Consider the following 72,089-nt stretch of genomic DNA (forward strand, 5'->3'; position numbering starts at 1 on the left):
TTGACTCCAGTGGTGTGGAGAGCCTGGGACTCACGTCTGAGCATACCCAGCCCACTCGGGGTGAAAATTGCAAAAAACACAGTTGATGGACAGAATGTAGAACAATGTCATACATTCACCCCAGTACAAGGATCTGGGCCACTGGATTCAAGCAAGCCGGGCTGAAGACGGCTGGAATGCCAGAAACCGGTCCTCGGAAGCTTGTTTCCGGTCCAGGGAAGGCATGGCTTGGCAGTTCGGGCTGGACTGTTCCCATGAGGCACAGGGTCAGACTGATTTGCATATAGCCATGTCTGAACTGGGGTGGCAGAGTGGGCTAAAGAACGGTGATGGATTAAACCCAGATCTTTTGACTGGGTGTGGGTGTTTGATCGATTCAGATGCTCCGTCCATCACCACCTCCTTTTGTACCGCTTTTGGCCGCCATAAGTGTGGCAGGGTATGCTCAGACGTGAGTCCCTTGCTCACTTTGCCACTGGATTCAAGCAAGCCGGGCTGAAGGCGGCTGGAATGCCAGAAACCGGTCCTCGGAAGCTTGTTTCCGGTCCAGGGAAGGCATGGCTTGGCAGTTCGGGCTGGACTGTTCCCATGAGGCACAGGGTCAGACTGATTTGCATATAGCCATGTCTGAACTGGGGTGGCAGAGTGGGCTAAAGAACGGTGATGGATTAAACCCAGATCTTTTGACTGGGTGTGGGTGTTTGATTGATTCAGATGCTCCGTCCATCACCACCCCCTTTTGTACCGTTTTTGTCCGCCATAAGTGTGGCAGGGTATGCTCAGACGTGAGTCCCTTGCTCACTTTGCCACTGGATTCAAGCAAGCCGGGCTGAAGACGGCTGGAATGCCAGAAACCGGTCCTCGGAAGCTTGTTTCCGGTCCAGGGAAGGCATGGCTTGGCAGTTCGGGCTGGACTGTTCCCATGAGGCACAGGGTCAGACTGATTTGCATATAGCCATGTCTGAACTGGGGTGGCAGAGTGGGCTAAAGAACGGTGATGGATTAAACCCAGATCTTTTGACTGGGTGTGGGTGTTTGATTGATTCAGATGCTCCGTCCATCACCACCCCCTTTTGTACCGCAGTAAGGAACCGACACATCCACTACCCTGAGTGTAAGGAACCGATGCATCAACTTCCCTGCGACCCTTTAGTTTTCCTTGCGTTATGCATTTAAGGTACATTGAGAGTAACGTGTTGCATTTACAACTTGAGAGAACTGAGCTATTTTATAACATTTTAAAGTCTATTTTTAAGTACAGTATTGTGGATTTTTGTCGTTTGGTCTTGTGTTAAGTCTATATAAAATTCTATTCCTTTTTCCTTCTTTTTTCTCCTTCTTCCAGAACACAGTATTTTATAACAATGTTATGTTACTTTTCTTTCATTATTGTACTTTCTTATAATATTTGCATTACATGCTTTTTTTCTATTCTTGTTTCAAATAGATTGTGTTAATTTCTATATACCTTCTGTTATATATCCTCTGAGTTATGTAATGGTTTAACCCTGTGGTCATTCTGTTAATAAAAAATGTATTTAACAACAAAAACATTCTATATAAAAATACTCCTTTTTTATAATACAACCTGTGAGGTGTTCATCTGTAGTGTTGTCACTGAATTACTGTATGTGTTCACAAATGCTTCACACACTGCCTCTGAGATAAGTGTGCCTGCTCGTGCCAAACTGCCAAGGGAGTGAGCAGGGGTTATTTTAGGAGTGTAGCCCCTTACCCTGACTAGACGCAAGGGTCCCTGTTTGGTCAAAGGTACCTACCTCTGCCAACTAGAGACCCTCCAATCTAACAACTGTATTTAATGTTTATATTAATTTAATGCTTTGTAGATGATTGCTCCTTCTTTCTCCTTGTTGCCGAACAAAGGTCCATACGACCAGTGGCAGGGGTTATTTAATGATTACAACTGAAGATTGAGATATAGAACCCCAGACTTCCTCAGATGTAAGCTGTAAAGTGATATACTGTGCTATAGTAAAACAATTGTGTGTATTACAACATGTTATGCTGCAATATTATGTCATTTAAAGTACACGAGGAAACATGAAATTGTTTGTGGCAATTTTACATCGCCTTAATGATACACAATAGATACTAATGAATTTAGACTCAGTCAATAATATCACTTACTGTCACATACCACCCTTAGGCGCGCAGGCAAATACATTTAACAAGGGGCATTGATTGGCACTTCTATCAGCTATAATCTTACTGAGCCCTGTACTTCTTTTTTGGGCATATGGTTTAAATATTAATGTCACCAAAAACATTGTGTTGATTTCAGTAAATGCAACCAGACAGTCCATTTAAATCGGGTGCACTTGTGCGATTTCCACAAACTTAAACACTCATTCCGGTTTTCCTCCATCTAAATGACAGAGATATGCCCACCCCAACATGGCTCCCACCTGAGACAGGCCACTGTACATTCAATAGAATGATTGTGCTAGGCTCTACTTAAACTGACGTTGGTATACGCAGAGAAGTATAGCTTGTGGAGTGGCGCTTGGACCAACTATAGAACAACTGGATGTGTTGGGGAGAGCGAGGGAGACCATATCTTTCAGACTCAACTAGACCAGATTTTATGCTGTTGTTTTATACATATTTACACCACAATTATATTTGTGTGACACATTTCTGTATTTTTAACATTTCATAGAAATAATATAATTCACTCACAATTGCATTTTATTGTCAAAGATGAAAGCAGACACTAAGCACCTAGTGATAGCAACTGAGCTTAATCTCCTTCTGTAACATAAAGGAAGTTAATATCTTTACTTAAAATTTCTTCGAATGCTTTTATAGTGGAATACCACACCTGCCATATAATAAGTGTATAGCTTTCAGAATACAATGTAAAACAGTTAACCACTGGACACAATGCTTAAAATGATAATTTCCATTTCAGTTGCCTCTCATATAGTATTTGAGGGATGCAGTGTGAAGTAAGGGGATCTTACTGTTAAACACTGATTGGGTTATTGTGAGTAAGTGACTTGAGTGTTTCATAAATCAGCTGTCTTAATACATGGCTATGGGATTAGTTATAATATTGTGCAAACAAATGTGATCATGCTATATGGCAAATGGTTAAAGTTTTTCCAATAGTGGGGAGTGCATGGTTTATGGCTGTGACAGTGTGAGAATGATGACCTTAGCAAGAGAACAATTTTACAAGAAAGTCTGATGTAAAAAGCCTAGTAATAACTATATTGATTGCCCAGATTGTTTGCATCTCCATAGTTTATCGCCAAGTAGATTCTGGTTGAAGCAAAGAAGTCCGATCACAACAATCCCCAGAGAGATTTCTTCTAATTCTTCCTGAAAAGAGACACATGTGCCATCATCCATGCCCCACTTGTTTGTAAAGATCCAAGACTTGCCTAACTCAATGTATATACAAATCTAAATGTATATATGTATGTGTTTTAATATGTGGTATTTGTACAGCATGAACCCAATCTGAATGTAGCCGAGTGCTGTACATGGCCATAGACAGAGATTCTATTAGAGAGCATACCTAGGTGGGGTGGTCCTGGTTTCTGAAAGAATGGGTGCACTATGTATTGTATTAAGATATTGTGTTGATTAAAACGGTGTGTCTTTAGCTCCTTCCTAAATTGGAATAGAGTTGGGTCTGTCCTCATTTTTAGGGGGATGTCATTCCAGATACTGGGTGCATAGCTTTAAACAGATTGTTGTCTTGTTCTTTCTTTCACTTCTTGGTCTCTAGTATGATGTTGTACTGACTAAAGCCACGCTGAGAGTGATCGAAGATGGTGAGTTTATTAGCCAGGAGGGTGAAGATTTACAATCAAGGACTGGAAATTAACTCTAATTTCTGTGAACTCAGGTTTAAATGATTTTACCATGCCATTGCAGACGTCACTTTGGAGACCGGGATAGACATTGGAAGAGTGTGATGTAATAAAGGAGAAATGGAAATTGTTTACAAATCAATTTGGACACATTCACCTGTAGCCTTCTCCGACGTGACACTTAACTGCATGGAGTTAGTTTCCAGTGAAGATTACACTCGTTTTGATAAGATGCCTGGCATTTATGACCTCAGCTCCTGATAAGCACACATTCCCAGCCCTGCCAAGGGCCATATAAAAATCGTATATTATCATCCAACTGGGCGAGGTGCAGCAGGGGTGTGGCCTAGTTCCTCTCGCCACTGAGAAATAATTAACTCTTTGTCCACAGAATATTTATTGGCTGGTAATAGGTTTACTCGCCTGTTTCACGGATTAATGGTTCACCAAATAAGTGCTGGGTAAGGCTTATAAGCAGTGGTGATCTGGAAAGAGTGCATAAGAGCTTGGGGAAGAGCAGCATACCAACATTAAATATTCCCAGAACAAGCAAAAGAATTTGGTGGAAATAAAACAGATCAAGGAAGGAAAATAATATTTCACTCCCACAAAAAAGAACAAACTTTCATCTACCATGAAATACTTTCTCCTGCTGGTGTTCCCTGCATGTCTGATGATGATGATGATGATGCAAACTTGTCAGGCAGTCTATGTCAAGGTAAGTCCATTATAAATATCTCAAGGTAAATTAAACAATAAAGGGCTTAATTACAAGTCCCTTGCGCCGCGGTGCGTGACTTTTATTATGGGTAAAAGTGTAGTACCGGTGGCGCAGGGGGCTTGTAAATAAGCTCCTAAATGTGCAATCTGAGAAACCTGTAAATTTATATTACATTTATTAGGCGCTTTTTGTATTCGTGAAATGGTTCTTTTAATAGTAATGGAAAAATAATTTGTTTTCTTAAATAGTGCTTCGGTCCACAGTCATGCAGTTTCTGAGATCTGTAAATGACCATCTGTAAATTGAAATGCAATGGTATTTAACATACCAATTACTTCCAAGTACATGTTTAGCACTTGCAAGATTGTAGAAATATTTAGAAACACGTTGCAAACTACATGAAGAATGTCAGGTGTCCTACACTGAGTCAAGTGGACACATGAAAAGGCAACTCCCATGAGATAATTGTCTGCCACCAAAAATAAGCATGAAGCTGAAGGCAAGATCCTATAATTAGGGAAAGGGTAGTTACATCATAAAAGCATCTTAAGATACTTTTTGAGAGCACTACAGATTGTTTTTTTTTTTAATGAAAGTAATCTAAAGGTTTTACCTTCGAAAGGGAAAACCTTAACTGTTTGATTTCTCCTAAAGGCATTTGTTAGGTGACGTTTATTGACAGGCAGATGGTGCGACATCATATTGAGTTACTTGAGAAAGACTATACAGCATTCTGACTGGCTGATGGAGCACTATTATGTCGCGCCTGCTGAAGGTATACTTCTGCTGCCTGGTAATGCCCAGTGTGAATTAACTGATTGGCCCTCATAGACCACACCTTCCAATTCATGTACTTTTGATAGGTGATGGAGCTGGGCCAGTTAACGTGGGTACAGTTAAAGTTGACCGTCCTCATCAGAAGCAGGCACGCTGATCACCTGGTATGTGGAGCCACAGACCCAGGAGTGATTCATCTTGGTGTGGGACCAGAACCCAGCGCCTCGGTTTCAGAACCCTATGGAAGTCTAATCTCTTTAGACTAGGATCTAATTAAAGACCTTCACAGCTGACAGTGGCTGTGATGAAGGAATGCTGAGTAAGGGTGTCCTCACTTCCATGTGGTTGCACTTAAAGCTCCGTCAATCCTTTGTTCAGATAGCATGCACTTTGCTGATACACTTATGTAGTGGTTGCAAGGCAGCAAATGGCAGTCCATAAAACTTGACAATAAATAAACTGGAGCTGATGTGGCGTAGTGGCGAGAACTGCTGAACATGGGAACCTAGTTCAAATCCTGCCCTTCACTCAACACCCTTTCATTGTGGCCAAATCACTCATTTGTCCATTGACTAATGTAATGCTCTCCCGCCAAGTTTGCGCTATATGAAACTGTACAAAAGGTTGATTTCACAACTCGAGGACTTGAAAAGTTAGTAATTTGAAAGCATTTGTGTGGATTTCGAAGATGTGCATAATCTTTTCAACTTAAATATTGGATGTCAGTATGTCAGGGATAACTTGGCCTTAAGTCAATTAGATGGTCCTCCTCTTTCAGGTTATAATTGATCCATAGAACTCTAGTTTGTACTTTTTTACATTTTAACAAAGTCGTGATGAGTGGGGCGTGTTGGAGCAATCTATACACAAGAGTTTATGTAAAAGATTCCCTATCAGATTTACATTACAATGGGGTTATTTCGAAAGATAAAATGCCCTAAAAGCTATAGAATAAATAATATGCATTTAATATTTCACAAAGAGGCACATATTTCACATATAGCATCAAAATCTACAAAACAAAGTGCAGGCAAAACAGTAAAAATGAGCCTGTTTCCCAAGTACAAATATTTGTTGCCAGGTAGCATTGGGTCATTGGACTGTTGCAGGATTGGCTATGTTTTTCTTCTTTCACCCTTCTTTGGTTTTTATCATACAAATGATTCACTGGTTCAAAGGTTCCAGGGATTCCCAAATCTGGATCAAGCATAGAGCTTGCAGGGTGGGTTAATGTGCTGGAACCTTGGTAGTGAGCATTCTTTGGATCAGTACAGGGGCACCATATTGCATGCATTATATCACATAACAATAATAGCACATTCCCACAACATTGGGGATAAGTCTAGATAAGTTTATGCTGAGTTAAAAATAGTAAATATATACTTACATTACTTTATAGTGGTTAGGTGAAATTAGTTGATACTATATTATTATTTATCAAAATTATTGAAAATGGGGACGTACCAACACCTGATCTATTAAGCCATCGTTGAAGGCACTCTGGTGAGGGTGAAGTTGTTTCAGGCTTCGTAACCATACTTATACGTCTATAAGTCTGAAATTGTAATATATATTGTTTTTTAGGAACAGATACAAACGTAGTGAGATTCTGCGGTAGACCAAGCACTTGATTAAGAAGCATATTTTCCTCAGCAATTTATGTACTATGTATAAGGATACCCCCAAAGCAATACCATTTTAAAAATCAATTCTTCAATGTCCTCTAACATCCCTCCAGAGAGCATGAGAGCAATTTTGCAATCAGTTGTGTCTGAACACAAGGAATAGAGAAATAATTACTAGTCTTGCTTTGCACAAAACGACTTGTGAGATTTTTATTTACTTTCCCAATCATATGATACACAATTAAATCTACTTATCAGACATTAAAAATACATTGGGCAGGTGAATATATAACACAGTCTCATGTTGAATATGGTAAGGAGATGGCTGGTTATCACATGTTCAGATTTATTTCAACAGGTCATATATACATATCAAAGTAGCCACCTAACTATGGGGCCGATTATGATAGCGGATAATCCGCATCCTCTGGGCCGGCGGAAGCCACCGCCGGCCCGGAGGATGCGGATTATCCGCTGCGGACTGGAAAAAGACCCCCCGCCAGATTAGGATGGCTGGGGGATATTTGTTCCGTCCGCAGCTTTATCGCCGCGGTCGCCTTCCGACCGCGGCGGAAAAGCTCTAACATGGCTGGCGGTGTCTATCAGACACCGCCAGGCATATTAGTATGTCAGCGGTCCTATGCCTTTCCACGGCGGCATTTCTGCTGTGGAAAGGCATACGGTCTTTTCTTTGGGGGCCTGTTGCGGGCCCCCAGGGGTGAACCAGGGGTGGGGGGTGCACATGGGGGGTACCTATGGTACCCCCCTGCCTTTGCGTGCACAAAGTGGCAGGCACCGCGCGGTGCCTGCCGCTGTGTGCATGCAAATGCACTGCTTTCATTTATAACATTGCGGCGGGTGCTGCTTCAAGTAGCACCCGCTGCAATGTTAAACATACAGGATGTGACCGCCAGGGTGGCGGTCACATCCTAATTTGTACGGAGGGACCGCCGCTGCCCCTGCGGACGGTCCCTCCACCTCTGGGGTGGCGGACGGACGCAGGTCCGTCCGCCATCCTAATAGGGACCTATGTACAGACTGGAACCTGACTGGAACGTAACTGGCCGCATGGTGTGAGCTTTTTTATAGTGAGCTGAGTGGGGATGAGATGCACTCCTAGTAATCCAAAAGTTAATCATGTGTAAACCATTACTCCTTTCAAACATTATTGGCTTGCAAAACTTGCTTCGCGCTTCGTCCCATTGCACTGCAATATTACTAAACAATGAAGGCTCAGAAGCATAAGTTGGGTTCCATGTCATGATTCATGTCTGAATAATGAGGCACAATCTGTAAGAGGCAATTTTTTCATACACAAGTCAGATGAATTTTCAGCGCTTTATAGAGAGGCCTATTGATAACATTTGTATGTGTTGTTTCATGTTTAGATTTAATGCGTTGTTTAATATTAGTGAATTGCTTGGTTGACAATAATGGTTAAAAGTATATATATTTGCTTATATTTTGAGATGCCCCTGAGGAAGGGAATTCATTCCGGAATTGCATTGGGTTTGTCAAAACATAATAAATCATGACAGGGAACCCACCGTATGCTTCTGAGCCTTCTTGTACATCAACGTTTAACATGGATTGAATAAAATGAATTGAAAGCAAGAAAGAAGGATGAAAATGAATGGTGAAAAAATGGAAAAAGTAGATTTAATCATATGAATTTGATTCATTGGATTCAGGCAGCGATGTGGCTGTGCAGCTTGGTGGAACCTATGAAGGTTCCTTCGTTGTTTAGCTTTTTTATAGTGCCACATAGTTATAGGAGAGGCTAAAAGTACAAATGTCGGCAACTTCATTTTTGTAAGGTGTCCTGTCGCCATTGGTTAACACTGCACTTCATAAGTGTCAAGTATAAATAAATGAATTAATTAATGAATAAATAAACAAATAAATAGATACATAAAACAAAATGTGCATGCTAATTAGGCTGTGGCACCATGGCTAAATTATTGGGAGGTAAGTCATGAATTCAATAATGAAATATTAAGGCAAAAGGCATATTTCAAGAGTTTGTCTATTTTCCAATACTTTATTCTAGAGACTGAGGTCTTGAACAAAGCTGGAGATAATGGCATGTCTTAAAATTATAATTCCTTGACAGGGCTTTGATTGCATGATTGCCTCTCCACCCTCAGCAGGATAGATATAGAGGAAAACCATAAAAAGTAACTACATTCAAGGTCAGTGCTGGCAAAAGATATGCAAAAGTAATCCTAAGCAAGGTTGAATATGTGGACCAATGCCTAATTACACACCGACTACGTTATCACTGTTTGCGATGTAGTGGCACACCTTTAACTAGGTTTGCCCTGGGCAGAACAAAATTCACCTCGCTCTGAGTAGGTGCAGACCAGCAGTTTCCGCAAGCACTGCGAAGAGTGCATGAGAGACAGACAGATGTGGAGAAACGTCCACCATGTCTCACAGGAAGTGGTCTGACGTCTCTTTGAATCTGGGGCAATGGCATCCCTATACCAGTCTGCAGGGCCGCTAATGACTCTGCGGTGCAAAGGTGCACAACCCCATGAGGCCCACATGCAATTGAATATCTATGCATTTGTATGAGGTATGGGCTTCTCAGGGACCCCTCACCACATTCTGTGTGGGCCACATCATTTAAGGTTATGCCACTGCTGCAGTGGGATGTCCAGAAGGTCTCTATGAACCCAATGCTCCCCCCTGATTGTGGTGTCCTGGGGGCGGACTGACTGGTGGTTCCCTCTATATGACACAGTCAGTGCAACTCTTGACTGCTTCTTTACCTCTTCACCCACATCTGTTATATAGTACTAAGACAAAATGCTTCTTCATTTGCATGGGGCACCATGTGTTTTGTGTTAAATGAGGACCTGCAAAAATTCCTGTGGCCTTTCTATAATAGAAAAGTGCCTTAGGGGCACAAGAAACGGGTGCAAATAGGTGCAAAAGCGCTTTTCCCTCCATGGGACTCCCAGCTTGTAGGGCTAACAGCTTTGGGAAACATGATTAATTTATCATTTTTTCCATGTAAACACAGCTTTTGTTACCTAGCTGCTTTCAGATATAAAACCAGTTGACAGTAGGCAATGCTTCTGTTTCACCATCTATATTTTACATTTTGGGATGGTGGCGGGTCTGCGATCCTACCACGGAATGCCTGAGAGATGTACTTCATTAACCTGGCAGAAGACCAACCGCCATATTTAGAGATCTCTGCTAAATTGGCAAAGATCTTTGTTGCCGCAGCTGACTACTGTGGCGGTGGCTCCGAGGAGGGTAACTTCTTTATAGCGCCCAATCAGCTAAATGCTTTCCAAAAACAGACTCCAAAATCAAGAGGTTGAAATTGAGGAAAAAAACAAATGGCCTTGACCTGCTGGCAGTTTTCTTTCCCTCTTTGTGGAAGTCATTTGTGGATACTAACTTTAACACTATTTGCAATTCGGTTACAAATCTAGACTTGGAATCAATCGCAAATTTTAGCCCTAATGCGGATTACAACTGAGAAACAAATTGTGCTCCCAGCACTTTTTGTTATGAAAAAAAAATGCTACTAATACCTGGCAAAAATTGTAAAATATATATATAAAAAAAAAAAATGCATTTCAGAAGGCGGTAACCATGCAGTGTTACCTGTTTATACCCTACTTACAGTACTCCGAATCTAGAGATAATACTGCACCCAATAAATGCTGCAGTGTGCAGCATCATTGTTTAGTAGACCGAACTCCAGCCTAACCTTCGGAAACCCTTCTTCATATTAGAAGAATTGCTATCAAAACATTACATCTATCCCATTGAAAGTGTTATGCTAAGCCAGATTTTTAGAGACCCCCTCCAGGGAGCTGATTAAATAACATTGGCGTTGCTATAGGGAGATGAGAAATATTGCAAATGTCATAGTCTAGTGACTCAAAGCATGTCTGAAAAGTACTCTCACTAGCTCATTATATTGATCAGGCGCCCCCCCCCCACGACTAGAGGAGGGGCGCCCTTAGTTGCGCCACGGGACCGAGCCGAGCTCCCTGTGGGCTATTGAGGTGGGGGACTGCAGGTGACGTATGGGCAGGGAGGGACCCTCTGACGAAAAGGAAACCGAATCCTATGGGGGCTTTTTAAGAGGGTACGTCCTGGGTCTCTTCCTCTTTGTCTCCCGGGACCCTCTCAAGGTAGCGTCAGGAGCGTCAACAACCACCCACCCACCCGGCAGGATAGCGAGTCTAGTGGCAGAGCACTGACAGTTAGCAACAAAGGGGCAGACACACAACAATTGTTGTTCAGTGCCTGTAGGGGCCCCCAGGAGGGGGTAAAATTGCAGTGTGCTTTAGGTTGGTGGGGAGGAGGGCCTGGCCTGACGGTGGTCCTCGACTCTACTGCCCTAACCTGCCACTTATGGACTGAGGTCAACCTTTGGGAGGCTGCCTGTCTTCAGGTATCCCCGGCGGGCCGGTGCGCTATGCGGTGCCCTGGATTTCAAGATGTAATTTTCAACAATTTGTAATAGTTTGCTGTAGCGCATTGGGGCCTGACGGCCCAATGTGCACAGTGGAGCGTTCAAGTCTATGGTCAACTTGATACAATGATTATCTGTAAAGTGATTCTTATTTCCTTACTGCCTTAACATGATACTGATGTGAGAGTGTGATGCAATGTATAATCCTATATATACATATATCCAAATAGGATACGGAGTGTGATGCTATGTGTAATCATCTATATATATAGATATATCCAAGTAGGATAATGGTACTCTCCAGGTAGATGGAGGAGAATTCTCATGTTTCGATTTGAATAAAATCTACGCATTGCACACTAATAACTGGTCTGGTGATTCCTTGGGCTTAGTACTGTTTGGGTATGACAGGAGCCAGCCTGTGCGGTGAAGGAAGATGGAAAGTGGAGCTAGGTGGAGAGAGAGAGTGTCATGTTGTGCGCACACTATGTAATTGCTGGCTGAGTTTTTCTTAGAGATGTGGTTGCCTATATTGTTCCACATGACTAGTTCAATCCAATCTTGTATTTTCATGAAAAATATATGCAAAATATATAGGGGTGCATTTGAAAGGTGTATAATAACTTATAGATGATAACAATTGTCACCACCCAAACACAACTTGGATTGACCTAAATATAGATCTCAGGACCCACCAACATCACCTTCTACCAATGGTTAATAAGCTCATGTACCAACCCAGCGGGTGAAGAGCAAGTAAAATAGCTTAGACTGCATTAAACCATTTTAGGAAGACCTCCAGCCACACCCATTATTTTTTCAAACAAATTGACCTATCTACAATCAAGCACATCAACCATAAAGAGTTAGATGATTACAAATACACTGATGGCAACACTTACAACTCATCAACCAATTCAGACTTCAGTCTGCAATGCAACCCTTTACACCTAGGCTCTGATGAAGGTGCGAGGCCAAATATGTAGTATGCATTTTGGTTATTCACTGCAATGATGCAGCAATAATGGGAAACTAAAGGTGTTTGCTATAAAGGAACTCCTGGCTTCTCTGGCAGGTCTCTCTGAGAGCCTGTCAGTGCAGCACAGGCTCCATGCTCAGATGGAGTGCAAAGAGAACATTTTTGAGTGGGGAAGAGAAGGGAAAGCACAGAGTGTGGTATGGATGCATGGCAAATCGCCAGATATTTTGTTTTTCATTTGGGACAGGGTGGAGAGGCCATGGGATGCATGGCTTCTCTGTGATTCCTCTGCCACTGAGAAGCAGTGGAAAGCAAAGGCAGAGAATTTTGTGGGACATAAGTAAGGTTAACGTTGTCAAAATTGAATGAATGGGAAATGTCTCACTTTGGAGTTCTGAATTTCATCATATACTACTCAAGCTTCACTGTTTTTGTCTATTTGATGCCACTTGGTGTTAAACATCCTCATTATTCACTGTTACCCATTACTATTCTAAATGTGTTACATAACAACGTGATTACTACTAAAGATAAAGAGGATGAAGTTGGTTCCTGTCCACAAACAGTTCAACTTCAGCCCAAATTTGCAATATATTTAATAAATTCACTGTAAAGTAAGGTATCCAATAAGGCCTTATTTTCTATCATTATTTTTTACTGAGGAAGAATGTTAAATGACATTTTGGATAAGGTAAGGAGAGATCAAAACATTCCAGCATTTTACAAAATACAAAGAAAGCAAAAAGTTCTGTTTTATGCCATGACCTGTTTGTTTAAGCTCTAAGGCTGAAGCATTTAAACCACTGGTACATAAATTAGTAGTTTTCAGCAAGCTCGTTGCATACAGCTTCTGTTATGTGGATTTGTAAAGCGTACTATCATCCATGACGGTATCCTGGAGCTAAGCAGGTGTGTTTCCATTACTTCCTGGGGTAGGTTAGTTAATTGAAAAGTCATATTTTCTGCTTCTTGCAGAATTCAAGAAGAGAGGAGGCTCTGATATGAAGTGATAGGCCATTCTACACTTTAAGAGTTATGTAAGAGAATACTCATCCTCCTGCTCTGGTCTGTGTATGCATGGGATTTATGGGAGTTGGAGTCCAGCAGAGAAAAGTGTGAGTAGTTGGTAGAAGGAGATGTGACTGTTCAGATAGATGGGGCCTTAGTTGTGTAGTGCCTTGTATGTGCATCTTTAGAGTTTGAAACATGCATGTTTGTGTATCGGGAGCCAGTGGATGTCCCTGAGGTGTGGCCTCAAAGTGAATTCTCTGTAGGAGGTTCTCCACTGAGTCTGTCCACCGAGTTCTGGATGGTTTGTATTCTTCTGGTGAGTTGTTTGGTAATCCCATCGTAGAGGGTGTTTCTGTGGTCCAACGTGCTGATGACTAGGGCATGAGTGATGTTAAATCTGGAGTTACTTGGGAGCTATTTGAAGATCTTCCTCAGCATCTTCAAGGTGCGTAAGCATGATGCAGTGACGACATTTACTTGTGCGGTCATACCCACCTTGCTGTTAATGATGTTTATGAGATTCCTGGTGTTGGTGCAGATTATGGATCTGAGTTTGTCTGGCCACCAGCTAGAGTCCCATAATAAAGTGTTTTTGATGGAGATAACTACTTCTGTCTGGTCAGTGTTTCACACAGTTGGCTTTCTTCCAGTTAGTGACTTTGGTCCTTCTGGCAGTAAATTTGTTTATTGTGTTGTGGATCTTATCCCAGAGGGAGAGTATGAGTTGTATACAGGGGCATTGTAAATCCCCCACTTTGGCAGCTACAGCAGGTTGGTGTTCTTTATGTGCCTCTTCTGCCTGCAACTCAGCAGACACACTATCATCCTTAACGATGAAATACAGTGTCAATAGAAGAGCAAGCAGGAGCAGGGAAATAAGAAAGCTGGTAAACAGAACAAGAAAAGAAAGAAGGAATATTGGAAGGAAGGGTGAATATAAGGAAGTATGGATGAATGAGCAGGTGGAAGAATGAGTATGCGGATAAATGAGTTGTGAAATGATGAGTGAATAATAGCCGGATAGACAGGTGAAAGGATGACAAATAAAGCGATCGGTTGATGAATGAGTGAGTGAATGGATAGGTAGATGGACAGGTGAAAGGATGGCAGAGTAAAGGGATGATAGACAAGTGAAAAGATGGCAGAGTAAAAAGATGGGTGAATAGGTGGCTGGACAGATGAAAGGAAGGCAGAGAAAAAGGATGGATGGATGAGTGGGTGAAAAGATGAGTGAATAGATGGCAGAGTGGATGAATGGTTGGCAGAGCTGATGAATGGATGGAAGGATGTCAGAGTGGATGGATGGATGGATGGATGGATGATGGATGGATTGCATAGTGGATATATAGAGGGCAGGATAGACAGCTGGGTGGTTGGTTGGATGGATGGCAGAGTGGATTTAATTTAATCATAGCATATTTACTTACGCTAACATAACATGTGTTATGAATATTTATATCATCTACCTCACTGCGGTTGCTTGTTAACTGCTTATATATATGTTAACCCTTTTCCTTTTCATATTTCATGTTAAGCGCTCTGATACCCACGGGTCTTGTTCGCGCTATACAAAACTATATAATAAATAAATAAATAAATAAATAAATGGATGGTTAGATGATTGATAAATTGGAAGTGGATTGGCGGATGGCAGAGTAACTGCATGGATAGCTGCAAGAGTTGATTGATGAAATGGCAGAGTGGGTGGATGCAGAGTGGATAGGTGGATGGATGGATGGATGGTAGAGTGGAGGGATGGATAAAAGAGTGGATGTATGGCAGAGTGCATAGATGACAGAGTGTAGGGATAGATGAATGGCAGAGTGTCTAGATGATGGTTGAAAGAGTGGATGGAAGTGTGGAGAGCAGAGTGGATGGATGGATGTCAAAGTAGATAGATGGCAGAATGGATGGTTCGATGGGTGGCACAATGGATGGATGAATAGGAGAGTGGACAAATGGAAGGCAGAGTGGAAGAGTAAATGGGTGGATGAATGGATGGATAGGTGGATGGATGGATGAATGGCAGATTGGATGGCTAGATGGATGGCAGAGTGGATGGGTAGATGGCCAAAAAGATAGATGGGTGGCTTGTTGGATGTATGTCAGAGGGGATGAGTGGTTGGATGGCAGAGTAGATGGATGGATGGATGGCAGAGTTGAGGGGTGGAAGGCAGAGTGGGTGTATGGATGGATGGCAGAGTGGAGGGATGGATGGATGGTAGAGTGTCTAGAGAGATGGTTCACAGAGTGGATGAAAGTGTGGAGAGCAGAGTGGATGGATGGATGACAAAGTCGATAGATGGCAGAATGGATGGTTTGATTGGTGGTACAGTGGATGGATGAATGGCAGAGGGGAAAATGGATGGCAGAGTGGAAGATTATATAGATGGGAGAGTAAAGGGATGGACGATACAAGGAAGCTGTTCTAGGGACGATTCAGTTCACTTGCTTCACTTGCTTAGTGGCATCAACAGCTTAGTACAAATGGGGAGCTATTTTATTTTCTGGCTATTCTCTTGGTTGTATGTTGTCAGTGTAGGAGAGGATGTTGATGTTGAGTGTGCGGATTATGTGACTGGAGGGATCAGGTATGCATTGAAGAAGCTGAGCAAATACTGTAAAATACAAAGGGAGCCCTATGTGTCATCAACCGACCGCTTCTGATTGCATACATACAGGGCCTGAATTACAACAAAGTATTACATTTGAACACATAGCAGTACTGCTATGATCGAGTGCATAAGTCATACTTTTTGCAATATGCAACCACTGTGTGTAGGACACGCCAGCCGCAGGTTTCTAAGGGTACCAATGACAATATTATGTGGATGTATGTACAGTGGCATATCCACAGAGCGCAATTGTACACACGGTACAATACCGCATTGGGGGGCAGGCAGCCCCGATGCCCAATTGCACATCTTTTTATTTTTATTTTTTTCATGCTGGAACATGTTTTCCCATAAAGAAACTGCTTTACCTGCACCTTTCTAAGTTGGGGATGTTCCATCTCTCTTTCCACCCTGAAATGTATATTTAGCCCTTTACTGGAGCAACTCTCCCGTCATTTACTCCTACTCAGTATCCTTTCGTGTTTACCTGGTGGGTATTAGCCCAGGCATTTTCAGGTGTTAGCGTACATTTACGACTGAAGATGACTTTCTGAATCAGGCCACGAGTACAGGTGCTAATTATTTTTCTTTTCTGCCAGGGAATGATAAATTCACTTTCTCCTTTGTGAGTGATAGGCTCAGTAAAGGACACTGAAAGCTAATGCTTGTATCAAAAGAAAGACATACACCAAACGCCAATGTGGTTTAATGAAGAAAACACGTCAGGAGGGCATAATTGCTTCTAATACTTTGAAATAGTTCACTCGCCACGTTCAATTGGCCGCCTACTGTTAAATATCAGCTTTCTTTGAACGTTGACATTCACTCCTTTTACAAGTGACGGTGCCCCTTAATTACAGCGTTACAGAGCACATGAGAAAGAGATGGTAAAAGTGCCCTAGCATCTGTCATTCTCCTCTGACTCCCCGGCCATTCTTTTACGAAAGAGTATCACAAATGTCAACAATATCATTTATCAGATGCCTTTAGGAGTAACACGCTTAGATATTAAAGAGGCTCTTTAACGCCTTTTCACAAAGGCATTTTGGAGTACCCAAAGTACTATCACTTGTCGCCCTTTTACATACCCTCCCCTGTCTATCTGAAGGGGCCGCAAAACATCTAAATTCAAATAAAATAGGAATATTAATGCCCTCTTTGCACTTTAGTAATAGGGACTTGGATGTCACTGAGATGATTCACAGAAGCATGTAAAAATAAGTAAATAAGTACTCTGTGGTACTACTTCTCATACTTGCAAATATTTTTTTTTATAAATCCTCCTCTTAGTGAGCTGCACGGGGCACATGTCGGTTCTTTGATTGTGGCCCCTGTATTCATAGGATAGCTCTGAGATCGGATCCCTCACTCCAATATTTACATGTTTCTGAAAATTAAGCCACCAAATTCGCAGTGGCACCAGGAAGGACCTAACATAAATGACACCCAGAGCCAGCCTATGGTACACCCCATATCCTATGCTGAGCTCCTTGACAGCCTTCGATTTCCTGCTGAGTGGTTAGTGGAAGGACATGGCATAGAGCCCTGTGTACTTTCTATTCCTGACTTAAAGGCTTTGGGGACTAGCAGTGTAGAGGGAAGTGCTAGGGGTCCTAAAAAGTACAATCACAAAAAGAAAGTGTGCAGTTCCGAAGGGATGGAAAAGAATATTTTTACACCTTATCAAAAATGCACTGTGGCCCTTAGACAACTTGTCTTCTTCAAAATATTATAATTGTAGGCAATATGTTTGTATGGGTAGGCTAATACGCTAGATTCCACAAGACTTGATTCATGGTGTAACATTTGCTTCATGACAGGCGGTGGAACCTAGGCTGATGACTTTTAATTTTTGCATTTAGTAGTGCAACATGGCCCAAGGAGATTACATATGTACAAAGATAATTTGCAAACACAAACGCACAATTACAAAAATACAATTAAAACAAGAGGACAATACAGAAAGTGAAGGTGAGATGCCAGCACCAGGTAAGCAGAAGCAATTAACTATACAGTTGCATAATTTAATTGCACATAAAGAGTTAATCTGTGAAGTGATAGTGAAGAGAGTCAATTGGAGAGACAGTAAAAGAACAAAAGCGTAAAAGCAAGAAAAATAAACTCCAAGGATCAAACATCCTAAGTCCAAAAGATCTAGTAAGACAAAGAGGAAAATGTTGAGTTGGTAAGGAAGAAACACATCAACTACATAAGGGTGCAACAAAGGTGGGACAAGTCAAGAAAAACAGGGGAAGAGGTTAACGGATAATTGCAGGAAGAGTCATGGAGTAAAGAAGGAGCACTAGAAAGAGAACGCATATGACCATGACAGTGTAGTAGAAGAAATGGCAGGTATCACAAGGCAATTAAAAGGATTCAGTATAAAAGTTTCTTTAAAAAAAGAAGCAGTTTAAGATCCTTCTTGAACATTGTTCAACAAGCCCTAGAACAATCATTTTTTCTCTTCCCCACAATATTTTTTACTTCAAACCATGGTTGCTTGCCCCAGCGACTTACTTTATGTCTAAAGGAAACAACAGAACATATGAAAATAAAAAACAACATAAGATGAAAAGGTAAATAAAAAAACAGTCAAAACACAGCGCAACACAACAGAAACATTAGAACACAACAAAATCACATTGCAACAAAGGAGCACATATACACAACAGCACAACATACAACAGAACACATCACCACCAGAAAAAAATAGCAACACACGACAAATATGCACAAATATTGTTGTCACGCATTCACACTTCCAGAATCCTGTTTCTATAATATGGTTGTTAAGGTGTTATCAGCACGCTCTACCTTAACTTACCACCAACTACAAGAAATGGCACGAGCCAGAATGTTTTGTGATCTGGCCCTAATATCAAATCTTGAGATGACCTGTGGATCTCTCTCTCATAGGGACCTTTGTTTGTGTTTTTACTTGGACTAGAGTGACCTGCCAATACTGGCAAACTGCGTTTTCTTTTCTGTTTTAGGTTGATTATAATGATCGCTTGTTTCCAGAAAGGTGTTATTTGCTTTCATGTGTGTGGGCTAGCGGATAAAACCAGCATGTTATTTGATGTTTCACATTTAATCATTCCTTTAAAATGTCATAGCTCCATCAAAGAGAAGCCCATGCTGGGCAAAATAACCACTGCGTGTCCGTGAAGGGCAGAGACAATGAGACCCTGTCGGCCACCGTATCATGAAACTGGAAAGAATGTCAGTCTATAAACGCTCTCCTGATGCGTGTTTCACGGCCTACTAAATGAACGAATGTTAATAAATGAAGGTTTATGTCCACAAAATGTAGCTTTTTGGTACTTTTTTTAACATGCTCCGGAAGCATAGTTGAATATTCTCTCACCTTAATTTTATATGCAGGTAGAAGTAAACCATATTTCCTGTTTAATTCGTTATTTGTGTAATGTGCGGGCACATGCATCATTGTCAATTGCATTCGCCAACGGTGTGAATCGCAATTTTCGGCCGTTTGCGAATGCAATTGACAAAATTGGGATGCATCATGTTTTTCGCAATTTTAGAAATCGCAATCATGTTGCGATTTCTAAAATTGGAATTGCATTTAAGAAATCTTTTCGATTTCTTAAATGCAATGCATGAACATTTTAAATTTACGAATTCGCAAATAGGGAGAGGTAAATTACCATGAAGTCATGGTAATTTGCGAAAACTTTCAAAAATGCACAAAAGTGCATTTATGAAAGTTTCATTTTGCCCTTGGGGCATGTGTGTGTGAAAAATGCACTTAAAGTTATATTTCAGGGGTGCAGGGGGGGTCCCTGCACCCTTGAAATTGCATTCTCAATTTGCGATTCGCAAATTGCGTATCGCAAATTGAGAATGACTTCCCATTCATTCCTATGGGCCTCTAGGCCCATAGGAATCAATGGGAAGGGATTCCTTAATTGCGATTCGCAAATTGTGAATCGCAATTAAGGAATTTTAAGAAATCGCAAAAAAAATTGCGATTTCTTGATGCATAGCCTTTTGCGATTTCTTAAATGCGATTCCTTAATTTTCGCAATTATGAAATCGCAAACGGCAACAATGATGCATGTGGCCGGTGGTACGGGGGCGTAGCGTTCAATGGTGAGTCTGATGCCAACAGCCAGGGGCCCATTTACTTGCCTATATCTTGGCCATTGGTACCCACAATATGACACATGTTTGGTAATCACAAAAACAGAGTGCCTCTCTGTTAATTTTGTATTTTGAATGTGATCAGTATATAAGAGGGTGCTCATTTCTGTTCAAATTACCACGTTGGCACCCACTGAAGCAGGCACTACTTACTCTTCAAGCAAATGTTATTTGCATCACAATATCTATGAAACTGTGAGCCGATTGGCTGTTCACTGGATTGTGAAAGTAGCTTGTCTCATTAATTCAAGTGTTTGCACTGGGGTACAGATTCTCAAACAAATTTGGAAATCTGCATTGTAGGTTTACCACTTCACATGTATGCACATTTTGGAACTGTAAGACGGCACAAGTGTTTGTAGAGGTACGCTTTGAAACCTTGCAAACGGGAAACATCCTTTACAACGCAACTTTTACCACGCAGTGCCTTTACGACGCAACTTTTACAACGCAAACCATTACAACGCATTGCGCTGGGGGGCGCTCTAGGATAGGGAATACGTTTAATTTACTATCCAATACCTTCCCTAGTGTCCACGGGGACTGGAGTTGGAATAGTAAATTAAACTATTCACTATCCAGCATCCCAAAGCGCTATGCGTTGTAAAGGTTTGCGTTGTAAACACCGCGTTGTAAAGGCATGCGTGGTAAAAGCATGCATTGTAATGTCATACATCCTTTGCAAACTTATAAACATCACTGGTTTTCAGACCTATTCTTGGAAAACGTGTGTATATTAGTTTCTAGCATTCTTGCTAAAGTGTTTCTGCATTCACAATTGTGCATAAGACATAAGTGCATATGAGAAAATTATTTTAAAAGAGCAGGGCACAAGTCCTAAAACAAGAAGTTTGGGGATTCACCGAGTTAGACAGTATGCAAGTGACATCGTAGCGCATGCCATCACAGCGCATAACCTCACGGCATGTGACATCGCACATGGCATCACTGGAAGTGACCTCACTGGAAGTGACATCAGAAAAAGTGACACCAGATATTAAAAGCCCTCCACATATGTTTATCAGGTATATCATGAGTACATTTAAGCGCAGTATGAGATTTAAGAAATTAGATTTAGCGTTGGGGTTTGTTTCACAAAAGTGGCGCAAACCAGACACAAAATCTCGGTCTCAACTAATACATTTATTCTTTTTTAAAACCCTACCACAGTTGGCAACAAGGTAAAGCATGGTAGTAGATCTGTTCTGCTTAATTGGTTGCAAATTCTGCATTTTAAAATATTTTGCGGGGTTAAGGCACATGCGGCAGAGATCTTTGTGTGCCCAATAAAACTCATGCAGTAGTAATAATGGGAAACTAATTCTGGATAATAACGCTTTTGATGGAGAGATCTGTGTTTTGTATAATCATAGATTTGAATCAAAGTAGTATAGAAGGTGTATGGATCTCCTGTAAAGCACATCATGTAACAAGCAGATGACAGATTTTTATTTTATAAAGATAGGAAAGTGGTTTACTGCTTTCAACACGAGATCCTTTTGTTACTTGCACTTCAAAAATTGTAATTCTTCTAATATAGCACAGTGAGATATGGACATGTGACTCCTACACCTTGTAAATCTCACTATGTGATGTAAGACATCTTGTACATTGACTTACACACTTACATGATTTATTGTCAATGTGTAATGTGTAGGTTACGTAAAGCGCTCTCACACCTGCATTGTGATGAGCAGCGCTGTAAAAGAAATAAAAAAGTGCTATTTAAATTGATTTTTGTTTAAATACTGGGACAGACCAACACAAATAACATTCTTACAGTGCATGCACTTACATACAGGAACTTAACAAAGTAAAAAAAAATGCCTCTCCCAAGTACCTGTGAAGTGATAACAGGCTGTGTGCTTTTATTTCCCCTCCGTTGCCTTTGCATTTAAGTGTAAGGCTCCAGATCGCGTCCAAGTCAAGCTGTTCAATGAAAAGGAGACCTATATATTTGGCCCAGCTGGAGGTGCAAATAAAAAAGCCTTCCTCGCTGCCTGCATGTTGCTGCTGGGAATGAAAGCAGACAGTGTGCAGGCGCTGGTGAACTTGCCCTGGTTTCTAAAAGTTACACCCAGACAACTTCCGCATATTTTTATGGGGCCCAACTTCTTGGCAGGGTGGACGGTATCCACCCAGTGAAAATAGTGGGTGGACGCCGTATAACCGCGTGTACCCCCGACTTGTGCCCTGTAAAATACTATAGTACCATTTTACCCCCACCCCCTCGTGCCCCTGTTCCTCCCAGTAAAATATATTACCTTGTGGAGGGTTGTATGACATTACAACGCGTGGTATTACCACGCGTGCCATTACAACGCTGTTTTTACAGCGCAAGTCGTTACAACAACTTGAGTTGGAGGGCGCTGGATAGTGGAATAGTTTAATTTTCTATTCCAACTCCAGCCCACGTTACAGTAGGGAAGGTGTTGGAATAGAAAATTAAACTATTCCTTGTCTAACAGCGCCCTCCAGCGCAAGTCGTTGAAACGACTTGCGTTGTAAAAGCAGCATAGTAATGGCAGCGCGTGGTAATACCCGCGTTGTAAAGGCTGTTCCCCTTGTGGAGGAACCACAACCCCTACAACCTGTCAGCTAATTTTGTCGGTGGCTTCTGCCTGTTTCGACTGGAAATTATTTGTGCTTGCTCTTAACAGGAGTAAATCTCCAACAGTTTGCCGGTTGGTAATAATTAAAGGAAAACATTTGCGAATACCCATGGGCCTGCTCCTGCTTGGATGAAATGAACCCTCTCTTCCACTACTTGCAAGTACATATTTGATTAAATCTATATATGGGTATTAAAATCACATTTTATGATTTCTAAAGGTGGTTTCACACTGGTAAAAATGGTTACTTGCACTTAGAAGCTCAACTTCCAAGGTTAAATACCTTTACCAACTGTGCTCCTGTGAATATGAGTACTTCTGTGAATTTTGTGACTCTACCGATATGGCATACATGGCTAAATCAATTTGCAACTAAACTAAATAGTGGAAGAACGGGCACCATGTTCAGCAGAGTTAGCGTATGTCCGTGAATTATGAAATAACTTTCAAATAGCATTTTCTCTGTTAATTGTTCTTAGTGGAAAGAAAAGTCTTGTTAATCTGAGGTTGACCGGAGGTCTGTAGCTGACAATGTGCCTAGGCTACTTAATGTCCCAAGACCACCACGAGTAGATGTGATAATGAAATTAGGGGTAGTCATAAATTGTGTAATTTGATGTGGCAAAATTAAGCGAAATGACAGCAAAATCAACACGGAATTATGCACGGACATTTACTAACATGTAATGCTGTTTTCTCAGCACAAAATGCACCCTCACATCTAAAAGGGAGCCAAAGATGCATTGCATGTTAAGAAAATAGTGCTACATGCAACAGAACATAAACAGCAGCAACCAGACGCTGCTCGCTCTCACAAATTTCATAGTTCCTGTGCTCCTGCATAAAGATGTTTTTGCTCAATTACTCATAATTACATGAACAGGTGTAATCACATAACTTTGAGTAATATTGAAATAAAAGAGTAACACATACTGAATTTACTCTACTCACTCAGGTGGCCTAATTGAAATTCAATTACATTTTTATATCTAATTGATTTAAGAACAGATCATTTTGAAAGCTAAGGTGTTATACCAGGAGGGGAAACATCGTTTACAACGCGGGGATTACATCGCGATGCTATTACATCGCCGTTTTCACAAAGCAAGTAGTTACAACGACTTGCGCTAGATGGCGCTCTAGGACAAGGAATAGTATAATTTACTATCCAACACCTTCCCTACTGTGCGTAGACTGGAGTTGGAATAGTAAATTATACTACTCCTAAGTCCAGTGCCCTCCAACGCAAGTCGTTGTAACGTCTTGCGTTTTAAAAACCGCAATGTAATGTACCGTAATGTAAATGTATGCGTTGTAACGTCATACATCCTACCAGGAGTATGAATCAAGATAAGTAATTTAACCTCTTTTAAACGCCATCTCAATGCTAGGGCGGTGCTGCTGAATGTACCCACTCCTTTCTTGCAGGAATTTCCTCCCACTGTATATTGGGGGAACTCGAAATTTGAGCAGATGACCACACTATTACTCCAGTAAGTGGAATTTTCCCTACTTGCTTTCTATACCATCCTTGCTTCTCGACTGCATTTGGGATTCAACAGCATTCTAAACTTTAAGTTGTGGGCATTGTAAGCAGTGCTGTAGGTTGAAATACCAGTATGGACCAGGCAGTCGTTAGAACAAAGCTATTGCCCAGAGTCACAGAGTGGGACCCATGATTAGACTTGGCACCGAGGCGAGAATTATCAGGTCCGGGGAAATTGTGTCCAAGAGCCGCCAAGGTGGGAATTAAACCCTGGTCCCGGGCCAGACCTCTGCATCAGGGTCTGCCGCTCTAACCATTGAGCCACGCTCAATAGTATATAAAGAGTGAATAGAAAAGGGGAGATCACACACCTCTGGCGGACACCTTTTTCTATTCTATTCGGGCGGGTACACTCTCCTTTTATATCAAATCGTACCCTTGCAAAGCTATTTGCATACAGATGTCTTAAAAGATCAATAATGGTACTATTGACACCCATTGAACTCATCACTGACCACAGTTTCTCATGAATAATACAATCAAATGCTGATGATAGGTCAACGAATACTGTGTACAAATTGCTATTTTTAATATGTGCATTTTTGCCCAGTAGCAAGTTCAAATTAATAGCTTGCGCCGTGGTGCCAATTCCCTGGCGGAATCCATATTGTAGGTCGGAGATCTTGTTATTGGTGTCCGCCCAGCTTTGTAACCTGGCTAGAAGTATACGACCCACCACCTTCACTAATTAGTCAAGTAGGGAGATCAGTCTGTAGTGCGATGGACAATTAGGTCGCCTTTTTTAAATAAAGGCACAATTTGAGACTCTGCCCAGGTTAAAGGGAACCCCGTACATTGGTAAGGTCTGAAGACATTGGTAAGAAGGGGAGCCCAGAGATCAATATTTGCTTTAAATAGATCGATTGGAATGCCATCTGGCCCAGGTGCTTTGTTTCCCCTACTTGAGCTAAAAGCAAGGGAAACTTCTTCCAGAGTAAAATTTAAGGGGGACCAATCCAGTACAGGAGCAAGCATCTGCGGGGCAACCTTGGAACTTCATAATGGATGGTAAATAACTCTATTTGCAGTAGACAAATAGAGGGCAGAAAAATGTGTTACCAAATCTTCCTCAGTCACTGCAATCTCAATTTTAGGAATATCACTATTACAGAGGAATGGGAAGTTAACCACGCGCCAAAATGCAGTGGTATCGTTACTTCGGCTAGCCTCAGGTAATTTCTCCCACATCTCCTCCTATAGTTTTTATCAATGCTCCTATAAGTTTTTTGTGTGTCTCACTGCATGCATGGTCGACCATCCCTTCCTGTTTTCTGAACCAGCCTTCTGCCGTGAAACAGCCCGCATTAATGGCGCTGGTTGTTTCCTGAGGATTCCATAATGGCGGAGGCCTCCTTTGAAGTATCCAGGCATACATTAAAGGCACTTTTATGCTTCTGAATTAATTTCTCTAAAAAGACAGTTGGGTTGACCATCGACCAACGTAATGTAAACACGTTAATTCTGGAGAGCTGTAAGTTCTCCACGGCAAAGGTATGGGAGGGGTCCCTCTGGCCATTTACTGACCCAAAGATTAACATTAGGCTCGCTATCATGTAGGGTAAAATTGCTAATATAATTTGAATAATGAATTGGAAAAAGTCTATAACACTTTTACCCATGGTGTCGTCAAAGGTACAGGGTACCTCAATTGGGATATTTCCAATCTCATCGGAGAAGCCTAGATCATATTTAGAGATAAGCTCATTGAGTTTCCTGCCATACTCTGAGTGTAGAAAGTGGGTGGTGTCCCCATTTGTTGGTGAAATCAGACCACAGATAGATTTTTAGGGCAATTTACATAATTGGATGTTAAAATCCCCCACCCAGAGTATTATTTTCTCCCCTGTCCCCAGCAAGAGAATGGCGTCCAGGTCATTTTCAAGAGAGGACAATATGGCCAATACACCAGAACCCCAAGTATTATTATAAAAATTAACTAATAACAACACAAGCAGTCCAGAAAGATCAATACTAACAGTTTGATAACAAGCATTTACAATGCAACGGTTTCGCCTTTGTAAAAGTTAGAGCTATTGGCATTGTAAATGACAATTTTTTTATTTATGTGTTGGTTTTGAAAACAGATAAATAAATGGCATTGCCATTTACAATGCCAATAGCTTAATCTCTCGCAAACAGTAAAAACGATTAATAATGACTAACCTCCTTCTTATCAAAGGACCAAAAGCCCTGCCTTAAGTTGCAGTAATTAAAGAGCTTGCTGACAATTAGGAGCTCCCTGAGTGATGGTGTGTTTTGTAGGTGTGTGTGTGTGTGTGTGTGTGTGTGTGTGCACGTGTGTATTGCTGACATGCAATGCTCACATTCAATTAGGAGCTCCCTGAGTGATGGTGTGTGTTTGTAGGTGTGTGTGCGCGTGTGCACGTGAGTATGCACATGTGCACGGGTGTGTGTGCAATGACCGCGATACAGGTCGGTCTGATGTTGATCCAGCATAAAGGCAATTCTCAGTTTAAAACTATTTGAAAATGAATTGAACAAAAGATGCTGTTGCTTGGTCTGCCGTATAGTTTGCTGGATGAAAACCAAATACCACACCCATTCCAAACCATCATCTTGATTTTTTTTTTTATTATTGCTACGAGTCAACGTCTCCCCTCTCTGTGCACTGGACACGCACGTTTTGGCTCTGCACGCAGCCGACCACTGATTATTTGTAAAATACTAATGCATCAGCAACGATCGGCGGCTTCACCTCTCAGGAAACAACCACTTTATCTTGAATGCAGAACACATCAAACGGAAAAACTGCACTGAGTGGCTTTACGTAAAAGGAAAGAACCACATCATCACTCAAGAGGAGTGCTAAAACGCCATTTTGTGAAATGGATGAGTCATTCTTTAAATACTGGTATTACCCAGAATGCAATACAGCCAAGCACACTAAAGCAATCACAGTGACGTTCATAAATAAACATTTACGTGAAAAAATGTATACTTTCTTTATAGAATAAATAAAAATGTTCCTCTTTTACTAGTAAGGTTTACGGGGGGTGTGTGTTCACATGTATCACCACGGTGGTGGTGCCGCGGTGAATACAGCCAGCATCAATTTGAAGAGCGGGAGCAGGAACGGGCTCACGGACAGCGGGGGGGCAGGAACGGGCTCACAGACACGGGAGGGGGGCGGGAATGGACAGAGGGACATCGCGCAACCTACCCTTACAAACGACCCTTCCAAAATGGCAAGAACAATGCTTTAAAAAAAAAAAATACCGCCCACCGCCTCATGACGATAACAAAGGGGGCGGGATAAGCATGGTATACATTAACCAGTTAACAGACTAGTAATAATCACTTTTCACTCATAATGTCGGTTTTGTTCATAATATTGACTATACACCAAAACAACTAGAAAGCCAAGTCCTAGTTACAAATTAGGGCTCCGAGACAGCTAAAAGTTGAATGAGAGAGCAGGCGCACCAGACAGCAAAGCTGAGACAAAATAGGAGGGACAGCGTGACTGAAAGAGACAGTTTAAGACAGGCCTGAGACACACGCCAAATAAGGTATTATCACGCCTTGACAGACACAACAAAAGTAACACAGAAAGATTTTACCATAAAGACTGAGAGATGGACACAGGGACAAACAAGCTACGTTACATCCAGGTAGAAAAGGACGCGTTCAAGGTGAGACTGCAAGCAATACGAAAGAGACAAGCGAGTGAGAGGCGGACACGCAGGCGTGTCTGAAATGCAAACACGCGCAGACAGGTGTCTACGGTCACACGCATCGCTACACTCACTTCTCGGTCTTGCCACGCCGCATTCCGCAGAGAGGCTGCAATCACGGGATACGTATACTACATTTCTTTCTCCCCCTCTCCTTCCTGTCCGCTGTGCACTCACTGTGTGTCCGTCGGTCCCCTGTCGTCTTTCCCACGTGCAGCCTGCAGAGCATAGACCGCTTGGCCCAACACATTCAACACCACAAGCCGCAGCACACGGCCCTGCGTCACCGCACTCAGCATCGCGAAATCAACAAGGTCCTACACTCGCCTAGCGCGAGAATATGAAAACAAGCTCCGTTTCAACATGACGCCATTCCATTTTGAAATGGTGCTGGATCTGACGCAGTGGCGAGTCCAAAACTAAAAACAAACGTTGATACAACTGGTATAACATGCAAACACCTATCGAGCTGATTTAATCATGTCTGCTATAATACATTGAAACAACACTACAATGTAAAACATGTTGAAGGTAGTTTATTGTTTCGAATTGCTGCCATTTTTCACAAGCAGACCTGCAGCGATCAAACGGGGGGGGGCAGGAACGGGCTCACGGACAGCGGGGGGGGCAGGAACGGGCTCACGGACACGGGAGGGGGGCGGGAACGGACAGAGGGACATCGGGAAACCTACCCCTACAAACGACCCTTCCAAAATGGCAAGAACAATGCTTTAAAAAAAACAAAAAAAACACCGCCCACCGCCTCATGACGATAACAAAGGGGGCGGGATGAGTAAGAATCGCGGGAACGCCCACGAATCTGCTCGGGGAATGAGTGACGCATCTCTGTTCCAATGGCTAGCCTCCATTTATGGAGCTAGCCAATGGGACAGAGAGGCGGGACGAAGCTCCATACTTGTTTACAAAAGTTTTCGCCTGCGCGATACTGCTTGCGCAGTAAACGCCAGGCGAAACCTAAAAAGAACTAGTGGGGCATAAGTTTACAGAAGAGGAAGATTGTTTATTCGATACATAAGTACAAAGACCGCCCCTATTTCTTCTGTGACTAGATGGAATAGGCGGCACGTTTAAAGTTTTGAAGCCATTGAGATGACAAGGATCAGTAACCCAGGTTTCTTGTAAACAGACAATAGAAACGTGTTTATAAAGTTTAGCCACTCTGGTAACTTGAGCTTGCTACACAACCCTGCTACATTCCAAGAAATTGCTGTGATACTTGTGGGGTCTGGGGTCGTGGAGTCCCTCAGTAACTCTTTATCTTGCACAGATGGTGCCAAAATCATTAGATATTCAGAGCTCAAATCTAATTGCGATTTGATATCAGGAGCTGGGGTGCCAGGTCTTAACTTTTGTATTGGGGTGGCTTTCAGTGAATTATCCTTTAGTCAGTCTACCCCAGCAAGGTTAGAGAGAGTGTCAAATCTATTAGAGGTGGGAATAGAGAATAGAGAATAGAGAGGTATTTGCATAGTTTGCCCCAACAATTTGGGGTGAATGTTGCAGTGTGCCCTGTGTTGGGGGGCAAGGTGGGGTCAATACATTCAGCTGACAATAATATTGCATAGGGGTTTGTAGAAAAAAACAAGCGGGAGAACCATCATTTGCTCTTCATTTAAACGCAAAGACTTGAACCTGCCCAGAATGAATGGTTATCCAAAATGGAAGCAGAATTCCTCATTACCAACGATCCAGTCACGCCCTACTTCTACACCCTGCCAAAAATTCACAAGGGGGTCACCCCGGTGCCTGGTAGACCTATCGTGTCTGGTATAGGGTCCCTCCTGGAACCTCTATCCCAGTTTTGTGACGCCTTTCTGCAACCTTTAGTCAAGAAAATCCCTTCTTTTCTTCAGGATACCAGAGACGTCCTACGCCTTATTGATGACATGGATGGGAGGGAAAATGTCGACCTCATAGTGACATTGGACGTAGAAGCCCTCTACACTAATATCCCTCAGCAAGCAACCCTTGAGGCAGTAGAATCGGCTTTGAGGGCGGAGGAATGGACATCACCCACCCCAATTTCCTTTATCATGGCTCTGGCAAGTATAGCCTTAACCGAGAACTTCTTCAGATATGAGTCGCAACTGTACCACCAGATCCGTGGTACTTCCATGGGCTCGACCTTCGCGCCGAGCCTGGCCTGTATTTATATGGCCACCTTCGAGGAACACTACATCTATCAAGCCAACACCAACCCATTCCTTGAACACTTGTCCCTCTGGCGTCGCTACATCGACGACATCCTGATCCTTTGGAAGGGCGATCGGACGAGTTGTGAGGCCTTTTGCTCATGGATCAACCTCCAAAACCCGTTTCTGAAATTCACAGGAACTATCTCTGAAATATCACTCCCTTTCCTTGACTTAACCATCAGGCTGGACCCGACGGAGATCACCACCACTCTTTACAGGAAAGAGAGCGATAGGAACAGTCTTCTCCCATACCAGAGTCACCATACCAGAGCCCTGAGGGATAATTTACCCTTCGGGCAATTCCTTCGGATCCGCAGAAACTGCACATCAGTGACTGATTACAAACGCGAAGCCTCTACCTTACAGCACAAACTCCAAGAGAGGGGTTACCTCACCAGACTTTTGAAACAATCAGCCAAACGAGCACTCAACAACAACAGAGAAGCCCTGTTGGAGACACACCCTAAGCCAGTAGATGATGCCATCACATGTGTAACCACTTACACCAAGAATTCCACCTTCATCAAGAAGACAATTAACTCCCATTGGGGTACCCTGAACTCTGCTGGCTTGGACATCCCGCGTCCACGCTTTGCCTTCAAAAGAACTGCAAACCTTAAGGATACCCTGACCCATACTCGACCTAAGAAGTCTAGTACTCACCACCTAAACACACTCTGGGGTCTTCCACCAGTGGTGGGCCATTTTAGATGTGGTAGCTGTACTGTCTGCCCACAGTCCATACAAAGTAAAGAGATGACTTTATCACCATCTTTCACGTGGCATATGACCAAACATACCAACTGCAACAGCAGTAGATGCATATACATGCTCACATGCCCCTGCGGCCTTCAATATATAGGCATGACTATGCGCACCGTGAAAACACGGATAATTGAACACAACAGCAACATTCGTTGTGCTAAGACCCACACAAGGCTTTATGAACACTGTAAAGAAGCCGGACACTCAGCAGATAACATGCAATGGGTGGTCTTAGAATGCCATCCATCCATCAGTCAACAATCACTATACAGACTGGAACAGAGGTGGGTGCACCGTTTACAATTAGACACATGCGGATTGAATGACTCCGTCCCTTGGAATCAGCTAGCCAAATAACTCTCATGTCCCTCTTATCTTGCTCAGCCAGGGTTGATGTCACTGGTGGACACCAAATGCAGACAAACTGAACCATTCGACACAAACATTCTGGTGCACTCACGCACCCAAGTTGAACTAGATCCCACCTTGTCCACATAACCCTCGATGGCATCACCGGCAACGGAAAACCCCCCAAAAAACCAACCCCCCCCCCACGCGGGTGGGGTTTTTGTCAACCATTGGGAGCTGCGCCGCGGACCCCCTTGCCTGGCTACCATTGACAGCTGCCCCGCGCACCGACTTGACTGGCTCCTTTTGCCGGCACCTCACGACCCAATACACACCCCCTCATTACCCCCGCACCTCCTCTAGGGCCAAGATAGTTGGAGGGCATCACATGCTCTGCGCTTTGGACTGCATTACCGGCGTTGGGGCGCTCACTATTGTCGCCTCCGCCATCCTCGCTTGCCTCCCCCAGGGTTGTCAGCAAATTCTCAATCCGGGCTGGCTTGCCGTGAGACCACGGTGTTTAGTTAATGAGACATGAACGCTTTGTCATAACCATGACAACTTCACACACTATCCCTGATAGCTAGCGAACCTCCTTCTCCAACTTGAGAGGCCCCTGATTGGCTGCCCTGCTCATGCGTCACGAGACACGCCCCCCCCTGACGCACGCAAGCCCGTCATTTAACCGGCGAATGGGTGGTTTCACGTTACCGGCTGGTTCGCGTTCCACTACTCGCCTGTGCGAGTGGGGGTAGGTTGCTAACGGCGCAGACTCTCCGTGGCTAAGGTAAGCAATCAGGGCCCTCGGCCCTGTTCCACTGTTGTCCTTCTTTGACGGCCCCCCAGGAGACCACTTGGGGCTGGTCGCGCCGCCTGGCTGCGGGCAATGGTGACTGCCCCCGTCGGGTCCAGCGGCTCTGCTTTTCCTGCCGGCCGGGCCCGCCACTTTGTTTTCAAACATACGGCCCTGCCAGACCGCCGGTCATACTCCCGACCGGCGGCGCATTCGGTTGGCACCGACGGGCGCCGACGGGCAGAGTCGCGGACTGGGATTGGGACCCAGCCATACCGAGCAACACAGCCTGACGAGACGTGACACCCTGTGATCGACTGGTAACCCCGTCTCTTCCCATGCTCCCCCTACCCATGAGCTGGGTCTTACTGTTTGTCCCCCCTTTTCCCTTGCTGATTGTCTCTACAGGTTACTTCCTCTAGCGCACGCCCCACCTGAATCAGCCGCGCAGATCGAGACAGATTTGACATTGGTAAGCCCCGACTACTGTCAAGTACCCTTGCTGGCAGGCTTCCTTTTAAGCCCATATCTTCCCCCATGGCGGTCACTGGCTGTTCATTGTTTAATGTCAACTACCTATTTACTGTCACAAGAGGCGCTATTACCATCCTGTAAAATACCTCTTGCAAAGATTATGACATTTTTAGTTTTTTTTGTTACTTTCATGTCTTCTCTCACATGTTCCAAAGATTACGAGTTCCAAAGACTACTTGGGACCGCATTGTAATGAGAATCTCTCTCTCTCTATCTCACTCGCCCTGCACAAATTTAACGGTCCCAGGACCGAGTGAATCACTGATGCCTGGGTGTTGTATTATTAATATTTTTTGGGGGATACTCAAAACGCTTAGATTCAGAGCATCTATTTACATACAATACTGATGTTTTCCGTTTTTAATCCCTAGGTCTGACGGTGTGACAGTACTTTTGGCTAAACTCCGGTCATTGACCAACCAGGTTGTATAAACCATACTCCTGAGCTCTCCTAAGAGCACTTATTAAGTATATGAGCACCTTTTTGGTCCTGAAGAATTGCCCTGTGTGGGCATGAAACATGTTGACCATGTTGGAGGGTTGAAATGAGGCCATACTAATGGTTATTCTGGGCCTCTATAACCCTCTTTGCACTTTTTAACAAAGTGGCTAGCCACACCAATAAAGGTTTCTTAGTGGACTACCCAACTTTTTTTAAACCCACATTCTGCTCACTACTCCACCTGTTTTTGTACCTCACACACCAGAAAATCACGGCAAGGAACAAAAGAACTCCGACAGAGAGTAACACACGTTGTTACCCGTCAAGCATTGCAGCGCCGGCTTGACGCAGGAGCAGGAAGCCGATGATGCAAACAACATCAGAAAGGGCTGAATGAGACATATCATCCAGCCCTGTAGTTGTATGAGGTTTCTTAGTTCCGACAAGGGACCTGTTGGCTTCCCAGACCTCCTTTCCCTCCACTATCTTCACTGAGAGAGAGACTCCTTTACAGCCTTTTATCTAGGGGAACTTTGTACAACCCCATTTGTTACATGTTCTCTGGACAGGTACACTGGACCCCTCTAAACACTGTCCCTCTTCGTCCCCCTCTTTGTTTAAATATATTGCGTGGGTTGCCCCCACGGGACATTTAGGATACCAAGAGTGACACTATTTCACTTCTTTGGCCCAACTCACTTTGGGGTTCTGCCCCCAGAACACACTCCGCATTTTGCGGCCTGATTTAAATCTTGAGTTAACATTGAACTAAGCCACCCTCCGTCCACAATGGAAGATGTACCAGGTCTTAGTTTTGACGATGATGCCATCGACGAGGCCCTCAGGGCAGCACCCACCCTACTCACCTTCTCGGCGGCTGCTGCCTCCGGCGCTACTAACGATGACTGGGTCATACTAACTGAGATGAAGAAGGAACTAATAAGGATCACGATACATGGTATAATGATGACCGAATACCTGAGGAGTGAAATCGCCCCACAGGGCCTCATTGTTAACATCATACCTAGACTCTTCTTGGAAGACAAACAGTTTAAGGTCGACTGGGTACAGGTATCCTGGAAATGTACCAAAGATTTACTCTTCCTTATCGTACAAACATCTAAACGGCTGTCAGAGGCACTACTAGAGAAAATCACAGCTATAGAAGCTACGATGAGGAGCGCGGTCAATAAAAATACCAAGGCTAACTTTACTACCAAACTAGCTGAGATCAACCAAGAAATGGCAGATCACCATGAATATCTCCTGAAGCAGAAGACAGTCAAACTGCAGAAAGACATTGCAAAATTTGAGAAAGAGAAAGTCTATCCTTACTTAAAGGAGGGCTTCAAAAATAAAAAGACAAGCTACTCCTCAGACGAGTATACAGACAACAATAGCCGACGAGGCTCATCCAGCAGCGATTCCAGTGGAGGACATAACCCTAGGAACAACAGGGCCCCACAGAATCCCAATTGACAACCAGGATACCAACAAGGACCAATGTTTCATGGACCCCCACATATGGCACCCCCGTGGCAATGCCCCTTCTACCAACAGGGTCCACCACAGTTCTTCCCCTCAAACCCGCCACCTTTTCAAGGCAGAGGTTGGGGCAGAGGAAGAGGGCGAAAGCGAGGCGGACAGAAAGGGGTTCAGTGGCAAGATCAACCAATACCACAGACGACGGTAGAAACCAGGAGCACGACCAGGGGAAGAAGAGTCTGACTGTAAACCTCTCGAAAAGGGAGCTGACGCCAGCAGAAAATAAAGTCCTAGATAAGGGACTTGGATTCGTCCCCACTCCCATCCCAGACAGCTTTCAGGAAATGATTGAAATCAAACAACTATTCAGGAAGATACGGCTGAGAGCCTTCTTTGACGGCCAACCAGCACAGGACATTCCAGATACAGGATTACGGAAATCCTCCACGTTTACACCCACCGATGGGATGGTCCCCCCTGAGATCCTGGCCTTTGAGAGAGCGGTTCTGACCAGCCTCAGCAACAAACCACAATGTCATCAATTCAACAACTTGACCAAGGCGGAGAGACAGGCCTCACTGGCCCTAGGGAATGACAACACAATTGTCATAAAACAAGCAGACAAAGGGGGTGCCACAGTGATCCAGGACTATGTGGAATATGATCTAGAATGTAGAAGACAGCTTTCCAACAGCACCCACTACAGACCTCTTAACGTAGACCCGACTAAACGCCTGGCAACTACCATCATGAGTCTTGTCTTAGAGGGAGAAACCAATGAATGGTTATCCAAAAAGGAAGCAGAATTCCTCATTACCAACGATCCAGTCACGCCCTACTTCTACACCCTGCCAAAAATTCACAAGGGGGTCACCCCGGTGCCTGGTAGGCCTATCGTGTCTGGTATAGGGTCCCTCCTGGAACCTCTATCCCAGTTTTGTGACGCCTTTCTGCAACCTTTAGTCAAGAAAATCCCTTCTTTTCTTCAGGATACCAGAGACGTCCTACGCCTTATTGATGACATGGATGGGAGGGAAAATGTCGACCTCATAGTGACATTGGACGTAGAAGCCCTCTACACTAATATCCCTCAGCAAGCAACCCTTGAGGCAGTAGAATAGGCTTTGAGGGCGGAGCAATGGACATCACCCACCCCAATTTCCTTTATCATGGCTCTGGCAAGTATAGCCTTAACTGAGAACTTCTTCAGATATGAGTCGCAACTGTACCGCCAGATCCATGGTACTTCCATGGGCTCGACCTTCGCGCCGAGCCTGGCCTGTATTTATATGGCCACCTTCGAGGAACACTACATCTATCAAGCCAACACCAACCCATTCCTTGAACACTTGTCCCTCTGGCGTCGCTACATCGACGACATCCTGATCCTTTGGAAGGGCGATCGGACGAGTTGTGAGGCCTTTTGCTCATGGATCAACCTCCAAAACCCGTTTCTGAAATTCACAGGAACTATCTCTGAAATATCACTCCCTTTCCTTGACTTAACCATCAGGCTGGACCCGACGGAGATCACCACCACTCTTTACAGGAAAGAGACCGATAGGAACAGTCTTCTCCCATACCAGAGTCACCATACCAGAGCCCTGAGGGATAATTTACCCTTCGGGCAATTCCTTCGGATCCGCAGAAACTGCACATCAGTGACTGATTACAAACGCGAAGCCTCTACCTTACAGCACAAACTCCAAGAGAGGGGTTACCCCACCAGACTTTTGAAACAATCAGCCAAACGAGCACTCAACAACAACAGAGAAGCCCTGTTGGAGACACACCCTAAGCCAGTAGATGATGCCATCACATGTGTAACCACTTACACCAAGAATTCCACCTTCATCAAGAAGACAATTAACTCCCATTGGGGTACCCTGAACTCTGCTGGCTTGGACATCCCGCGTCCACGCTTTGCCTTCAAAAGAACTGCAAACCTTAAGGATACCCTGACCCATACTCGACCTAAGAAGTCTAGTACTCACCACCTAAACACACTCTGGGGTCTTCCACCAGTGGTGGGCCATTTTAGATGTGGTAGCTGTACTGTCTGCCCACAGTCCATACAAAGTAAAGAGATGACTTTATCACCATCTTTCACGTGGCATATGACCAAACATACCAACTGCAACAGCAGTAGATGCATATACATGCTCACATGCCCCTGCGGCCTTCAATATATAGGCATGACTATGCGCACCGTGAAAACACGGATAATTGAACACAACAGCAACATTCGTTGTGCTAAGACCCACACAAGGCTTTATGAACACTGTAAAGAAGCCGGACACTCAGCAGATAACATGCAATGGGTGGTCTTAGAATGCCATCCATCCATCAGTCAACAATCACTATACAGACTGGAACAGAGGTGGGTGCACCGTTTACAATTAGACACATGCGGATTGAATGACTCCGTCCCTTGGAATCAGCTAGCCAAATAACTCTCATGTCCCTCTTATCTTGCTCAGCCAGGGTTGATGTCACTGGTGGACACCAAATGCAGACAAACTGAACCATTCGACACAAACATTCTGGTGCACTCACGCACCCAAGTTGAACTAGATCCCACCTTGTCCACATAACCCTCGATGGCATCACCGGCAACGGAAAAACCCCCAAAAAACCAACCCCCCCCCACGCGGGTGGGGTTTTTGTCAACCATTGGGAGCTGCGCCGCGGACCCCCTTGCCTGGCTACCATTGACAGCTGCCCCGCGCACCGACTTGACTGGCTCCTTTTGCCGGCACCTCACGACCCAATACACACCCCCTCATTACCCCCGCACCTCCTCTAGGGCCAAGATAGTTGGAGGGCATCACATGCTCTGCGCTTTGGACTGCATTACCGGCGTTGGGGCGCTCACTATTGTCGCCTCCGCCATCCTCGCTTGCCTCCCCCAGGGTTGTCAGCAAATTCTCAATCCGGGCTGGCTTGCCGTGAGACCACGGTGTTTAGTTAATGAGACATGAACGCTTTGTCATAACCATGACAACTTCACACACTATCCCTGATAGCTAGCGAACCTCCTTCTCCAACTTGAGAGGCCCCTGATTGGCTGCCCTGCTCATGCGTCACGAGACACGCCCCCCCCTGACGCACGCAAGCCCGTCATTTAACCGGCGAATGGGTGGTTTCACGTTACCGGCTGGTTCGCGTTCCACTACACGCCTGTGCGAGTGGGGGTAGGTTGCTAACGGCGCAGACTCTCCGTGGCTAAGGTAAGCAATCAGGGCCCTCGGCCCTGTTCCACTGTTGTCCTTCTTTGACGGCCCCCCAGGAGACCACTTGGGGCTGGTTGCGCCGCCTGGCTGCGGGCAATGGTGACTGCCCCCGTCGGGTCCAGCGGCTCTGCTTTTCCTGCCGGCCGGGCCCGCCACTTTGTTTTCAAACATACGGCCCTGCCAGACCGCCGGTCATACTCCCGACCGGCGGCGCATTCGGTTGGCGCCGACGGGCAGAGTCGCGGACTGGGATTGGGACCCAGCCATACCGAGCAACACAGCCTGACGTGACGTGACACCCTGTGATCGACTGGTAACCCCGTCTCTTCCCATGCTCCCTCTACCCATGAGCTGGGTCTTACTGTTTGTCCCCCCTTTTCCCTTGCTGATTGTCTCTACAGGTTACTTCCTCTAGCGCACGCCCCACCTGAATCAGCCGCGCAGATCGAGACAGATTTGACATTGGTAAGCCCCGACTACTGTCAAGTACCCTTGCTGGCAGGCTTCCTTTTAAGCCCATATCTTCCCCCATGGCGGTCACTGGCTGTTCATTGTTTAATGTCAACTACCTATTTACTGTCACAAGAGGCGCTATTACCATCCTGTAAAATACCTCTTGCAAAGATTATGACATTTTTAGTTTTTTTTTGTTACTTTCATGTCTTCTCTCACATGTTCCAAAGATTACGAGTTCCAAAGACTACTTGGGACCGCATTGTAATGAGAATCTCTCTCTCTCTATCTCACTCGCCCTGCACAAATTTAACGGTCCCAGGACCGAGTGAATCACTGATGCCTGGGTGTTGTATTATTATTATTTTTTGGGGGATACTCAAAACGCTTAGATTCAGAGCATCTATTTACATACAATACTGATGTTTTCCGTTTTTAATCCCTAGGTCTGACGGTGTGACAGTACTTTTGGCTAAACTCCGGTCATTGACCAACCAGGTTGTATAAACCATACTCCTGAGCTCTCCTAAGAGCACTTATTAAGTATATGAGCACCTTTTTGGTCCTGAAGAATTGCCCTGTGTGGGCATGAAACATGTTGACCATGTTGGAGGGTTGAAATGAGGCCATACTAATGGTTATTCTGGGCCTCTATACCCCTCTTTGCACTTTTTAACAAAGTGGCTAGCAACACCAATAAAGGTTTCTTAGTGGACTACCCAACTTTTTTTAAACCCACATTCTGCTCACTACTCCACCTGTTTTTGTACCTCACACACCAGAAAATCACGGCAAGGAACAAAAGAACTCCGACAGAGAGTAACACACGTTGTTACCCGTCAAGCATTGCAGCGCCGGCTTCACGCAGGAGCAGGAAGCCGATGATGCAAACAACATCAGAAAGTGCTGAATGAGACATGTCATCCAGCCCTGTAGTTGTATGAGGTTTCTTAGTTCCGACAAGGGACCTGTTGCTTCCCAGACCTCCTTTCCCTCCACTATCTTCACTGAGAGAGAGACTTCTTTACAGCCTTTTATCTAGGGGAACTTTGTACAACCCCATTTGTTACATGAAGTAGTCCTGGTGATGTAAATGAGAGGACTATACAATCACCCATACACACTTTGGGATCTCTACCGTCCCAGCCCACCCGTCTGGCCATCTTAAGGTCTGTAAAAAGTGTTCCCCCCAACCCCACTTTAGAATTTAGCCAGTTGAGAGATTTATCCCTTAGTGACTCCGATGTTTCATGTTGGGGGGACTCTGTTGGTGGAGCATTAGCCAAAATGATCACATAAGGAGTAACATCTGGTGGCAGATCTAATCTATCCCTGGCAAAAGGAGAATACTTGGGAGTTCTACCCCCGCATACACGTTAGATTTGGGAATTGATGAAATCCCCTTACTAGTAACCCCCCTCATAACTGTAGCCGGGATAGCTTGTAACTGGGTCCCTGGAGTTGACATATCATGATGTGGCTTGGAAGGTTGCTGGTACACCTCACGGGACTCCTTCGCAGTGTGCTGTACTAAGGTTGTATGAAGCATGCCATCAGTGTTAACAGTATGTTCATCCCTCCCAGTCCCAGTACATGTATTTACTGAACCCAATCTTTCCGCACAAGATAACACGGCACATTCAATGGCTTTTAAGCGATCGGTAAGGCTGCCTACAGAGGTTTTAATAGGATCTAAAAGTTCATGTACGCATACCACTAATGAAGAACAAGCCAGGCAATCTAGTGGTGCAGCAGACCGACCCTTATTTAAATCTCTCTGAGATTTTGAACATTGTCCTGTTTTCAAGGCAGTTACCTTCTTTGATGGCTTCCCTTTCCCATCATACAAAGTCGTATTATTCTTTGCCAAAGTGGGTTTAGTAATTTTGGAGCGCGTAGATGGAGGACTTGAGCTTAAGGTGACCAGAGAAGCTTTAGAAGAAGTTTGACCTGACTCATCTTTATTCACGACGTCGTGGCTAGTGGGATGTAATTCCGGGAATGATTCCAAATCCAAAGATGTCGGGATACATTTACTTAATGATTCAGTCCCATTCTCAGTGCATATGGTTACTGTTTCCTCCACGCTTAGTATTTGCTTTTTGATGGCTCCCATTGCTCCAGTTATAAAATTCATAATGGATTGCCGTGATTTAGGAGGTGATTTTTCCTTTTCCACATGACCAGATAGTATGTTAAAAATGTACTGCAATTAAAAAGACCCCGAATAATCTCCCGATGATAAACACGTCACCAAACAAGGGGACAAACACAATTTACAGGTTACAGTACCTTTTCAGAAGAGTCCTCACTTGCACAGGGGGCTGATGGAAATGGATCTCCGCCAAATCTTGCAGAAAAGAGGGGGGCCAGCCCTGCCTCCTCCTGCCACACTGCGGGATCCCAAGCCCTCTTTTCAGCACCTCCTGGCACGAAATACATGCGTTGGCGCCTCCCCGGCATGTAGAACTCTGGGGATTGGAGTCCCCTGATGGCGGCAGCAGGCGGTGGCAGGCAGTGACCCCAGGCACACAGATATGGGCTCCATCGGACGCTCTTGGGGGTCTCAATATGTTAGCTAGCACCACTCCTGCCCTGTCTCTCTCTCTTTCTCTCTGTAGGCCCGCGCAGTGGCGTATTTTCCCATATGCTTAATCTCGTCATTGGCTGTTTCCTGGAATTCTGCCAGCTTATGATTAATGTCAGACCTCTTTTGTGCTCCTTCCTCTTCATGCAGGGCTCCCCACATGGTGGCTATTTTCTTCTCTAGAGTATTGAACCTGCCTCTGATGGCGCCCAACACTCTGTTTTTTAATGCGCCTCCAGGCGCGGTGAAATGATGGCAACAGCTCCTGCCACTAGGAATAATTACACGGGCTCTGCGAGGGCTAACACCACCACCAAAGGCACAATACCGGGTATCATGAGGATAGGCTTGCAGAGAAAGTGATCTAGTACATGTTTTAGCACTGCCTCCTGATATTAGAGGATTGCCCTTTGCAGCCCAATTCTGCAGCAGAACCTTTGGGGCTGCTATGATGCAGGAAGAAACCACAAATGAATCATGTATCTGCAAGGTCACTTGCAGGTCTTGGGATTTGTCTCAAAAGTGGACATGGTATAACCAAAATGTTCTAATGGGAGAGGATGGGCTTCAGGGGCTGTGCATAAAAGAATGTCCATAAGTACAAGCTCACTGAGCAGCTGCACAGCCCAAGTACTAAAAGTAGCTTTTACAGAGGCACAGCAGGCAGCTCTTGAAGCTGAGCAGGAGGCACAGAAACACAGTGAGAGCATTGATCTGCTGACTGGCCCTCAGGTTGCCTCAATGAAGCAATACACCAAGCTTTCAATTGCTGACCATGGTTTACCAGCTGCACCCATAGTGTTATGCAGTTCAAAGAAAACCACTGACTTGTCCAAGTCAGACAAATGGTTTGTCATTTTGATGTTAATAACGAAGGAGCATACTTATGAGTTTTGTGGCACAGCGCAGTATAACAAATCACCTTGCTGGTTGCTATGCATCACAGGTAAAGGGCAGGAATGTACCATATTTATCCAATACAGCACATTCCTGTCCTAACCCCCTGTGCTTGCGCCATTTTGGCAGCCTAGCGCCAATGCAGCCATGGTGGAAGCGTGCTTGTGTTATAGGAAGTATTGTTTTTGTGCAGAAAAAGACAACTTCCTGCACAAAAATAAACTTAAGGGGCGTTTCCCTCTTTCTATATGTGCCTCAGAATGCAGCACACATAGAAAGAGGAAACAAGGAGGAGAAATAAAGATATTTCTCCTTGTGACACCTCTCTTGAGGCGGCATATATTTTTGGCACATTCCCAGGTTTACATGGTCTTGTAAATCTGAGAATGCATGAAAAACCATGAGAGCGTGGGAACACCAATGCAACGCCCATGGAATGCATACCCATGCAGAATAACGTAACACAGCGATTTGCAATGTGTTGCGTGACTCCAAATTCTTAGAGACATTCATAGTAACGCAAAGTGGCTTTACGTGGCTTCAAAAATATAATTTAACTTTTGTGTCGCTCATGTACCAAGGTACGTGGTGCAAGAGTGACACATACATGGTCATATATATGGGCCTTTGTGACTAAAATTACCATCTTAATGAAGGCTGGTCAGTAAAGATATTCAGCACTCTGATTAGGGTTTCAGTAAAAATCATTGTTTGAGATGTTATCAAATCAAACAAAGGGGCTATTATAATGACGGTTTTCCCGCATCCTCCGGGCCGGCGGAAGCCACCGCCGGCCCGGAGGATGCGGGAAAACTGCCGCGGAGCCTCGAAAGACCCACCGCCATATTAGGATGGCTGGTGGGTCTGTCATTCCGTCCGCAGCTTTTCCGCCGCGGTCGCCTTCCGACCGCGGCGGAAAAGCTTTAACATGGCTGGCGGTGTCTATCAGACACCGCCAGCCATATTAGGATGGTGTAAAAGGCATGCTTTTCCGCGGCGGCTTTTCTGCCGTGGAAAAGCATACGGACCTTCACTTCGGGGGCCCGTTGCGGGCCGCCTGGGTGGAGGTGGGGTTGGGGGTGCACATGGGGGGTACCTATGGTACCCCCCTGCATTTGCGTGCACAAAGCAGCAGGCACTGCGCGGTGCCTGCTGCTTTGTGCATGCAAATGCAATGCATGCATTTTTAACCTTGTGGCGGGTGCAGCTTGAAGCTGCACCCGCCGCAATGTTAAAGATAGAGGATGTGACCGCCACCCTGGCGGTCACATCCTAATCAGCTCGGAGGGAACGCCGCAGCCCTTGCAGACGTTCCCTTCTGCTCAGGGGTCGCGGACGGACTCAAGTCCGTCTGCGATCATAATTGGCCCCAAAGTTAGAATTCTTTACTATCCTCAAGGTATCTGGCGCGAATTGCTAAGAAACATGATATGGATTTACACAAATTTTGATACAAAGCTGCCACCATTATTTTTAACAGAGTCAGGTTGTTTAAGGGAATATGTAAGGAAATGTAATCAAGCAAAGAAATAGAAATCAATGAGATGTATGTGGATTTTCGTAAGACATTTTCGTCGTCTAATATTATTATTAGATCATCTGCTATATTAAGCAGTTGAGTAAGTTCAAGAATGTGTTTAAATTGCTTAAAAATCTTAAACACCATCAAATATTGAAGTACAGCAAATTGGTCGCTCAATCAGTCTAGACAGAACAACCCGTTTTAAAAACGTATGTTTCACATTAATGTGTATTTGATTCCTCCATCCAGGATGGTGACCTCACATTCCCACTTGAGTCAGTCAAAAAGCTGAAAGAACTCCTCCTAGAGGTGCAGAAGGGATCCTTGGATGAAACTGGAGAGCACAAGCCCCTTGCGGATAAAATCGAAGAACACATTAATCCACTGCACAAGACTGAGTTGGCAGAACACCGCAGAGAAGAGAGAGCTGCAGAGGTGAACGTGGATTTTGTAAAGGTCTGCACTCATCCTGAGTTACCAAAGGAGTTCTCACAACTATGCAAGAAAGGGAATGCACCGGCTGTCATGGAAAGGCTGAGTACGTTGGCTATGAAAAGATATATACTTCTTTTTATTTGCTTACTTTCCTTTCCCTATTCCCCAGCCTCTCCGTTGCCATTCACATCATGTAAACTGTGGTATCAAACTGTCAATTTTAGGTCTGATCCCATATGGCTTTTCTTGCCAAGCAGCACCACCTCAGAGGGCACCTCATGAACAGATGCCATAAAGTGGCAGCTAAGAGTAGTGATGCTGTTTTACAAATGCCACAATTCATAAACTATTTCAAAAAGGGGGTGGTGATGGACAGAGTATCTGAGTTAATCAGAACACTCCTACCCAGTCAACAGATCAGGGCTTGATCCATCACCGGTTTTTAGCTCACTGCACCATCCCAGTTCAGAACCTGGCTATATGCAAATTAGTCTGTCTCTGGCCCAGTGCATCATGAGAACAGGGCAGACCAAACTACCAAGCCAATTCTTCACTGGAAAGGAAACAAGCTTCCGGGGACCGGTTTCTGGCATTACAGCCGTCTTCGGCCCGGCTTGCTTGAATCCTGATGGTGCAGTGAGCAAGGGACTCATGTCTGAGCATACCCTTCCACACTTGTGGGTGCCAAAATAATTTCAAAAAGGGGGTGGTGATGGACAGAGTATCTGAGTTAATCAGAACACTCCTACCCAGTCAACAGATCAGGGCTTGATCCATCACCGTTTTTTAGCTCACTGCACCATCCCAGTTCAGAACCTGGCTATATGCAAATTAGTCTGTCCCTGGCCCAGTGCATCATGGGAACAGGGCAGACCAAACTACCAAGCCAATTCTTCACTGGAAAGGAAACAAGCTTCCGGGGACCGGTTTCTGGCATTACAGCCGTCTTCGGCCCGGCTTGCTTGAATCCTGATGGTGCAGTGAGCAAGGGACTCATGTCTGAGCATACCCTTCCACACCTGTGGTGGCCAAAATAATTTCAAAAGGGGGGTGGTGATGGACAGAGTATCTGAGTTAATCAGAACACTCCTACCCAGTCAACAGATCAGGGCTTGATCCATCACCGTTTTTTAGCTCACTGCACCATCCCAGTTCAGAACCTGGCTATATGCAAATTAGTCTGTCCCTGGCCCAGTGCATCATGGGAACAGGGCAGACCAAACTACCAAGCCAATTCTTCACTGGAAAGGCAACAAGCTTCCGGGGACCGGTTTCTGGCATTACAGCTGTCTTCGGCCCGGCTTGCTTGAATCCTGATGGTGCAGTGAGCAAGGGACTCACATCTGAGCATACCCTTCCACACTTGTGGTGGCCAAAACAATTCAAAAAGGGGGTGGTGATGGACAGAGTATCTGAATTAAGCAAGACACTCCTACCCAGTCAACAGATCAGGGCTTGATCCATCACCGTTTTTTAGCTCACTGCACCATCCCAGTTCAGAACCTGGCTATATGCAAATTAGTCTGTCCCTGGTCCAGTGCATCATGGGAACAGGGCAGACCAAACTACCAAGCCAATTCTTCACTGGAAAGGAAACAAGCTTCCGGGGACCGGTTTCTGGCATTACAGCCGTCTTCGGCCCAGCTTGCTTGAATCTTGATGGTTCAGTGAGCAAGGGACTCATGTCTGAGCATACCCTTCCACACTTGTGGTGGCCAAAATAATTTCAAAAAGAGTCCCTTGCTCATTGCACCATCAGGATTCAAGCAAGCCGGGCCGACGACGGCTGAAATGCCAGAAACCGGTCCCCGGAAGCTTGTTTCCTTCCCAGTGTAAGAATTGGCTTGGTAGTTTGGTTTGCCCTGTTCCCATCATGCACTGGGACAGGAACAGACTAATTTGCATATAGCCAGGTTCTGAACTGGGATGGTGCAGTGAGCTAAAAAACGGTGTTGGATCTAGCCCTGATCTCTTGACTGGGTGAGAGTATTCTGCTTAATTCAGAGACTCTGTCCATCACCACCCCTTGTTGTTAAATATTTTGTCCACCCTAAGCGTGGAAGGGTATACTCAGATGTGAGTCCCTTGCTCATTGCACCATCAGGATTCAAGCAAGCCGGGCCGACGACGGCTGAAATGCCAGAAACCGGTCCCCGGGAGCTTGTTTCCTTCCCAGTGTAAGAATTGGCTTAGTAGTTTGGTTTGCCCTGTTCCCATCATGCACTGGGACAGGAACAGACTAATTTGCATATAGCCAGGTTCTGAACTGGGATGGTGCAGTGAGCTAAAAAACGGTGTTGGATCTAGCCCTGATCTCTTGACTGGGTGAGAGAATTCTGCTTAATTCAGAGACTCTGTCCATCACCACCCCTTGTTGTTAAATATTTTGTCCACCCTAAGCGTGGAAGGGTATACTCAGATGTGAGTCCCTTGCTCATTGCACCATCAGGATTCAAGCAAGCCGGGCCGACGACGGCTGAAATGCCAGAAACCGGTCCCCGGAAGCTTGTTTCCTTCCCAGTGTAAGAATTGGCTTGGTAGTTTGGTTTGCCCTGTTCCCATCATGCACTGGGACAGGAACAGACTAATTTGCATATAGCCAGGTTCTGAACTGGGATGGTGCAGTGAGCTAAAAAACGGTGTTGGATCTAGCCCTAATCTCTTGACTGGGTGAGAGTATTCTGCTTAATTCAGAGACTCTGTCCATCACCACCCCTTGTTGTTAAATATTTTGTCCACCCTAAGCGTCGAAGGGTATACTCAGATGTGAGTCCCTTGCTCATTGCACCATCAGGATTCAAGCAAGCCGGGCCGACGACGGCTGAGATGCCAGAAACCGGTCCCCGGAAGCTTGTTTCCTTCCCAGTGTAAGAATTGGCTTGGTAGTTTGGTTTGGCCTGTTCGCCTCATACACTGGGACAGGAACAGACTAATTTGCATATAGCCAGGTTCTGAACTGGGATGGTGCAGTGAGCTAAAAAACGGTGTTGGATCTAGCCCTGATCTCTTGACTGGGTGAGAGTATTCTGCTTAATTCAGAGACTCTGTCCATCACCACCCCTTGTTGTTAAATATTTTGTCCACCCTAAGCGTGGAAGGGTATACTCAGATGTGAGTCCCTTGCTCATTGCACCATCAGGATTCAAGCAAGCCGGGCCGACGACGGCTGAAATGCCAGAAACCGGTCCCCGGAAGCTTGTTTCCTTCCCAGTGTAAGAATTGGCTTGGTAGTTTGGTTTGCCCTGTTCCCATCATGCACTGGGACAGGAACAGACTAATTTGCATATAGCCAGGTTCTGAACTGGGATGGTGCAGTGAGCTAAAAAACGGTGTTGGATCTAGCCCTGATCTCTTGACTGGGTGAGAGTATTCTGCTTAATTTAGAGACTCTGTCCATCACCACCCCTTGTTGTTAAACAATTCATAAACAGTCACTGTTACTATAACGTGGCATCCACATTTCATCTCAATTTTTCCAATCATGCTATATGTTTTACAGTCATGATTGTATTAGCTATGTGAACATATATAAGCTTTTGTAGATTAAACATACACGTAATAACTTTTGGTTGACTTTTTGAGATGGCCTCTACTGTTGCTCCCCCACCTCATCAAGCACTCATCTGTGCTTTTCTTGATCCTGTGGGTTGTATCATCTAGTATAGAGGCAGCTTTAGATATGAGGACAGAGTGCAGGCACCTCTTTTAACATTTACATTTTTTGTGTTCTATATCACTATAAAAATATATTTTAGTGTTTTAAATGAACTACACATTGAAGAACAGATAATATAATTTAGAAAATTCAAACTTTCATAGAAGAACAGCAAATTCACTATTTCAAGGTGGTACTTTATAACTACAAATGTATTGACAAAATAGTGGAAAACCAGTTTGAAATAATGCAGGAGAATGGGAAAGAGTTCTAATCCATGAGCAGAAACGGAATTGTTCAATATATATGTTTTCACGAGGACTGCATTTATCTAATTTGCTTTTCATGTGACTTTTCCATTTTATAGTGGTCTACAGATTATTATTTTGAATTTTCTCAGATTCAATAGTAATTTGCTGTTCTCCAGATAAATAGCAAGTGGCTCAATTCTTCTGTGGCGTCTTATATGGAACCACAAAATAGCACAGATTAATTAGTGTAACTCGGGGCTCAAATTATTGCTAATCGTAATATAAATTCCGAGTTGATGAAACTACCCATACGCTAGAAAAAAGGGACCTCACAAATATTCACAATCATGTAGATTGTTTTGATGGATCAACACTAGATTTTCATTATAAACAATGTTTAAGTAATTGAGTTTCTTTTAGAATCATTAAATGAAAGCTTTTCTTAGATGCACATTCTGAAAATCCAGATGTTGTTATGGCCATCTTGTACTATGGTTAGACTTCCCTGGTCCAGGTTGTGTGAGGGGAATGGTGCATGCTCGATCCATGCTAGATAAACTGCTGTGCATGTGTATAAATTGGAGAATTTGCAGCGCCAGGGCCATCCTGAACATTTTATAATGATTGATCACCATAGGACCACTGTTGCGCACATCTCTGATTGGAAAGATGTTAAAACGTAGTTCTGGGTCTAAATGTCTATTTTCCTTGAATCTAGCCTGGCTCAACCAGGGAACCATACAAGCATGCACTGCCCCCCAGCACTGTCGCCCCTAAATTAATTAATTTCTACTAACATGACATTTTAGTGGCCTGCTCACAAAACGTCCAGTTTTTTTATGAACTGTGGACCTCATTTATGAAAAATTTTGCATTGCTGCAATAAAACAGTGATGCAAACGTTTTTAGTGCGCCCTGATTGTGACGCGATGGATGCAACATATTTAATGCACGGTGCTCAATGTCGCAAGGAATGACAGATGCGTTAGGAATCCTGATGTATCTGTCGGCGCGAAAATCAAGCATTGCTAGAGTTGTGTTGCAAGCATGACGTAACTCGAACAACGCATGAGGTTGGCCTAGCCCCATTGCACTGCGTCACCCTTATGCCTGCTATGAGGCAGGCGTAAGGTTTTGACACAGTGGAGTCCTAGAAGTGTAGCAGTGAAATCTCACAGATTTCATTGCAACACTTCTACGACCAATTTCCCTGAGACACTTCTACAACCCTTTTTTACGTGGCAACGCCCACACTGCATACATTATACCTGAAGCAGGAATAATATGGCGCACAGATTTACAAGGTGACACATCTGCCTAGATGCATCACCTTGGAAATATAGCACATTGTTTACGCCGCTGCTGCATCATGAACAGTGACGCAACGGCGGCGCAAAAGTGTGGCAAGTCCTTCATAAATAAGGCCCTGTATTTCAAGGATTGCCTTATTTTATCGTTAATATTGTTCACGTGGGCCTCGATCATGAGCGTGACAGTCAATTCTGATATATGTGGTAACTCCTGCAAGAGTGCAAGTGAAACTTGTGATATTTACTGGTAGAAAATGTTTGCAAACTCCCCTTGTCATGCCAAAGGATTCTTAAAAGATACCATTTATCACACATACTCATAATTGGAGCCTTAGCGCAACTAATTAATTCACCTCCCTTTCCCTTGTTGCATACCTGACCTTCCAGAACAGACACTACTCATGACCTTGTACATTGTTACTTATGCTTTTTCTTTTTTCTCCCATCAGTGTTTGCCATCAGAAATGCAGATGTTTGTGAAGTCTGTGCCAGTGCTGCTTGTGCAGGTTGCTGAAGATGATGGCTTCTAAAAAGATGGACCTTTACTCAGAAAATCTATTTACCTTATGACATCACGCTTACAGCGCTAAAATTGCTGGACTTCAAAGCGAAGCATACATGTTGAGGCATGTTTTGAGCAATGACTTGTTACTGGTCACTATTTTTACTCACTTATTTCTGCTTTTCATAAAAGGAGAAACATGTTTATTATGTTATTACATTCACTTTCTTATTCGGTGTACTTGTACATCTCTTTTTGCACCTGAAATGTAATTATGAATAATAAAAGAATGAAACCTGCCTAAGCGAACTTTGAATTTGCGTTTGGATTTAAAAGATATATTTCATGTGCCAAAGTAAATGTGCCTATAATGCTCAAAGAATTTCTTTAGAAAGTAAAAAGTTATGCATTACTGACTGTTAATTGACCGCCTGCAGGTACGGGTCGATTAGATAGAAACACATTATTAGGTTTATTTGAATTTAGAAACAAAAGTGGAAATTGAGTTAAAGGTGTATTTATTGACGTTGTGAAAACCCCTGAAAGATTTACGCAGGAGTAGTGCCAAGATGTGTTACAGATTTGGTGCCTGAAGTTATACCCTTTAAAGTGAGCAACTTGGCAGGCATTACAGATGTGCATTGCTGGAATGAAGAAGGAGGAACAGTTAGAATTGTAGAAGTGCTATAAATAAAATCTGGTTGTAGAATGCAGAAGGATGAGAAAAGAAGTTATCTGCTTCATTTGTACTTTCTGAAAAGATTTAACACGTTTGTATATTCTCATATATTTGATAAATTAGAGCATTGGAATGTTGAGAGCTCCATTGGAGAAAATGGAGTAGCTCGGGTTTATAATGGCTGGTATAAGCTGGGAGCTCCAACATTCCAATGTTTGTCTTCATGTTTCTCCCTTTTTAATTTAGAACATTCTACCTTTAGTGGGAGCAATGTTCTAATAGCCTTATAGCCCTTCTTGCTCGGAGTATACCGGTTGTTAAAGGCCCTCCCTCGTCACAGGCCATTGCGTGCGGCTCAGGCCTATAACTCGGGTCAACAGCATCGTTGTCAGGGTGGTGATGGGCGCATTAAATGTTTCTAAGTTCATGATTCAAATCTGTAACTTCTAACAATTGCCACTCAATGCAGTGTTATAATTTAATATACTAAACTAACATGTGTTGCAAAGATCACATTATAAAGAAGCACACTGTTCCTAATTTTGAAGAGTTTTTGTCATATAAATGCGCAATTTTCAGAGCCAAGTAACCGCAGACCACCCCACCCACTTCCTTTCCAAAGCCGTAAAGGTAAGCACTGCTCGTGGCGACCCTGCAGGAGACAGAAATCACCCAGTTACAAAAACAAATTATGATGAACCTTTAAAACTATTTGTTTTGCATTGTTTATATTTACTGTGCTAAAGTGCTTCAGGCAGGAAATGAGCTACACTGTAACCAGCAACAAAACTGGTCACCACCACCAGTGAAACCGGCACCACTGTTCCAGTCCTTCGGGAAAATGTCCCCTGCCAGTAGCACCAGTCTGGGCTGTTAGTGACAGCCAAACGCATAGGTGACAGCACAGCTAACCAAAACACCTTGGGTAGATTTTTGCATATGATCACTCCCCTAGAAATGTTTCAAAGAAAACATGGAACTATGGTGCTAATTTATAGCCGAGTGGTAACAGAAACTTTCTCCAAGTGTTCACATGAAGGTGAATTCACAATTTGAAATTTCTCTGCACCCTATATTAGAGGAAATTCCCAAAGCATATTTTCCTTTTGATTGAGCACTACACAAATGTACAATTTTTCTGTTACCTCAGTGCTAAATCTGGCCCTGGTTCTGTTTTCCTCTGAATTGCTGTAGGTTGACTCTAGGAACCATACTGCAGTTATACATTGCTGTCATCTTTTCAGTGTAAAGGAATGTCCATTTGTATTGAATGTCTTTCACTGGGTACTATCATCTTAGAACAAACTTATTAGGAACCCTATAACAACAGGAAGAGATCTAATCCTGACCAATAGAAAAAACAATTATGTCCAAGTGTGTCTTATTGTGAAGATGCTGTGACATTCTGAATCTACCAGGGAGTCAATGATAGTGGTATTATGTCCCCTAACAATCAATGAAGATAAATAGGAGCAAAGTATGAGGCCAGTTCTCCTGAGCTTGTGTAACTCAAGGGTAGCAATAAGGCAATCCTTGTCAAAAGTATTGACGCAGCTCTTGAAATCACTTAAACTGATTCAACTGCAATCTTGCTGACTTGGCATGTCACATTGGCATTTGGTGGTGTCGGTGTCATCCTGGTGTTGCAAGCTTTACAACTACAAGTTCTGCTTGCAGAACTGATGCATGTGAACATGTCTAATTCAGAAACTGAAGCTTATGTGTAGCTTCAAAGGTCTTGCAGGTGATTATGGGGATGACTGCAGGGGTTGGTTTAGGTAGGAACACTCTCTGGGACGAGAACTGTTTTGCTCAGAAAAACTCTATGCAATGTGGAATTGTAAAAATGGAGAGGTCCATGAGCTCCATGAACACCTATCTGGGGACCCTGAGCATTCATCTGCAGCATGGCACTTCTGTGATAGAGTTTTTTTTTCTCCAGCTTATGGAGAAACAGAGCTGGTTACTTCAGGGTACATGAGCGGTGCACTTGATACATCTCTGAGCAGTTGGCGAGAGGACACTCCTTTACATAGGACCACAGAAAAACAGAAAGCCATACCCCTGGTACATCAAGTAGACAAAATCTCAAAGAAGAGCTTCCTTCCCACCCATGACCTGCCCCACCATGTACAAACTACTCCGGACTCCAACCTCTGACTTGTGTTGTAAGCCGAGGTCCTGAATGGCTTTCTCCTCAGATATGGATATCAACCCATATCATCGTAAAGTATGCCACTCATAACTTTCTATCACTGACCCCTCACATAGAAGCCCCTTCATGTGTGTTCCCCTATGTCAGGCATGTAAATATGTGACATTACCTACCTGCACTCACTATCCCAATAAATGTGGTTGCACTAGCTTCTACACTGTCCACTATCTCTTCTGTAACTACACATGAAAGCATGTGTAGTATGAGCTCAGCTATGGTGAAATGCATATGCAAATGATAGTCATTACAGCATTGTCAAAGCAACATTACCAGGCTGTCTCATGCAAGATCCACAAAAAGTAGACATAAATAGAGTCGACATATGTGAAAAGAAAATCTGTTCTATAAATGAATATCGTTGGAAGGTGGCAGAAATATAGAATGTGGGATTGAGTGATGATGGGGGAGGGTAAGAAAAAAACATACACTTCAAAAAGAAGGCCAGAGCAAAAATGTAGGTACTGCCTGAATCCACTGATGTATCAGCATTTTTGAGGAGGTGAACATACAAATTAAAATGTCTAATTTAAAAAACTCAAATACTGAAAGTATTGTTGTAAACAAGATTTAGAAAATCAGAGTCCACAGACCAAAATAAAAATAAATACAAAGCAAAATACAAATACAAATCTAAAGCCAAAATGTTGGTTCCCCATCTAGGAAATGGCGGTCTTCTGACTGTCTTGGATTCAGGCTATAATTTCCAAGGCATCTTGCTCACTGCCAGACTGAAGGGTAAGTATTTCTACATCCTTGAGCTCAAGCGTGTTCTGTGGTATGGCAGGGCCAGATACCTCCTGAGGGGTTGACAGTCTACATAGTGTTTGGGCAACGGTAGTTGAATGGGTCAAGACAACAGCTCTAGGGATGGTAGGTGGTGTGTTTCTGTAATACATTGAGGCAGCTCAAGACAAGGGGGACGGCTTGTCTTTTGGTACAGCTCCAGCATGTCAAAACCATATACAGGGTCTGAAAGATGGCATTCTGTACTGACACCCTGCTTGAAGAGCTCGATGACTGGTTTCAGTGATACAATCGGTTGGGACGAAACAGGGGGGATACGTGAGTATCTGAGGTGTAATGCAATGGGTTGGGAGAAGGGAACATGGGCACATAAGGGCACAAGCTTATCTGGGACAAAATGGACCTTGGCGACACTGTTGGATGCTGGTGAAAGTACTGGCTCTTGGAAGCAGAAGGTCTGAAGAGGTGAAATCAGGCTATTGTGATCTCTGGAAACCATATCTTGATACTGGATAGAAGGACCCCCTTCATAGCTGTTCTCCTGGCTTCTTGTGGTCTCCAGAACTAACACCTCTCCCTCTTGTGTGATCTTCTCTTGACAATGTTTGCTAAATAGCTTGTGATTCCCTAGATGGGCCAATATTCTTTTTCAGAGGTCTCCACCATTTCCATTCTTCTGATGGTTCAGCAGCTGAGGAATTCCTCTTCTATCCTTGGTTTTGCTGTCCCTCACCTGTCTCTGTCCTGCCCGCTGTGTAGAATGAGGGTGACATAGTGGAAAACCCATCTGTCCATTTGTGTATATCATCAAATGCAATAAATAATTCAAACCCAATGGTTGTCATGCATCTCACAATTAAACATGACAGTACAATACTGTTAAGCAAGGATGGATGCCATACAGGTGCCATTGACAAGGGGTGTAGAGTTCATTGATCAACTTGGACAACCCTGTGCGGATTAAACTCTCCTGAATCATCTAAAATAGTTGCCTAAGCATGAAGAACAGCACTCAAAGCTATAAAGTACTTGAATTGACTTACCCAAACCCTGTTTCTTTGGGATCATGTTGTGACTCTATACATATGTAACTAGCTTTTCAAGGATAGTGGCAGAAATCAGTGTGGTATGCCTACTTGTATGTATGATATAGTACACATAACCATATCAACTTGCTGTAACATTCAGGAAATTACATTACTTGCATCACAATGAAAGACATGGACACACTTTTACTTGGCCTCCAGCTAAACATGAATGTGTTGGAGGGCAAAATTGCCATTTTTGTCTCCAATATTTTTCATTAAAAAAGGATATGGATTACATTAAATGCATTTTGACAGTCATCTGTATAAGAGCATTATGTGAGGGCATGCCTCCAGTACAAAAATTTCACAGGAATCTGGTGTATGGCTGCGTTAAGTAAAAAAATATATTGTGACTACTACAGACATCAGTTTCAAAGTTCTGGCAAAATATTATCCCTAAAAAGTGAATGAATTAAAACTTTTTTATGGATTAAAAAAAAAATACCCAGGCCTGCACCAATGTTATGTTATGTTAGTGCATATTTGTAAAGCGCACGGCTACTCCCTGGAGTGTCCCGGCGCTGAAAACTAGTCATATGCCACCTAACATTGAGCACACCTACCACAATCGAACGGCCTACTGCTGAAAGACCTTTTTCCTAAAAGTCAGGAGGTCTGAACTCTGTCTGATGCGGAGGGGGAGGCTGTTCCACAGCCGTGAAGCAACCACATGAAAAGATCTCCCACCCTCCCACCCGTCCGAGACAATCTCACCCTAGGAGTGATAATCAGAAGCTGTGATGAGGATCTCAAATTGCGCTTCGGGAAATAGGGCTGAAATCTATCCCTTAGATAGGGTGCTCCAATCTTATGAAAGGCTTTAAAAACCAGGACCAGTGCTTTGAACTGGATTCTTTTCCGTACCGGAAGCCAGTGTAGTGATGACACAAGCAGGGTGGTATGAGTTCTAGAGCCTACCAGAAATATGGCTCTAGCTGCTGCATGCTGAACCACTTGTAGACGGCCCAAAAGATATTCCGGCAAGCCGAGGTACAATCTAATCTAGATATTATTAATGCCTGAACCACAGTCTTCCTGTAAGGGATGGACAGCAGAGGGAGAAAGTTTTACAACATTCTCAACAGCCCGAAACATACCTCAGTTACCAAATGTATTTGCGCCTTCATAGAGAGGGTTGAGTCCAGTTTAATTCCCAAATTTTTCACCTGAGAGACGGCTGACACATGGGGTGACATGTCGTGGGGCCACCATTCCGACCAGATGTTGGGTGGCCGGTGCCCAAAAAAGATAATCTCTAACTTCTCTGATTTACATTTAAGATGGTTATAACTCAGCCAGGAGAAGACTTTAGTAAGGCAGGTGTTCATCAAATTGCCATCAAACTCTACTCCTTTCTCGCAAGTAAACAGCAGCTGAGTGTCGTCAGCGTACGACACTATCTTGGCACCAAATTTCTCCGCAAGAGTGGCCAGAGGCGCCATATACAGGTTAAATAAAGTGGGGCTCAGGATCGAACCCTGAGGCACCCCCACATTCAGAGAAGTAATCTCCGCTGAGAAAGGGGAAGTCAAGATGGTTTGGGAGCGATTAGCGAGAAAGGACATAAACCAACTCAACACCGTGCCTCCGATACCGCTGTTTTTAAGTCTTTGCAGTAATCTTGAATGAGGCATGGTGTCGAAGGCTGCGGAGAGGTCCAACAACACCAAAACAGCATTGACACCTCTATCCAATGTAGCTTTGATGGATTCTGCCACCTCCAGTAGAGCCGTTACGGTGCTAAAATTGGCACTAAAACCCGACTGACTCGGGTGTAACAGCGCCTCAGTCTCTACATAATTTGTTAAAACCTGATTTACGAATGTTTCTAAAACTTTCGAGAAGAAAGCCAGAAGGGATATAGGCCTATAATTGCAGGCTACCTCAGGATCCGCCAGTGGTTTCTTGAGAAGTGGAAGGATTTTGGCATGTTTCCACTGTTGTGGCATCATTCCTTCACGCAGAGCGGCGTTCAGGATAGGGTTCACATAGGGATTAATTACATCCACGAAGGCGGATAAGATCTTTGCCGGACAAGGGTCCGTAGGTGATCCTGATTTCAAAGTTTTCATGAACACCAAAGATTGTTCGACAGTCAACTCCGGAATCACAATAAGGGAGGCACCCGGACTGAGGCCCACCGCTTGGTGGTCGTCCTCAGGGACCTCCAGCCTTGTGATGGGAGCTACGAAAGTGTCCTGAATCAGTTTGATTTTCTCATAGAAAAAAAGGGCCATTCGCTCCGTCCAGTCCTTTGAAGGATTAAAAGGTTGGCTCAACGCCGTCGGGAAGGAGAAATTCTTTACAACCTTAAACAAAGTTTTACTTTTGTTGGCCGCCAAGTCAATTTTTGTTGACAGGAAAGCTTTCTTTTCCTCCCGGACTTTTTTATAATACTTTTTCAAGGCCAATTTATAAGTCAGTTTGTCGGAGGAATGGTAGCTCCTCCGCCATTCTCTTTCGAGACGTTTACAATGCCTTTTACTAACCCTTAAGGCCTCAGAAAACCAGGGAGCTGAGACTCGGGTAGTTTTGGCCTGTTTTTCCGAGGGAGGAGCCAGCTCAGAGGCTTGTTGTTGTAACCATCCTTCTAAGGTCATCGCATCTTGCTCTGGAACCCCACTCAAGGGAATCGGTTGCTGTCGCAGTGCGCACTGTATGGCCGCAGTTGTCATCAGATGAAATGGTCTAACACAGTGACTAACCTTGGTCATATTAGGTAATTGAGGCCTTGCTATATCTCTACAAATTTTGAAATTAATCAAACAATGATCAGACCAGGTTAAGGCTAAGGGAGCATCCTTGTGAATCAGGTTGGAGGAGAACACCTGATCTAATATATGCCCTTTATCGTGCGTAGGGAAGTAGACAAAGGGGGTCAGATTAACCAAGGTCTGGCTTTCCCTTCTTCATGGCCATCCTCAGGAATGGGGAAAGAGAGGAAAGATGCTTTGCGGGGTGCTGAATGGACCTCTCCTGGAAATCCAGGTTGTAAGGAACTGGGATATTAGCTGGTCATTAAGTACCCACTTCAAGTATTATTCACTGTGCTTGCAGGGTGAACTACTGAAATCACAAAATAAACCTGAGCTCAACCCCTGGTAGCTATTGCACAGAGCAGACAGATTTAACTTTGAGCCAATGTGAAAAGTACTTATGCAGTATTAAAACAGTAATAAAGTCAAAATGGAAACTAAGAAAAATCCCAAAATGAATTAGAAAAGTAGAATCAAAATCCAATAAGAGAAATCTTGAAAGTTTTAAGTAGAATTGTGCCAAGAAGTGCAAAGTGCCAATGACAGTGAAAGGTCGCAGTGGAATAGGACATAGGCACAGTTTGACGCTGATCCCAATGGGATGTGGCTTGGATACACCGATGGTGTTCATCCTGGGCAAACGATCTTACCTTCTAACTTAGGGCCAAGCTGGCAGTAAGTACTTAAGCACTGACATGGTGGTTCCAGTCAATGCTTTTTTCAGTTTGATGCATGGCTGTCAACATGACGGAGCCATCTGTCCAACTTATTTTTATTTATTTTCAAAAAGAAAATCTCAACAAAGGTTTTTCTTTTTGGAAATACAAAACAATGTCTCCCCTCACTGTGGGAGTCATCTCCCATTGCAATGGTGCTATTTTGTATGTTTTTACTGCTCCTTATCACCTGAGATTTTTGGCCAGTATAGGCAGTAAAAACAGCTTTTTGTCCGCCCATCTAAAGTGGAAGGATGGACATATAGCCAATCTCCACTACAGCCAAACTATAGTCTGCCAAATTTTATATTTAGGAGGCGGACCATTGTGTTGGTGATGAGGATACTGGTAAACAACCAAAATATAAAATCCAAAATATAGAATGGACAGAATATCGACTCCAAAATATAGACAGGACAGAATATCGAATTACCAAAATATAGTTAGTCAGGATATCAAACTTGGGGTAGGAAATATCGATTTCAATAATATCGAATTTAAAATATTGATTTCCATAATATCGAATTTTTTTAGGGTTATGTATGGTAATATATGTGTTAAAATTACGTCTTAATTTTGCAATGTATGTTTAATTTTTTATAAGTAATGAATGTTATGTAATTTCATTTTTGCATAATTTAATTCAGTAGCAGGTTGTGGGTTTATAGGGGAACAGGGTGGGAAGTAATTTAATTTTAGTAAATTAAACATTAATTTGTATTTATATGTATTGGTAATTAAGTAATTGATAATCAATTATTAATTGGTAATTATTTTCTAATAATTGGTAATTATTTTTATTAATTGGTAATTCATTTTTATTAATTGATTAATTGATAATTATGTTAATTGTATTATTTATTATTTGGAGCGGGTTGTGGGTTTATAGGGGAATAGGGTGGGACGCAATTTAATTGTAATAAAGTAAATATTTATTTTTATTGATATGTATTGATAATTAATTGATAATTAATTATTAATTGTTCATTAATTTTTATTAATTGTTAATTAATTTTCTTAATTGGTAATTCATTTTTATTAATTGGTAATTATTTTTAATTCATTTTTTATTGGTATTGATAATTACTTTAATTTTATTTTAAGATTAAGTCATTACTTTCCCTACTGTTGCACTCTCTGGAGTGGGAATATTATTGTTTACCCCTACGCTATCCAACGTTTTCCCTACTGTTGCACTCACTGGAGTGGGAATAGTAATTTTTACCCTTAGGCTATCCAACGCTTTCCTTACTGTTGCACTCTCTGGAGTGGGAATAGTACTTTTTACCCCCCGCGCTATCCAACGCTTTCCCTACTGTTGCAATCACTGAAGTGGGAATAGTAATTTGTACCCCCCGCTATCCAACACTTTCCCTACTGTTGCACTCTTTGGAGTGGGTATAGTAATTTTTACCCTCCCGCAATCCAACGCTTTCCCTACTGTTGCACTCTCTGGAATGGGAATAGTAATTTTTACCCCTACGCTATCCAACTCTTTCCCTACTGTTGCACTCACTGGAGTGGGAATAGTAATTTTTACCCCCCCCTCTATCCAACACTTTCCCTACTGTTGCACTCTTTGGAGTGGGAATAGTCATTTTAACCCTCCAGCTAGCCAACGCTTTCCCTACTGTTGCACTCTCTGGAGTGGGAATAGTAATTTTCACCCCTATGCTATCCAACGCTTTCCCTACTGTTGCACTCACTGGAGTGGGAATAGTAATTCTTACCCTCCCGCTATCCAATGCGTTCCCTACTGTTGCACTCTCTGGAGTGGGAATAGTAATTTTTACCCCACCGCTATCCAACGCTTTCCCTACTATTGCACTCTTTGGAGTGGGAATAGCAATTTTTACCCCTACGCTATCCAACGCTTTCCCTACTATTGTACTCACTGGAGTGGGAATAGTAATTTTTACCCTCTCACTATCCAACAAAATCTCTACTTTGTTTTACATTACATTTATTATTTGTACATTTTAAGCTTTTTTACATTATTTTAAGTATGTTTTCTTTAATTGTTTTTAATATTTAATTAATTTTATATTATTTTTAATACATTTAAAAAATTCGATATTTTAGTGAACTATATTTTAACATTCTATATTTTGGTTTCTATATTTTAGTACTTACCTGTTTGTAGATAGGGATTCCATATTCTGTACTTCGATATTTTGGAGTTGCTGTTTTGGGAATCCCTCGATATTAAGTCACTGAACCGAGGATTCTCCCTCACATTGTATTGGGGTATTATTACCACTAACGATACATGTAAACATATAAATCAGGTCCCTAGGCCTTTGCCCAAACTGCTAAGCCAGATCTCCCCAGAAGGAACACATGCAATCCCACATGCAAACACAAGCAATTCCAGGTTGGAGTGAGCCCTACTAGGCATCATAAATTAGATGCAAACCACACCACATTGATGTCCAATTGCACAGTAAGAAGAGTACCCACATATGAGCATGCATGCTGATCTTACAGTACACTCTGGACCGAACAGCAAAATGACAGAATAATTGATAGAATTAACCTCAGCTGCTGGCAATTGCTCGGGGCCACTTTCTAGTTCATCATGTTTTGCATATTGTTCCATTCATATGCAAATAGGTCCTGGTCCTGCACAAGGCGGAACAGCCCAGTATGAATTGCCAGGTCAGGCCTCCTGCAGATGCAACCAGCCTAGTTGGAATCAGCAACGATTTGCGTCTCAAGTTGAAAGGCACAGTGAAAGTATGGCCTATGTCTGGCCATACTTGGAGCATCTACTGAAACAAACAAGAAAGTGATGGAAGGATTTTTTTATTAACTTAAGTCACTGATGCTTGCTCAGGCTACAACCCAATCCATTCTTTTTCACACACTCTGTCATTCTAGAAAAACACCAACAATATGTATATTAGTCATTATTATGATTTCAGAAGAATAGAACAGCAAGAAAGACCTTTATCTCGACAAAATAGTATTGTTGAAAGTGGCACCCAGATAAAATTATCTACCTTTATCATCATGCTTCTGTGTTATCACTAGATATAGAACTAGAATTATAGCATAATATACCTCAGTCAACTTAATGAGCAATTGAAGTAGAAAAATAGATATTATCAACTAACTGTTTTTTAGGTTTTCATTGTTAAGTGTAATAACAATAGGTTTATTGTGAAAGAACAATTGAAACATCAGGGTCAGTAAAAGTGATTGAGGCATTCACAGCAAGGTACAGAGTACCTGTTAGGTGTAAATTCCGCACCCATAATTACTGGTAACATGTGTTAAAACTCCAAAAGTACTGTGCAGTTATCATTTAACCCTCATGGTATGGGGAATAATTGTGCAGATACAGTTCTAAAAGACATAAAACCACAATGAATTCTCAATTATGTGCAGTTTAGTGCTACCATTTACCACCTGCTCTGGGTAGGTGGTAAAACAGAGCAAGGGCTCCTGTGTGGGATGAAGATGGAGGAAAGGGCGGGTAGGGTAAGGAAGTAGCTGGGCCCAGCCTCACTTACACTTGAATGGGCCCTGTCCTGCCTCCTCACAAATTGCTGCTCACCCCCTGTAGTTAGCCTGGACTATGGCCATGAAGGTAGGGCACCTGTGCATTTCAAAGACATACCTCTAGAAGCTTCTCCTCTCTACAAAGGCCCAACTGTGTATAAACATTGGACCTCAGAAACCAGCACTTCAGTAAATTTTTGAACCTGTGGATGCTCTGCCAGGAAGAAGGACTACGGTGCTGCTGGAAGGACTGCCACTCTGCTGGACTGGTGCTCTGGAGGACTGCAGCCCTGCTGTGCTTACCTGCTGATAGCTGCCGTTCGCCTATGTGATAGCAACTCGACGTGCATCTCTTGAACCTAGAACTCAGAGTGACTCCAAGAGCTAGTTGGCTGGCCTCCTCATCTGAAGCCTCAAGTACACACAGGCTTCCAACAACCTTGCACCTGCACTTGGACTCTGTCATCTGTGAGTCTACCCTGCCAAGTGGTGCCAGGCAGTCCTGGACACTTGGATGTGGGACTAAGATTCTTGCCAGGTTCTGTGAATCCAGCCGAACCAGCGCATCTCCTCTGTCTTTACGTTACAACCCCCAACAGTATCGATGCATGACCACTGGTGCTTGGATTGGAACCTATGGCCTTATTGCCGCAGCAGCAGACTTCAACTTCCTTCAGACCCGCCACCGCGCAACACATCCTTGGCAAAATGTATTCCATCTCTTGTCGATTGGAGCCTTGGTTTAGAATCAAAACTCCACTTTGCAGCCTTGCAGTTCCTTGCAACAATACATCACCCCAAATGCATGACATATCCTCAATGCCAGACTTCGAACCACAAGCCTTTGTCAATGAGATCTTTGATGACAATACCATATATCACACAGCAGCATTGCTGCATCTCTGAACTGACACATTGCTTCAGCTGCGTGACGCATCATTGATGCACATCCTCACAACACTCCACAAACCAGTATTTATGGTACACTGTTCCTGTGTCCTTGTAGCCAGCCCACGATCCATTCTGGTCAGTCTGAAGCCTCAAGGACACACAGGCTTCCAATAACCTTGCACCTGCACTTGGACTCTGTCATCTGTGAGCCAGGGCTCTTGGACCCTTGGATGTGGGCCTAAGATTCTTGCCAGGTTCTGTGAATCCAGCTGAACCGGCGCATCTCCTCCGTCTTTACATTACAACCCCCAGCAGTATCGATGCATGACCATTGGTGCTTGGATTGGAACCTATGCCCTCATCGCCGCAGCAGCAGACTTCAACTTCCTTCAGACCCGCCACCGCGCAACACATCCTTGGCAAAATGTATTCCATCTCTTGTAGATTGGAGCCTTGGCTTAGAATCAAAACGTCGATTTGCAGCCTTGCAGTTCCTTGGAACAATACATCACCCCAAATGCATGACTCATCCTCAATGCCAGACTTCACACCTCAAGCCCTTGTTAATGAGATCTTTGATGACAATACCATATATCACACAGCAGCATTGCTGCATCTCGGAACCGACACATCACTTCAGCTGCGTGACGCATCATTGATGCACATCCTCACAACACTTCACAAACCAGGATTTATGGTACACTGTTCCTGGGTCCTTGTAGCCAGCCCACGATCCATTCGGGTCAGCCTGAACTTGTGACTTTGTCGCGGTCCAGCACAACTAGATAGCCACTGTTGGCTCGTTGTGCTTTTTGGTGCTATTTCCACTAAAACTTTAAAATATCATATCTCCAGTTCTAGAACTATAAAAATTGGATTTATATTGTTTTGGTCTTGTTTTATTTATGAAAAGTAACTCTAATTTATGAACATAATGAAATTAGTGTGGGGTCCTTTTGTGTTGTATTGTTTGAAGTGTTGCACAAATACTTTACACATTTCCTGTAAGTTAAGACTGACTCCTCTGTGCCAAGCTACCAGAGGGGGACCAGAGGTTAATTTAGGGTTTACTTGTTCCTCACCCTGATAAGGATTGTGGTTGCTGCTTGACCAGTGCTCACACCCCATTCAACCCGTAACCTAAGTTCTCACACTAATTCCTGCAGGAACAGGGAACCGGCGGGGCTATTGGGGCCCTGTGGCTCCTCTGCGGATGCAAAGAAAAATAATGGTCTGGGGTGACCTTTTTAAGAAAATACAATGGTGCTGGCTCCTGCACAGCCCTATGAAATGGAGCCACTTGCGGGGAGCCGGCAGGGCCCCAGTGGTTCTCCCATAGAAAAATGGATGTCTCGGGTGCAACCAGAACATAGAGAATAATTTTAACAAAAAAACAAAAGTGAATACTAAATGAACAGCCACAAGAAGTACCCCATATTGCCCTGCAGGAGCTATTTAATTAAATATTTGTTACATTTGGTGATGAAGGACCATTTTTAGGTTGAGCTATTTATAGCTCTGAACTATTGCAGGGGAAACAACACTCTTGAACAAGTGGATTCCTCCCAATGCATGTTGTCTACTGAAGCGTGACACTTCGCCAGGCACGCGCTTGGCCTCACACCCCATCCCCATATGCTCGTTTGCCTCCCAAGCTGCTCCCCCGCCCCGCCCCTGCCCACCGCCATGAGACTTCAAAGCAATGCGCTGCTCTGAAGTGATTGTTTTTCACGCGCTCTGCAGGTCACCATTTGCCGCTAGCGCTTTCATCCCTATCACTCCCGAGAATGCTCGTGATGACTGCTCCACCATTCTAAGCCTCTTATAAAATATTTTAACAAACTACTACTCCGTACTTGTTTGCAAACATTTCACTACAACTTTAGGGTCCATTACGTACGTAGTATCACTATTCACAAAACTAGCGTTATTTGTTTGCAGCTGCTGTCCTCTTATTAAGCCACTTTGCTATGTCCCCCATCAAACTACAAGTTTGTATCTCTTTCCTACCTTTATTAGGCGTCTCATTTCATTATAGCTTCTTATCCAACTACTGTGAGTTTCACACAATCCTTTTACGAGCATTGTGTGTGCTTTTTTTGCTAACGTTTGTTTTTAATCAACCTTGTATGTCTCCTCACGGCCGAGCCGCACTTCTACAATTCCTCATGTTACCTCATTGTTTTACGATGCATGCGAGCTTAATCTGCAACCATAATGAACTCATCATACATTTTATGTGTAAATGTATGTTCTCGTGTCACCAGAGCGCATAAACATTCATTCTTGCGAATTGTTATTTGCGAAATGTCATTTGCACTTTACTTTACGTAGTACTCATACACATTCCTCATGGGCTCCGCTTAACTGGACAGCAATTCAGGCTTGGGCTACATTATCTGCGAGGCTTTTATTTACTACAATCAACCTTTTAGGCCTCGTCACGGCCGAGCCGCACTTCAAAGGCAGTTCGATTTACTTCTCTGGACAACGCAGGGCTCCCCCGCTGTGCCAATTAACTTACCTAGTCAAGCGAGAACAGCATTTAGCGGATGTCCGCCGAACGTAGCATGTGCACGTTTCTGGCCTCGAAGCTGGTTCTTAACCTGAACACGCTCAGTGTTCCATTTGCAAGCCTGCTTGGTGGTATATCTGAATCTGTAGGGTAGATTTTGTTATTTCTTTTGGTTTGTATTGCATTAATCTTGCTGCTCTATGCTGGTAGAATTGCTGGTGTTGCACCCCTCAATGCCGCAGAACCACTGAATGCCACAGCACCACTCAATGTCACAACACCACTCATTGCCACAGCACCACTCAGCGTACAGCATCCCTCAACGTCACAGCATCACTCAACACCACAGCATTACTCAACGCCACAGCATCACTCAATGCCACAGCATCTCTCAATGCCACAGCATCACTCAGCACCAGTCAACGCCACAGCACCACTCAACACCACAGCACCACTCAACACTGCAGCAACACTCAACACCACAGCACCACTCAATGCCACAGCACCACTCAATGCCACAGCATCACTCAGCGCCACAGCATCACTCAGCGCCACAGAATCACTCAGCACCTCTGAATGCCCCAGCATCCCTCAATGCCACAGCACCCCTCAATGCCACAGCACCACTCAACGCGACAGCACCACTCAGAGCCACACCACCACTCAATGCCACAACACCACTCAATGCCACAGCACCATTCAGCGCACAGCATCCCTCAACGCCACAGCATCACTCAACGCCACAGCATTACTCAATGCCACAGCATTGCTCAATGCCACAGCATCACTCAACGCCACAGCATCACTCAGCACCACTCAACGCCACAACACCACTGAATGCCACAGCATCATGCAGCACCACTGAACGCCACAGCATCACTCAGCACTATTGAAGGCCACAGCATCACTCAGCACCACTGAAGGCCACAGCATCACTCAGCACCACTGAAGGCCACAGCATCACTCAGCACCACTGAACGCCACAGCATCACTCTGTGCAACCATTCAACAACAACTGGTTCTAATATGTTCTCTCAATGTTTCAAGCTTTATTACAAATGTCACAAAAAGATGTTAATATTTCACTGCTGTTCTTGGATTTTCATCACAATAAAATACAATGAACATAATCTTCCCAACAGTTATTTACAAAAATTTAAGCTATTGCCATTCTAAATTACAATAACTTTTATTTAAGTATTAATTATTTAAAAAAAATAAAAGCCATTGTTATTTGCAACATTAATACATCTAAGTCATGTAAATACAACACATATTGCATTACAAATGCTATAGGTGTCACGTTTGCGAAAGTTAAAAATATTGGCATTGTAAATGACAAAGCTATTAAGTACGCTAATTTCAAAACCAACACATAAATAAAATATTTGTCATTTACAATACCAATAGATGAAACTTTCCTAATGCAAGACATATTGCATTGCAAATTTTTGTTTAAAATGTTATGTGGGACTGCAAGGAGTTCTGCAGGCCCCGAGCAACACCAGATTTTTTTTTTGTCTTCTGTTTCATTGAAACCACGATCCCAGGAAAACGTGTCATATTTTTGTAAAGCTTTTCCCTCGCTGGAGCTATTGTTCTACTGCTGGGAGTGCAAGGCCCTTCATGGCCCGGTTCTTTGGCTATGTTTTATGTGGTCTGAAGATGCATAAGAAAGTATTAATTCACATCCAACAGTCATTTAAAGTCAAAGGATTAAATGTTAAAATGTCATCAATATTGAGCATTTTGGGAACTTTCGACAAGTCCGGGGTGATCGTTTTTCATCAGAAAATTAATTTTTGGGATTGTACCAAAAATGATTCAAAATGTCATTTGGATCGTGCCTCATGTTGTATAACCACTTTTAAAACCCTCACAGTGACCAAAATTGCCATTTTTACAGAGTTTTGCTTACTCAGAAGCTTCAATTTTGACCAATTGTAGGCACAAAATGACTTAAAACACACTTATTTTAGTTGAAAAAGTAATCATTCACATCCAACAGTCATTTACAGTCAAAAGATTAAATGTTAAAATTTCATCAATATTGACCATTTTGGGAACGTTCGACAAGTCCTGGGTCATCGTTTTTCATCAGAAAATTGATTTTTTGGACTGTACCAAACATTATTCAAAATGTCATTTGGATCGCGCCTCATGCTGAATAACCACTTTTTAAACCATCACAGTGACCTTGTTTGATTTTTTAAAAACATTATTCACCCACAAATATATTTTTTATTTAATTTCACATTTTTTATTCACAAAATGTAATAAAAAAAATGTAAAAATATAGAGTTGCTGACATTTATTTTAATAAAACAACTTTATTAAATATTTTCAAGTAATCAATACTCATAAACATTTCATTGTGTGTATTATTGAAACACATGTGATAAAAATTAATGGTGATTTTTGGAGAAGGATAATTGATGTGTTTTATTTAAAACAGGGTTTGGGTGCCTGAGGTGGGAAGGAGGGGACATTTGGCGCAGGGCCTGGATTCCCGCCAGGCCCTTTATCCAACACTTCGCCATGCATGGCTTTACCTATGGTAGTAAAATATTCACTTACGTGTAAAAAAAACTAGAAATTCACTGAAGAAACCCAAAGGTTAAAGTGATGTTATGATAATGGAACTCATATTTCACAGGGAACTATAACATCTATTCCTAATTTCAAGGTTCCGTGTGAAATATGGCTTTTACAGCAATGCATTTTTATGTATATCTATATATAGCAGTATGTGTATGATTAAGGGCGGAAGCCCGAAATGCGTCAGTAAACTGCAGACGCGGGTAGTCCAGGAACCTTCCCTCTATCTATCTATCTATCTATCTATCTATCTATCTATCTATCTATCTATCTATCTATCTATCTATCTATCTATCTATCTATCTATCTATCTATCTATCTATCTATCTATCTATCTATCTATCTATCTATCTATCTATCTATCTATCTATCTATCTATCTATCTATCTATCTATCTATCTATCTATCTATCTATCTAGCTATCTATCTATCTATCTATCTATCTATCTCTCTCTATATATATATATATATAAAATAATATAAAATTGGTACATTTAAATAGGCGTGGTTCTGCCTAAGAGCTCAGCACTGCCGACAAGAGCGCCAGCATATTGCCCATAAATTGGACCGAAACCTTTTGCCTGCGAAAGCAATCTGGGTAGCTGGCAGCCGCCAAGGACTGGACTTTGGCTTGGCTCCCCCGCAACACAAAAGGCTGCTTGCAAGGGGATTGTGGAGGCTGCAGCAAATACATCACCCACTGAAGGGGAGGAACATTGTTACCCCAACGGACCACAAGTACCAGCATGCGCGTTTCCCTACCATCAAAGAATCCACAAGGGGGCTTCAGGAACAGGACTGAAAACGTCGAGAGCTGAATGCGCTCACGTTTTGGGGTCCCGTGATGCAGCGGCGGTCCTCTGACAAAGGTCTGGATAGACCGAAATATATCAGGACAATGCCGGAAAAATAAAGCTTTCTGACCTCCACACTGAGTGCGGCTCATGTTTGTTCCCCGGAGCAAAATTGGTATATATATATATATATATATATATATATCCAAGCTCAAACCATTTCCCATAACGAAATGTATAACGCACTCCAGGGGTAAGTGGCAAGATTTTATTTCAGCCCGCAAAGTTGTGCAACAGACGCGTTTCGGACACAAACTACCTTCCCAAGGTTCATAAAGATCTTGACTGTCCCCCAGGAAGGCCAATTGTGTCCTCGAAGGGAGGATTAACTGAAAACCTTTCTATATACATTGACTCTTTTCTATCGAGTTTTGTAGTTGATTTAAAATCAAAATTAAAAATGTTATAGAACAGCTTGAAACCATCACTTGGGATACCACGTATGTTCTAATAACGTTAGACATCACGAGTCTTTATACAAGTATCAGACATGCACAAGGTATAGAGGCAGTCAGGTACTTCCTGAAAAAAAGACCCGCAAAATACATGGAACACAACACCATGTTGATTGATTGTCTAGAGTTTTGTCTTACGAACAATATATTCTTGTTCAGCACTGAACTATTTAGACAAACCTCAGGGACTGCGATGGGAACCTGCTTCGGCCCCCAGCTATGCGAATCTTTTCGTTGGCTGGTGGGAGGAGCAGGTTGCCCTAGCAGGGGCAAACACGAAGTGGGCAGAACACATCGTGGTATGGCGTCGATATATCGACGATCTCTTCTTGGTGTGGAGGGGTTCCATCACACAAACTGAAACATTCATTGAGGACCTGAACAACAACAGTCTTAATTTGAGATTCACAGCTGCCATTAATGTTACAGAGGTGCACTATCTAGATCTGAAAGTGTATGTAAATGGGGAGAGACTAGAAACGGCCTTATATAGGAAACCCACGGCCGGGAACAGCATACTTCATGCTAAAAGCAGTCACCCCCCCAGCCTGATTCGAAGTATACCCTATGGGGAACTACTCAGATTGAGACGCAACTGTTCACAGAATTCTGATTTTAGTAAAGCTGCAGAAGAATGCGTCTTGAGATTCCGCACAAGAGGCTATAATCAGGCTGAATTGGAGAAGACCTATAAAAAGGTAGCCAGAATTCCTAGGAAATATCTACTTGAGAGTAAGGATAAGAAAGATAAATCCTCCGAAATTGAAAATAAGTTTCGTATGATAACGACTTTTTCGGGCCAGGCCAACACCCTAAGAGGGATACTCACAAAAAACTGGCATATTCTCCAAACAGACCCCACAATAGGGAAGGATGTTCCTCTGAAAACCTCTGATAACTTTCAGAAAATTGAGATCTATAAAAGACAAAATCGTCCATAGCCACCTGACACCAGTTAAATCCAAAGTGAGTGGGAAACTTAAAGATATGAAGGGGTTCTTTGCATGCGGGAAATGCCGAGCATGTGAAAATAGTAAACGGGTATTCTCTTATAGGATCCCAGGGATGTCCCAAATGAAGCCCATTAAGGAATTCATTACATGCACAACTCCCTATGTTGTTTACTGTCTTATCTGCCCTTGCGGATTCCAATATATTGGAAGTACGATCAAGAATGTGAAAATGCGAATTTTAGAACATCAAAGAGCTATTACAAACAAGGATATGGCATATCCCGTAGCCCGACACTTCGCAGAAGTACATCAAAGTAATAGGGAGCTGTTACAGTACTTCGGTCTGGATCACATACCCTTAAATCCCAGAGGGGGAGATCGATTACTGAGTCTTCGAAGACTTGAGTCACGTTACATTATAGACATTATAGACATGCAAAGAAAATACCCACTAGGTCTCAATAGTGGAGAAGAATTAACGGTTCATCTAGGGAGATGACTGGCATACACGATGGCAGAAACACATGTTGAAGCATTTGTAATGATGATGAACCTTTGGCTTTCCTTTCTTTTCCTTCCACTCCTTTTCTTTCTTTTTTTTTCTTTTCTTAATTTTTGTAAGTATGAATTCTGAAAATGTAATATTTTTACTATTCTTGATATTATGACATTTTTATTGACTTCGGTGTCATGTTGGTGATAAGCATCAAGAACTTTATGATGAAATGGTCGATATCATTATCCCCTGAAATCAGCAACCATGTCCAGACAAATACGAAAATGTAAATAACAATTGTGTAAATTTTGAATAATTCTCTTTACCCCTAATCCGGCGAGGTGTGGTGAATAGCCGATACATGGCTTTATCTCCTTTGCGGTTTATTTTTACCAGTCTTGATCAATGGTATTGAATAATGGATGTTGTTACACCTAGATCAGGAACCACCAGAGTAACCGAGATTGATGTGGTATGTGCATAGAAATACGAATAATTTTGTGCTCTTGTACTGATAAGACGGACAGTAGAAAAGTGTTCAGAAATACCGGTTAATTGCCGATACACGGCAATATATACACAGTATACCGGTTTTAGCGGTTTCTATCACATCAATGTGAAATGTGTTATTTAACCTCTTTAAAGATGGCCGCTATATCTGTAAGACGCTGAAAGAATTGTCCGTTTTCAGTTATGTGGAATAATGTATATATTACGCCGCTTGATGGCCTAACATGTAAACATTGACGAAGGACTTTGTGTCCGAAACGCGTCTGTTGCACAACTTTGTGGGCTGAAATAAAACTTTGCCACTTACCCATGGAGTGCGTTATACATTTCGTTATGGGAAATGGTTTGAGCTTGGATAATTGACCGCGAATATCGGCGCGGATTCCGCACCCGCTTGAGAGTGCCTCTGGACTGCCGATGCAATTGGGAGCCTTTATATATATATTCACTGAAAAAACCATAGGTTATAGACCATATATAGTTAGGAATTAGCATTTAAAAAACCTTATTTTACTCACACAAAACCATTGAAATTCCATATATAGTTAGTTGCACTAACTATATATCGCGCACCTGCAATCCACTGCTGATCATGTCACATATTACATCATTCATGACATGGTCAGTGACATCACTGATGACATCACTGATGACATCTCAAATGACATCACTGATGACATCACTGATGACATCTCAAATGACATCACTGATGACATCTCAAATGACATCACTGATGACATCACTGATGACATCTCATTTGACATCATTCTTGTGCTAATACGATAAACCTCTTCAGACTCTAATATAACCTTAGATACACTCAGTGTATACAGACACTCACACACTTCCACTCATCCATGGAGTTACTCACACACCCAGTCAGTCATGCAAAGAAACAATCTCATCTCCATTTCTTCAACTATACAGTTAAACACACCTTACTTATTGAAACATATACTAACACATATTTACTCTCTTATACAATCCCTGATACAAGTTCACAATGATCGATACAACCACTCACTCATTCGGTGGCTCTCATGCACAGTTATTTATATATGCCAACTCTCACATGTACTGTGTTTTACATATGTACTTACTATGACATGTAGCATTGAGATATCCATTCACTCATCAATACACTCATGCACACAGTCAACTGCCCATGTAGCTGTTTCCACATGCACTCTTGAACTCATACACCTAGTGAATAAACTGTTCACACATCTATGCATAGAGTCACACACCTTCCAGCCACCCCCACACAAACTCAATCTCCCATAGAAATACTTGGGCAAGCAATTAATAACACATATAGCCTCTCGTATAGCTAATGATCAACACATGCAGCAGTTTACAGAACAACAGACATAATGATGCACAAATTAAGACAGTTTAGTCACTAACCCATGCATTCAGTGAGACACATTTAATCACTCACTCATACAGTCAGTCACGCACCTACTAAATCCTTCATCCAGACACTTATACATCCACTCATTCTTCAATATGTAAGATATATTTTAACTTTACAGAAACATACAGTCACTGGATGTTGTCATCAGTGATGTCATCAGTGATGTCATTTGAGATGTCATCAGTGATGTCATCAGTGATGTCACTGACCATGTCATGAATGATGTAATATGTGACATG

General features: G+C 43.2%; 1 protein-coding gene across 1 annotated transcript; it reads left to right on the top strand.

Annotated features, from left to right (window-relative positions):
• The first annotated feature begins 4,265 nt into the window (after positions 1 to 4,265).
• On the top strand, positions 4,266 to 49,768 carry LOC144754807 (guanylin-like). Its single transcript, XM_078643033.1, has 3 exons — positions 4,266 to 4,560; positions 43,556 to 43,844; positions 49,407 to 49,768. Exons 1-3 carry the CDS (start codon positions 4,477 to 4,479, stop codon positions 49,469 to 49,471), a joined length of 438 nt encoding a protein of 145 aa, XP_078499159.1. The 5' UTR covers positions 4,266 to 4,476; the 3' UTR covers positions 49,472 to 49,768.
• Positions 49,769 to 72,089: the final 22,321 nt, after the last annotated feature.

The sequence above is a fragment of the Lissotriton helveticus genome, chromosome 5_1 (genome assembly GCF_964261635.1).
Source record: "Lissotriton helveticus chromosome 5_1, aLisHel1.1, whole genome shotgun sequence".
Classification (NCBI taxonomy): Eukaryota; Metazoa; Chordata; class Amphibia; order Caudata; family Salamandridae; genus Lissotriton; species Lissotriton helveticus.

What these genes read in the sequence shown, in the direction of transcription:
- LOC144754807 (XM_078643033.1), top strand. Translation starts at nt 4,477, where the DNA reads ATGAAATACTTTCTCCTGCTGGTGTTCCCTGCATGTCTGATGATGATG. An exon ending in GTCAGGCAGTCTATGTCAAG is followed by an intron (nt 4,561 to 43,555) that starts GTAAGTCCATTA and finishes TCCTCCATCCAG; the next exon opens with GATGGTGACCTCACATTCCC. An exon ending in GGCTGTCATGGAAAGGCTGA is followed by an intron (nt 43,845 to 49,406) that starts GTACGTTGGCTA and finishes TTCTCCCATCAG; the next exon opens with TGTTTGCCATCAGAAATGCA.